Source organism: Dreissena polymorpha, chromosome 6 (assembly GCF_020536995.1).
Source record: "Dreissena polymorpha isolate Duluth1 chromosome 6, UMN_Dpol_1.0, whole genome shotgun sequence".
NCBI classification, from domain to species: Eukaryota; Metazoa; Mollusca; class Bivalvia; order Myida; family Dreissenidae; genus Dreissena; species Dreissena polymorpha.
The window spans coordinates 38446984-38507931 of NC_068360.1; the positions used below are offsets into that span (position 1 = coordinate 38446984).

The window sequence follows — 60948 nt, forward strand, 5'->3', positions numbered from 1 at the left end:
TCGCAAACCATTTAAGTGTCTGTTGGGAAATTGTTACATTTCAAAACATGTATTTTCACCGCAGAAAATGGTCATCGTATGCTCGTCCGCAAATTTCGAAGTATGATCGCATCAAGTCACAAGCTGATGCAAAACAGTTGTGGGAAATAGTATCGAAGCATTTGAGCATCACATCAACTGAAAAGCCCAAAGTTAAGAGGTTCTATAAGTTTAAATCTGACACGTTTCAACCGGGTTGGTCAAATTCTTGTTTCGAGCCAAGACCTGAGTTCAAGTATGAAATTAAACTAACGTGCTTTGGAATCACAGTTCACCTTAGCGTGTACTTATATCTTGTTGAAGATGTTGTTGGAAACGTCGACGACGATAATTATGGCGATGTCGATCTAATAGTAAGGGATACACTAGATGAAACGAAACTGCTTTTCAGTATTGCTGATCGAGATGGCGAGACTGAAAAGAAATATGATTTACTGAAATCCAACGGCTGTGCTATGTGTAAGGAAATCATCGATATGATTGGTATCAAAGACATTTTCGATAAAAACGATTTGTTTGTAGAGTTGGAATCAAATTTATTGTTTAGTTTACAGAGCGACCGTGAATGTGATGATTGTATATATGAAATATATGAATAAAACAACCAAAAACGTATTTTTCTGTTTTCTACTTTTTATTCAACAAACATGCTTACAATAATCAACAAATGCATTCCATTTACCAGGTTGTTTTTCAACCCAGTCATTTAGTCTATACTTTCGAAAAACGTCTTGAATCTTGACCAGGTGGTAGAAGCCTTCAAGGTTGTATTTCGATCGTTCATGCACGACGGCAACAAACAAAACAAATGCAGTCACAAACACATCCCAGCTCAAACCACTGTTCAGCTTTTGTTCAAGCAATTCGGCGAAATAGTCTTTATCGACACAAGAGTTTATCAAGTCATATTTCGTAAGAACATGCATCGTTACCGTTCTATTTACAAGCAAAACCACACATTCAACAATGTCACAAAGAGTGTCATTTGAGTCCTCAAACTGCTTGCATTCCAAGTAATTTGCTACCATCGCAGCCACAAACTCACAGCTGAACATTTTTTACGTTATGACAACTACTGACTTTGCGTGAATGGTTTTATACTCGAGTTAGGCGCTTGTTATTTGAACTGTTGTAGTAGTTTGTAAACGTCTAGATTGAAATCCTTGCAACACATACGCAATAACTATAACTATAACCAAAGAAACAACCACAAATGTTAGTGCAATAAATAAGACCCAAAAGCTGTTTATTTTGGAATCATCGTCACTCGGTGAATCCAGTCCCATACCAGGAATTCTAATCTGACACAGAGTTCGTTTTGTTGTACAATCTTCATACGAAATAGATTTTTCATTCACGTCGATATACAAGCACGTATTGTTCTCATCATATGACACTCGCGAATAGACTATCGCGTAATCGTTTAATTCGAGCGTTTCGTTCAGACTGTCAATTTTGAACATCAAATTTTGAGATATTGCATTCACCTTCGGGTCGTGCGTTCTGTTAATCAGATAGTCAAAAGCGTTTTGCAACTCTTCTTCTGTTTGCAGCACTGCTGGTAAGCACTGGCCATCTTCATTCACCACGAAACAAGTTTTAGGTGATGTGATCGACGCTGCTGCGTTTTCGTCAAATGAACATGTCTTGTACGCACGCGGATTGAAAGGTGACACAGTCACAAACTCTCCTCGATCCGCTTTTAACAAGGCTACGTTAGCCGTTTCGCATGAAATGCCCAAATATTTTCGTTTGAACAAATGAACGCATTGAGCAGGCCTATCTTTGTTGTTGAACAGCGCTATCTTGATAGAACCTTGAATGTTGTTCAAAATAAATTCGTTGCTTACTTGAGTGAAAACCGTTTTTAGATGAATGTTTTTTTGTCCAAAAATGACCACATCGTATGCATTATAGTCGGCACTGTTTACAGTTTTACGTACATTGACGTGCGTTGAAAACTGGTTTCCAACTTTGAACTGTTGCTCAATACTGATAAAGTAGCAAGATCCATCATATATTTTACCAATACTTTTAGTCGGATCACACACATTGCAATAACAGTTTTGTAAACCGTAAGAAGAAACGCTTTGAACTGTTGTGTCTGCGCGGACAACAATGAAAAAACACAAAATGATAAACGCCCGCATGCTTGGCTCAGAACATCAAGAATGACAAGATCCGTTTGTTTAAGTGTGTTTTATATTTATTTTAGTTCTTATGATCTTTTTATTACGTACGACATAAATCCTATTATTCCAAAAACGATTGCAAACACGACTAGAATGCAAAACACAACTTCGCTTATAACAACGACAGATCCTTTTTCGCCATGTTCGTTAGCCTTTGTGGTTGTTGAGCCATTGGTGGTGATATTACCACTCGTTATGTTATCGATTTCACTGTAGTTCTGTTGTGTGCTAGTTTTGTTTGCAACTCTCGATGTGGTTGTTGAAGAAACACTTTGAACTGTTGTGTCTGCGCGGACAACAATGAAAAAACACAAAATGATAAACGACCGCATGGTTGGCTTAGAACATCAAGAATGACAAGATCCGTTTGTATAAGTGTGTTTTATATTTATTTTAGTTCCTGTGTTTTTTTTATAACGTTATACACAAATCCTATAAGTCCAAGAACGATTGCAAACACGGCTAGAATGCAAAACACAACTTCGATTATAACAAGGACAGATCCTGTTTCGCTATTTTCGTTAGCCTTTGTGGTTGTTGAGCCATTATTTGTGATATTACCACTCGTTATGTTATGGATTTTACTGTAGTTTTGTTGTGTGCTAGTTTCGTTTGCAACTATCGATGTGCCAAGATCGCTATTTTCTTCAACCTTTGTGGTTGTTGAACCATCGCTAAGGGCATTGACAACTGATGTGTTATGTTTTTTACTTAATGTTTTAGTGGTATTTTCGTGTGCAACTCTCAGTGTTGCTTGCGTGCTTTTTTTGTTAACCTTTGTGGTTGTCGAACCATTGTTGGGGATATAAGCAAGCGTTGTGTTTTCCATTTCGCTGTTTGTGTGTGTGTCAATTTCGTTTGAAACTGTCGATGTAACAAAATCATTATCGCTACTGCGTTTTTCGATGTCTGCAACATGATTAGATGTATTGTCTGGTACCAAGAATCGCCATAGAGAATCAGTAGCTAGCATCCTACCTATATTCGGGGTCAAAATCAAAAAGAGTTTGCCTTTGATTTGGAAACAAAACCTGTCCCTGTGATTATCAATGGTCAAATAATTGTCTTTCACGCCCAAATTTTGATTTATGACTTTTCGTATGGCCTCGAGAATATCATATTGCGTTGTGTACATTCTCTCAGGAATATATACAATTTTGCGTAACTTGTCTAGCGCATCATCATAGGAAACGATCGAGAATGCACCATTGTATATACCCAGATCGCGCTCTGGCGATTTCTTGAAGCAGTTATCGTTACAGCTACATAGAGACACAAACAAGACAAATAGTATGAAGCGCAACATAGCTGGTTTTTATTTCATTCATCTAACAAAACACATGTAATAGCTATATAACAAAAAATTTGCACACAACAGACTACAACACAAAATCTGCAGGAATGTACAAAACGAGGCCGTTTGTCAGCAATTCCTTCGACACACAAAATGCGACAAAGTTCGGTGGGATGTGAATGTTGGGAATGCATGTTCTAACCGCTTGAGAGAGCATATCTTCGTGTTCTTCGTTTTGACACTGATTGATGAAGTAAACTTTACATGGGTCTTCTTCGGGCAACATATCGCTTACGGGCATCGGGTTTTCTTGTACCTCTTGTTCTGGGGTGAACGTTTCCACGATTTCTTCTTTCACGACTGCCAAATCGACCGGCATACTGATTATCTCGTTTTGCTCCGAACACGCCTTCTTATCAGAACAAGGCAAGTCATTTGTTTTGCAAATTTTGCAAAGCATCTTTTTGGGGAGACTGGACTGATCCTTTGAATGTTCAGCAAATTTGCGTTTACGATTAGGAATAGCATTGACTAGTCTACCTTTTCCCCCATCGATCAGCTCCGTTTCAATGTGAAGACTGTTGATGTGCTTGCGGTACAAAGGATGCATCACAAACAAAACCTCTAACGCCTGACACAAATTTGTATTTGGATATCCATATTTTGGTTGCAGTGAGTATACGTTAGCATTCATCTCTCTCATTTCGATGCCAGTTTGCAACGCTTCGTATATTTCACCACAGCTTCTCACAATTTTCAGACCTATTGTGAGCTCTTTCTGTGTACTGACAAGCTGAAAGTTTTTACTCGGTAGCACTCCTTTTTTCACCAATATTTCCACGATATCATTTTCCGAACAATCGAGTAATGTCATGACTGCTCGAAAGTAGGTGTTCAGCTTCAATCGTATCTGAGTCCTTTCCAAAGATAGGCAAGTGGATTTCACCGAATAGACTTTGCTAAACTCCTCGATTCCGTGCAACTCCAACACTGGTATTATGCATATCGGCAGTCTGTAGTTTAACGTGGGATTCGACTGCATGTATCTACCCTTCTTTATGCGCTCGGTTAGAGTTGCGAAATGTTCTGGTACTAATGTTTTCAATATTTTGAAGTAGCACATATCAATCTTTTCATCGGCAACAGAAAACATCAAGTCAACATATCGTTCAAACGCAGCTAGTGTCGGTTCATCGAGAAACACATGGTCCAGCGTTGGCTTGTAGTTCAAGTAGTCATACGGACTGTTAGTTATCGACGTAAAACGCAGTCCCTCGACATCTGTGAAAGGACATGTAACGCTAAACATGTACTTCTTTTGGTGACCATTCGCATTGAAATTTCTTTTCTCACGAATGAATTTTTCGCACAATGTTTGGACCGACATGTTGTCGCTTCTGTTGTCAGCTTGTAAATGAGACACATTCAGTTTTTGTTGCAGTATTTATACAAGTCGTCGTATTACAAATTCCATGATAAAAACCTAAATTGTTGAATTTGAATAACAGAAATGGCTCGTTGCATCGAAAGGAAAGGCGAAAGCAAATTGAATACACTCATCAAAGCAAACCAACCCGAGTTGCTAGCTACACACATTAATCAAAACTTTGGTTTCGATTCATCGTGTTACATTGTTATCAAAGAAAAACATGTTTTGCCTGTTGATTTCACACAAACAGACCTAGAACAAGTTGTCATTCATATATCTAAACCTGAATACATACAGTTTGTGAAGCTCAGGTTCAGCGATTCTAAAAGCAATGGGTTTGATTTTCTGCTGTGTGAACAGACCGATTACGAAGATATCTACGGCAATGAGGTTCATCAGTGTCACCTTTATTTTTCAAACACATGTACCAAAGATATGGCAGCTACAAGCTATTACTTGACAAACGCGTTGAGTATGATTGGAGTACTTACATTTTCAAAGCATACGCATGACAAACTGGCTTCGTGTCTAATAAAACGTTATGGTCAAACACTCGTACCCAAATGCACCACTGAATTTTGGAACAAACAACTTGACTCATTTCGCACAAAAAATATTCGTGATAAAATAGATAAGGTCTCACAACAAGATGACTCAACAACACTTCGTGATGAAATTGAGCGTTTGGTGCAAACAAAGTACAACTTTGTTTCTTGTCAATACAATACTGCAAACAAAATTCTCAATATTCTGTACACGAACACAAGTGACAACAACTTTGGGTTAGTGGTTCTCAAACAGTCGCTGAATATAAAATGCGCTACATGACTATTGATTCAAATCATTTTTGATTTAAACACCAAAGCGACAACATGTCTGTACCAGCAAATAAATTTCAAGTTTCACAGACTGAGAATTGGGACTTAGAAATAAGCCAGTCCGAGATGAAAAGTAAGTTGTGTTGATAAGATATTGTGTTTTCATAGCAGTTTTTATTGTAAGCATTGTTCATTTAGTTGTTAACTTTTGCTTTTTCTGTTTCAGAAAATACCAGCATCGGGGTGGTAACTCCAAAAACGAAAACCGAAGACTGGGAAGCTGAAATTGCGGTGGCGAAACGTCCTCCATTCTTTCTCAGCGTGGGCAAAATAACACAGCGACGTATAAACCGAATGCACCGATGCTGGACCTGTCACTGCGTGCCTGTCAATTGTCGATGTGCAAAATATTGAATAAACTTGTTGAAACGTTAACATGTGTTTGTTTGTTTGGTAGAAAATGTTATATAGGTAGTAACTTGAAAATTGATTCTATACACCTAAACAATGCTAGCCGTTGAACTCAAAGATTTGGGATTTTTTCGACATATGTTGCGTTTGAATATTGAAAAGTGGAACAAAGCTGTCGAAATGTACATCATGGATCTCTATCCAGATGTGAAGTTTACATTTTCGACGCGAGATCAATGTTGGAAAGCGACAGATACGGAAATTGTGTACTATGTCGATATTGAGGTTATTCTGATCAATCCGAAATATGATTTGTGCTGGACACACCAAGATCCCACAAAACGACTTCAAGCCATTAATGGGATTTTGTTGAGCTCAAAAGCCAAGAGAACAAAACTCGTAACGTTTGACCAAGAGTATTTTTGAGACAAAAAATGTATAAAGATGTTGAAATAACCAATTGCATGTGTAATATAATATCATATCATATCATGGATGATACCGACGCTGTGTGCATGTATCGAACAAGTATTTACATGGACAACTATATCGATAGACTGAAAACTTTTGAGCATTGGTCGCCCCAAATACAGCCAAACAAATACCAGCTTGCTTCGTGCGGGTTGTACTACTTGGGACAACACGATCGTTGCAAATGTTTTCGTTGTGGCATTGTGTTGTATCATTGGAAATCCACAGACGATGCTTTCTTGGAACACCATAAACATTCACCGAATTGCCAGTTTTTGCGAATGGTGGGTCCAGGAACAAGACTATTGATAGACACATGAGTAGGTTTTGTATGATCGTGTTGTAAATAAATATCATGAACCGTTCAATTCGTTTTGTTCTAATTCTTGTAGTAACATATACTTATTCATGCAACTACCAAACGCAAAGTTGAAAAACAAGTACTATTGTGTGCACGAATGTTTGATTTTGCTATTGCGTTAGTTATTGATATAACCCAGTGTCGTATGTTTTCTCAAACTATATTATCCAACTCTAATCAAAGCAAATACAAACAACTATGTATATGTAGTTTCAAACGATTTTATTCTGCAACAATCAATATTTCAAACATTCAATCTTTCGCAACAACAACGTACAACAGTTTACATAGTCCACTAGATCAGCCCACATAGTCCACTCGATCAGTCCATCACAGATGCAAAAGCCTCGCTCCTCTGTTTTGGCCGTAACCCTGAATTTCGCCACACCATTCGCAGCGATCGTCGATCCGCGTACATGACACACAGCTGAGGGCCTCGCATCTACGGCAAAAGTTCACCATCGAAAAAAAGTTTTTGCACCTATGACACACAATCACTAACGTAGTGTCATAAACAGTTGGCAGCATTTCGCCCATGCTCTTAATCCATCTGTCACAAGCTGCTTTGTTGTTTCCAGCTAACGACTCATTCTCACGATGCTTATTCTGCCTCTCTAACCATGCCTGGAAACTGCCACTTTTCTCCACACTTGACATCCATTGCTCGCAAGCTTTTCTGTTACTCATTATGCGTGTTGTTCGTTCAGTTTCAAAAATCGAAATGATTCAAACACGATCAATTCGCCCTTTTATAGTATGCCGTTATTCAACTCAACAGCATAAAAACTCGAAATGCATGTCCCTTTCCCAACACATGAAATTTCACAAAGTCGACAAAAGCCCCAATTGTATGTAAACAAAGTGTTTTATGTTTTCATCGACGAGTATTTTTATCAACAAGCCGAATTTTGCGGAATATGCGGTGTCATTAGTTCTAGAAAAGATAGTTTTACTTCCTGCTTGACAAAAAGTTTGTAGTTTACTTTGCTTTTTGGAAAAATACAACGTTCAAAGATATGAGTTTCATCCGAACCTTCCGAAAAATGGGTGTTGTTCTATGTACAGTATCGATACATGTATGTGAGGCATTTTCAGGCTTTCTTTCTTGGATTGAGAGTTCAAGAAACGACGAATTCTGTCAAAACATGGATAATATGACATATAAGTACCACGAACATGTTTTTTTTTGTTTTGTGATGGACAAAACCGTGGATTTTTTTAAATGTCAACACATCCCATATGTAAACAAAGAAAGTTAAAATACATGATAGATCATCTTGTGTAGTTTTTTGTTTCAAAAGTGAAACACTGTAAACAAAATGTGTACTTCAATTCAGATTTTTGTGAAAACTTCTGATTTATACAAAGTCAGTCAGTTTAACACTTGATATGTGTTGTTTTGTTTTTTAGCTGCATCAGACCTTTTTGACTGTAGGTTATTTGTACACATCAAACTCTGCCATACTAAGTTGATTTCTACAATGAATTAACACTCAGTATTTACTTGTTACCATGTGCTGCTAACACCGTGATGGAATATTTCATCTCAAATCATAAGTTGAACAATTTCTGACCAGAATTTACATCTCAATATGATACTATATGTGAAAGAAAACTGATCTGTCAGCATACTTCTAAAGAGGCTCACTTTTCATATTTTAGGCATAGAATGCACAATTGTCCATTTCAAAGTCTTCTTCGCAAAAATATGTTTTGTCTAAAACTCAAAAAAAATCTATATACACAACAAAATGCAAATTCTGCTTTTTGCCAACCTGTGAATTTTGTTCACAACAATCTTTCATTCAAGTTGACACAAATATGTGTATCAACAAGCAAACCCCATTGGAAGTCTGACTTGGTTAGAGTACCTATAGTATAGATGTTTAAATATCAAGAAGCAAACCATTCATAACGGGTTATGGTGTACAAAGTTCAAAAAAAGGTATTAACACAAAAAATGTAAAATGTGCATGTTGTTGGTCAGTAAAGAAATTGTATTGCACACAAATATGACATCTTGCAAAAAGTAAAAAACTTTTGCTATTTTGCAGGCATGACAATGTCTGTTTACCAGATTTAATTTGAATGCACATTACAGTGTGTGCGAACTAGCAAGCACAACCACAAGCCAATTTTTGGTTCAAATTCATATCTGTAGAAAAACATATAAAAATTAAAGTATTCATAGCCTACATACACAACAAGTCTGTAGCAAAATGACCTTTACATTCCCTTGTCTACAAAGCATCTTAGTGCAGCTGCACTCTTGTTTCAGTTTCAATATTCATGGAGCTTATTATGACCTTGTAGTACCCTGGCATTTAATGAGATTTGACTTTGAGGGGTATTCTGGACATAGTCTGTGTTTCATTTTGTAGAAGAAATAAGCCTGTGTTTATGCCTCCTTTTTGAAAGAGTTCCGCATTTAAGTACACAAAGCCTACATGTACATAACAAGTCTGTTGCAAAATGACCTTTACATTCCATTGTCTACAAAGCATCTAAGTGCATCTGCACTCTTGTTTCAGTTTCAATATTCATGGAGCTTATTATGACCTTGTAGTACCCAAGAACCCAACTGAAAGGAATCTGGTTCTGTTGATTAGAGTTTTCATTTCCAATATTTTTTTACGGTTATCATGACCTCGACATTCATCTGTCTTCTGCACTCTTGCTTCAGATTTTTTATCCATATCAATAAAAGAAAGTATAAACATTTTAGTACTCAGCCTGCATAACAGGTTTGATGCAATTGTTGAGAAAAAAGTATTAAAAGCCCATTTCGAAAGCATGCTTTTCTGTCATCTCATTCATGTCTGGCCACAAAACTCATTGTGTGTGTTTGTTGTGCAGTGATTCAGTCATTCACAAAGCGCATCTAACAGTGTCTGCTTGAGCTAGCAAGCACAACCACAAGCCATGTTTTGGTTCAGATTTGTTTTATTGAGGTCCATAAGAGAATATTTGAACATTTTGATACATGGCTCTCATAACTGGTCTCATTCAAATGCTTAGAAAAAAAGTATATAAATGCTTTTTAGAAAAATATGGTTTTTTGTCAGCACATTCATGTCTGTCCACAAAACTCATTGTGTGTGTTTGTTGTGCAGTGATTCAGTCATTCACTTAGCGCATCTAACAGTGTCTGCTTGAGCTAGCAAGCACAACCACAAGTCAGTTTTTTGTTCAGATTTTGTCTCTTCATGTCTATAAGAGAAGATATGATAATTTTGATACACAGCCTACATAACAGCCTAATGCAAAATGACCTTGACATTCATCTGTCTACAAATACATGTAATCTAAGTGCATCTGCTGTCTTGTTTCAGTGTCAATATTTGAAAGGCATCTTACAGTGTGTGTGAGCTAGCAAGCACAACCACAAGTCAGTTCTTGGTTCAGATTTTTTTGTATTAATGACTATAGACAAATATATGAAAATTTTAGTATTCAGCCCACATAACAGGTATAATGCAAATGATGAGAAAAAAGTATATAAAAGCAATTTTCTCGCAGAAGGAAATCTAGGTTCAAGCCCTAGTTCTGATATGAGTTTGTGTGTGAGCTAGCAAGCACAACCACAAGCCATGTCTTGGTTCAGATGGTTTTGGTTTTAATGACTATAGTAGAGTATATGAGCATTTTAGTACACAGCCTGCATAACAAGTTCAATGCAAAATGACCTTGACATTGCAAAGGAATCTTACATTGTGTGTGAGCTAGCAAGTACAACCACAAGTCAATTTTTGGTTCAGATTTGTTTTATTCATCTATATGGATTAGAATATGAGAATTTTTATACATGGCTGTCATAACTGGTCTGATACAAAAAGAGATTGCCATTCCAAGCACATCTTACATTGTGTGTGAGCTAGCAAGCATAACCACAATCCAATTCTTGGTTCAGATTCATATCTTAAGAAGAAAATATGAAAATTTAAGGACATATAGCCTACATTTACATAACAAGTCTGTTGCAAAATGACCTTTACATTCTCTTGTCTACAAAGCATCTAAGTGCATCTGCACTCTTGTTTTAGTTTCAATATTCATGGAGCTTATTATGACCTTGTAGTACCCAAGAACCCAACGGTAAGGAATCTGGTTCTGTTGATTAGAGCTTTCATTTGCAATATTTTGTTTACTGTTATCATCCCTTGACATTCATCTGTCTTCAAAGAATCTAAGTGCATCTGCACTCTTGCTTCAGATTTCATAACTATAGACAAATATATGAAAATTTTAGTATTCAGCCCACATAACAGGTATGATGCAAATGATGAGAAAAAAGTATTTAACTGCAATTTTGAAAGCAGGCTTTTTTGTCAGAACATTCATGTCTGGCCATCAAACTCATTGTGTGGTGTGTGTTTGTTGCGCAGTAATGATCAGTTCATGGAAATTTAAGTACACGGCCTACATAACAGCTTGATACAAAATGACCTTGACATTCATCTGTCTACAAATTCATGTAATCCAAGTGCATCTGCTGTCTTGTTTCAGTGTCAATGTTTGTGAATGTGTAAGCTAGCAAGTACAACCACATTCCAACTCTTGGTTCAGATTTCTTTTTATTCATAGGTATGGGATAATATATGCAAATTTGAGTTCTTGGCCTACATAACAGCCTGATGCAAAATGACCTTGACATTCCCTTGTCTATAAAGCATCTGAGTGTATCTGCACTCTTGTTTCAGATTTTTGTATTTATGTCTATAACATTTCACAGAGTAGTACACATCCAACATAACCGGTATGATGCAAATGATGAAAAAAAACTATTAAAAGCCACTTTTGAAAGCATGTTTTCTGTCAGCACATTCATGTCTGGCCACAAAACTCATTGTGTGTGTTATGTGTGCAGTGTAATCAGTTCATTTAATCAGAGTGGTTCAAGGAAGAACGCCTTCTCTCGCAGAAGGAAATCTAGGTTCAAGTCCTAGCTCTGATATGAGTCTGAGAAATCACAGTGTGTGCGAGTTAGCAAGCACAACCACAATCCAATTCGTGGTTCAGATTCATATCTATAGAAGAAAGTATGAGAATTTAAGTACACGGCCTACATAACAGCCTGATACAAAATGACCTTGACATTCCTCTGTCTACAAATTCATGTGATCTAAGTGCATCTGCTGTCTTGTTTCAGTGTCAATGTTTGTGAATGTGTAAGCTAGCAAGTACAACCACAAGTCAGTTATTGGTTCAGATTCATATCTGTAGAAGAAAGTATGAGAATTTAAGTACACAGCCCTCATAACAGGTCTGATGCAAAATGACATCGACGTTCCTCTCTCTACAAAGCATCTTAGTGCATCTACACTCTTGTTTCAGTGTCAATGTTTGTGAAGGTTTTGATGACCTTCTTGTTATCAAAAAGCAGAAAGAATCAATATGTTTGTTGATGAGACTTTTCATTTCCAATTTTTATTAAGGTTAACATGACCTTGAAGTTGCAAAGAAAGCCAATTGTTGCATAATAACGTTTGTTGATGTGAAGTCAAGTTCGAACAATTGCTCAAGGTAAACATGACCTTGTAGCTGTATAAGCATATACGGTAACAATTTTTACAAGCATCAATCATGTAAAACAAAACACGTTGTAAGGTTCTATACATTTTATTCATTATATGTATCAACCAACAATGCCATAGCGAGAACCAATTTGACATGTTGCATTCTTATCATATTGATGTTTGCATTTCAGACAAATCAATTGCCCAGAATTTTTGTTGTAAACGTATTCAAAATACTTAACTATGCAGTTCATACAGCAGAATCCGTGCCCGCACGTCTTGCTTATAATTGTTGGTGGATTGTCTTCATTTTTACAAACTCTGCACGAGTCGATTTCGCCACTGCTCTGTAATTCGCTAGATATACTTTCAATAACTTTCGAAATATGCGTTGTCGCATGTCCAAGGAAAGAGTTTTGGCTTGAATTGTCAATGGTACTTTCTTCAGATTTTAGCATCAGCAATACTTTTTTGAGATTGTTGATTCTTATCTGAGCTTTGCCGTGCGACGATTTTATTAACTGTTGTTTTTTTAAATACTCATCTACAAAGTCAGTCTTCTTATTTTGAGTTGTAATAGCGTCTAGTTTTGCATTTCGTGAGTCTTTATGTCTTTTGATACTTTGATCGTCAAAATTAGCCATAGCTTTGCGTTTATTCGAAGTCTTTGTACTAGTCGAACTTGTTGATTCGTTGGAACTGTGCTGTGATGACTGAGCCTTGAAATTAGCAGCTGCATCGTTTTCTCGCGATCGATATTCTGTGTTAAATTCTTCGTCACTCATTGTGAGAAGTGAGTACAAAATTGGATTCTTTTGTATGATCTCACTGGATGTTGAATTCAATGGATGAGTTTCATCACCTAACTGAACACCAGTATTTGTAAGTTGTTTGGAGGCCATGTCGCTTTGCTAATCACACGAGAATGATTGAGTTTGTCAAAAGACTGGCTTTTTATCGTAAAATTTTGAGTTATATTATTTGTTTCTTATTTTGCTGCACATTGCGAAAAATGTTGATGCAACAAGATGCTAGATTCCACAATATGATCAAGGTCAACGTGAATATGAAATTGTGACGCTGTATGCAAGTTTCTCGTTCATGCATAGAAATGAGCGTAATGTCAGATATTGTCTGATCAAGTATTTTGATCCATCGCAATTCGATACGACATTGTTCGTAAGCTCAACGTTATTCCACTATACAATCAAACTATATCTAACCTGCTCGACTAACAACATACACATCATATGCATTTCAACATTTTATTTAACAACAAACAAACAAGCATATGAATACAGTCAAAACATCTAATCAGTGAAAAGCATTCGCACCCAGCCAGTAACGTCAGCTCGACACATAGCGCAGTCTCCATCGAACATCATCAGGCAGCAGTTTTCACAAAAAGTGTGCCCACACCTTGTCAAGGTACTGTTTTTTTCCTCATCGTAGCATATGGTACACGTTTTCAATGCTCGAATAGCCTCTTCTTTTTCTTCTTGAAGTTTTGTTCTAAGCGAATCCAAAGCCTGCTCTTTTTCAAATAGGAGCTGCGCTATTATCCTATCGGTTTCGAGTTCATGTTGCTCTTTTAGCGCGCGTTCGCGTTTAGACCACTCATCCTCGAAGAAACGCTCTTGATCATCAACCAAATGTTCGCTCGCTTCTCGCTGATAAGATGAAGCCTTTTGAATACACGATACCATTTTCTTGCAGACATCGCGACCTTCTTTAGACATAGCGAAGTCGCTGCTGTTAACGAACGCTGTAACCTGACTTCCAAGTCTGTTCAGTTGATAGCCGAACGACTTTAGATCAATTGACGCCGATTGTTCTGGTCGAGTGTATGGCTTTGTAGCATGTCGCTTTCCCTTGCCAGTCGTTTCGCTACTACCACTAGCAGCGTCTGTGTCCTCGAACTTTGGCAGTCGGTTTGCGTATTTCGGCATGATTTCGAGTCAATGTTCTCTCTTGGAGTCTCAAATCAAGAATGATGACCATACCTGTCCGGGTCGCCTTAAATACCCGACGGGCTGGTGCGTTTTTACTATATAGACAAAGCATAGTGCTTACATACAAAAGTCTTTGAGTACAATGAATAGCAAATTTCTAACGCGCGGTCGATGTAGGCATTCATACTTAAGAAAAGCGCTGGACAAAGTTGCATGTTTGAAAGATTTTGATCAAACGTACGTTAGCGAATTAGGTCAGTACCTCAGAAAGACATTTCCCACATTACGCGACGACTGTAAATTGTACATAAAGCACGAATTAACAATTCAGAACAGGCGACCCGATTTCGTTATTCATATACCAAATGTTACCCTAATACTACTCGAATACAAAACATCGAATGTTACAACAAAAGTACGCAGAGAATATCTAACTCAAGTACTCGATACGTATCACAAGTTTCGACAAAGCTTATGCGTTAGTGAAAATTCAAGCCTTATACGCTTAATGAGTATTTTGCTCATTCGCAATTCTTCATCTCGACAAAACAAAATTGTGTGTGTGAAAAATGAGTCAATACCTAACAGCTGTTATTTGATATGAACTTTTATGAATATTTTTGCGAAATGTACTTTGATCAAATTTCAACGCAACAGTGCAGTGGAGTATTTTTCAAATCACAATATCTCGCTAGTACAACTTTTTGCTGTAATAATTTCACAACGCTAAAATTTCCAATCCAATACTTCATCAAATATCTACCAGCATCGCACGAGAAATTACACCCAGTACAGCGAGGTCATCAAGTGCAAATAATATCGAACGTCATTTCACAGTAAAGTACACAGATAGATGAGTATTTGCGAGAAAGTTTAAATGTAAATTTATCAAAAACCACTGCAGATATTGGGATCAAATTTTGACTATGATATTCAACTTAGAAAGCTCCACAATGATTGTTCCAGACGTTGTATTCTTTTGTTAATGCTTCTTGGACAAAAGTGCAAGTTTATGGTCGAAAATACCGTTTGTATGAAGAAAACTTTTTTGCCTTTTCGTTTTGCTAAACGAAATATGTACAGTTGAATAAGGAATTGTTTTCTGAAGAATTTGGTGTATACCACTTTGCATGTATGTGAATCATTTCGATTAAATACGTAGGAAGTTAAACGCAACATTGATATTTTTCTTGACATCGGCATCGAGTCAAAATTCATGACGTGCAGTAGATCTACGTAATTTCGCTTCATGTAAACAACCTTGGTGCAATATCGTACAACGAGGTTTAAGTGCATTTTCTTTGAAACCACTCAAAATATCAATATGAAATTTTCAGTACAGTACACAGATGGCTATATGCTACAATTACGTACTGATTAGTTTGCCCTGAAATATATGCTTCTATGTAAAATATCTGTCCGAAATCTTTTGTATGAAGAAAACTTTTTTGCTTTTTCGTTTTGCTTAACGAAATATGTACAGTTAAATTGGGAATTGTTTTCTGAAGAATTTGGTGTATAACACTTTGTATGTATGTGAAACATTTCGATTTAGCACGTAGAAAGTTAAACGCAACATTGATCGTTTTGTTTAAATCGGCATCGCGCAAAAATTCATTACATGTAGTACGTCATTTCGCTTCATGTAAACAACCTTGGGTAAATATCGTACACCGAGGTTTAAGTCAAATTTCTTCGGAACTGTTCAAGTCATCACTATCAAATTTAAAGTACAATGCCCAGCTTATTGTAAGCTACAACTTTTCTATTGTAATTTTTGTTCCAACATACATGCTTATGAGATAAAAATCACGTTGAAAACGTTCGCAACAAGAAAACTTTTTCATCCTATCGCTTTTTGAAACAAAACTGATATCATCTTATAGAAAATTTCATTCCGAATATTTCGCTATGACATGCGTGTATGTTTATTGTATCGCTTGATCAAGACTAGCCGAAAACCATTTTGCCTATAATCACGAATTCACTTTTTAAAGCACGAAACATGTACTGTAGATCGAACGTCATTTCTATCCATGTAAACAACCTTGGCTTGGGTGCAATATCTTACAATGAGGTTTAAGTCAATTTTCTTTGAAACCACTCATAATATCCAGATGAAATGTTCGCCACAATATTCTATCATATGATAGCTACAATTGTTGTCTCGCCTATATTGTTCTCACACGACTCATTGTGTCAGATATTCAATTTTGCAAAATTCGCTAACAAGAAAACTTTTTCGTGTTAAGAGCATTTATCTTCATTTTGGTATGATTTTGTAGGAAATTCAATTCCACGCATTTTGATGTATTACACTTAAACGTCTGTCTAAACACACAAACAATACAGTGCAATAACGATTTCGTACTAAACGCATTTCTGTCTTTAACTTTAGATTTTTACAACGTCGTCTTTTATCCATGTAAACAAACAAAACAAGATGTTAAGTTACATCGGTTTAACTCAATTTGCTCGAAAACGTCTCATGATATTAAGATGAAATTTTCACCATAATATTCTATCATATGATAGCTACATTTTTTGTTTCGCCTATATTGTTCTCACACGACTCATTGTGTCAGATATTCTACTTTGCAAAACTCGCTAACAAGAAAACTTTTTTGCGTTAAGAGCATTCATCTTTAGTTTGGTATGATTCTGTTGGAAATTCAATTCCACGCATTTTGATGTATAACACTTAACTATATATCATAACACAACAATAAAACAGTCCGATAACGATTTCGTACAAAACGCATTTCTGTCTAACTTAAGATTTTTACAACGTCATTGCATTTCTATGCATGTAAACAAGCGAGGGAAAAGTTTCAGTTACATCGGTTTAACTCAATTCTTTCGAAAACGCCTCATGATATTCAGATGAAATTTTCACCACAATATTTAACCGCATGATAGCTACAATTTTTGTTTCACCTATATTGTTCTCACACGACTTATTGTATCAGATATTCAACTTTGCAAAATTCGCTAACAAGAAAACTTTTTTGTGTAATGAGCATTTATCGTTATTTTGGTACTAGCTTGTAGGAAATTCGATTCCACGCATTTTTATATATTACACTTTACCGTATGTTTAGACACAACAAAAATACAGTGCGATAACGATTTCGTACTAAACGCATTTCTGTCTTTAACTTTACATTTTGACTCAACGTCGAAAACTCTCTGCGAATAGAACAGTGATTTCGTACAAAGTTTAACTTCGCGTTTCTTCCCAACCATTTGACCGATCAACATAACATTTTCGCATTAATATGAAACGTGTTAATAGCAACAAGTTTTGTGGGGATCATTTTTTGTTAACATATTCGCATATAGAAGAAATTCTTAGCTTTTCGCATATAAATCACTTCGCTTACAAGAAAAAAAATTCCCATTTATGACAAGTACATAGCAATTGATACCATTCGATAAGGAATTCTGTTCTGCACATTTTGATGTATGACACTCCACAATAGGCCTAACTACAAGGAAACTACTTCGACAAAACGCATTCGTGCTTATAGAAATTTTGAACTTTAAAGTATTGAGTTAAACGGAACGTCGTTAGATAGCGAATAGTTGATAAAACTGTGTTTGTATCGAAGCGGTTTATTTTAACTGTCACAATAACGCGTGAACGCATTTCGATGAAATTTTCATTACCATAACCAGCAATCAGAGAGGAACAATAAGAGTTTAAATATTTTGCAAGTAGATAAGTGGATATATGTCAAAATTTCTGTTTATTGGTGAAACTTGGGTTGATATGAAGAAAAGATTTTCATTTCGCAATATGATACAGTAATATTTGCATCATGCGATGGGGAATTTATTTCTGTGCATTTTGGTGTAACATACTTGATGTTTTTGTAAAACGCTGCAGTTATACGGGCAGAAAACCATATCACAACAAACACACATTTCATGAATCGTAATTTTGACCCTTCGTTGTCAGTGCAAATCGACGACGTCATTTCAATGAAACTCATCTTTCAACTTAAAGGGGTGTTTACATATCGACGATAGAAAATTGTGTTTCTTTGACAGTGGTTTAAGTGCAATATCTATAGAACCAGTTGTCCAAATTCCATAAAATTTTCACCAGATGAACCGAAATTTCGATGCGCTCATACTGGTACTATTTGTGTATACAAAATCGAACGCGCGAGTTATGAAATTTTGATTTTAACGCAAATTTTCTCGATATTTCAAATTTTCAAGAACAATTGTACACATAACCATACTATTTGTATATCATTGTGTAGGCGCCAGTGTGCTGAACATTTTGATATATGTGGTTTGATATTTATTTTCTATATCTTCGTTGTACTAGTACAAATCACAAAACACAGTTGAAAAAATCACAGCGCGATAGTTGCTCTTTAATAAAGTTAGTGCGAAATCATATCGAGCTGCTTTCGTCAGTCGAACGTCATGAAAACATTTGAGTTCTCGGAATTGAAAATAAATATTGAATTGTTCAGGCTATGTAGAAAACTAAATGGGTATACGGGAATATTTTGTGCTGATGTTAAATGTTCAGTAATAAATATTTTGATGGATTACTCACATATTTGATATGATCTAGGATTATTTCAGAATGATAGGTTAGTAAATCTATGTTTGACTAGATTTTTTTATATACTCGCCTTTTGTCGTTTTAACATTGACTATAAAAATCTGCGTTGAGTACGCCTCATAACAAAATTTGAGACCTAAAGACCATGGATTTGCTTTAACTCGAAGGAAATACTGGATGGATTGTACGGACTCGTGCTTATCAATTTTTATGCCCATTTAAGCTGTGAGTGTGAATATTTCGGCTTGTATGGTCATGAAAAAATATCATCACAAAGTCAATATTTGTAGGATTTTTGCATGGTAAGTATGATTTTTAGATTTGTCATCAAATACACATTCGATCGTAACTCAAATCATGAAGAATAAACATTTTCCATGTGCTTTTCTGTCATTCTTCGTTTGGTCGTTGAAGGGTTCGGACGTGTTTTTCGAAGCTCTCGACGTCGTGACCTAATTATAATTTGAACTGCGCGGGTAAAAAACGCTCAGTTGCGGCTTGGACATTGACCAATACGGACGTGTTTTTAAAGCGCTCTGAAAAAAGTTTTGACTTTTAAATTTTTTTTACTACGACAGAATCTTAGTTGACTGATGGTCTTTGACAAAGACAGACTTGTTTTTGTGAGCTCTGAAAAAAATTTGACTTTGAAATATTTTTACGATTAAAAAGTTTCAGTTGACTTTTGAACGTTGACGAAGACGGACGTACTTTCGTGAGCTCTGACTATTGATGAAAAGTTTTGAGTTTTACTGACTTGTACTTTGAGAGTAAAATTGACTTCGCGTTATAGAATAGCGACTTGGTACTCAGGTTGTTGAATGACTGGATGACTGTAGTGTTAGGTTATTGTTATGAGATAACAACTTGACTTTGACTTGAGTTGTGAAATGAAATCATACTCTTATGCGATGTTAACTTTTGAACGTTTAGTATTGACTGACAACGAACTTTTGTGAGCGTTATATATGAAATGTTTGACTTACATTAATTTTTTTGAACGACTTGACTTCACTTTAAGTTTTGACATCGGACTGATCGGACGTGTTTTTTTAAGCCCTGACTGTTGTGAATAATTAAATTTATGTTGTGGTGTCAAGCGATTGACTGTCAGTTGAGGTTCAGATGTCGAGCTGTGCGGACGTGTTCATCGAGCTGCTGTCTACAAAAAACGTGAGTACAAATTTTTTTCGTTTTACTGTTTACAAGTTGCGTGATGATGTATGATGGTTGTAATGTGTTGGGTAGAAATTACTCAGTGCTGATACAGTGTCGATATGTTGTGATGAGCGATAATAGTGGATGATGGTGGAACAGAATATTCATTGAGCTATTTTGAGGAAGCGAACATATGATGGAAAAATGTTGCAAAAATATTAAATGACAATGTATTGAATCGCTTTTGTTGATATGTATGATATTGATTAAATTGTATTTGCATGCTGTAACATTTCTATTCCATTTCAGGGGGCTGTGGTGAGTATTGTAGTATAAATTTGTTTCAATAAATCATGATGAATGAAAACTGATTTTGATTCGTTTTGTACAGGTTTACTTGTATAGAAGTGTAATGCGTTGGGTAGAAATTAGAATCTACTCAGTACTGATATAGTGTCGATATGTTGTGATTAGCGATGATGGTGTATGATGGTGGAACAGAACATGAGCTACTTTGGGGAAACGAACATATGATTGAACAATGATTGCAAACATATTAGATGAATGATATGATATTGCTTAAATTGTATTTGCATGCTGTAACATTTCTATTTCATTTCAGGGTGCTGTGGTGAGTACTGTAGATTGTAGTGCATATGTATAGAATTCAATAAAAGATTATGACTGAAAACTGCTTTTGATTCTTATTGTACAGTTTTAGGGATTATAAGTCTATAGCAACTCTGTCGGTTGGTGTTCATGAGTGTGAGCTTAATACAGCAATGTTTGAGTAGTACAAAAATGTTTTCGCTTTTGTGGTCGCCAGCTGTCCGTGATCTGTAAAGTGAAAATACACAGAGCTATGAAGCATACAAATGTTTCGAAATTTTATCAATGATTGTATACTATGCATGTTTTGATTTAGTTCGTTTCAGATTTGACATGAGATGAAAACCTGACATGATTTGAACAGAGCTGGGAAATGAAAAGGTAAGTCTGTTTCATTCCACTATGAACACTTGTATTTTGACAAAAGAAGAGATAAAGTGAGTTACTTTATCATCATGGTTTCATTTGGTGTATAGCACATGAACAGAGGTAAACCTAGCTAGCTTTTCGTGTACTCTATTTTGGATGATGAGTATGTCAGTAACTTTAATTGTACGGCTAGTAAAGTATGAACATGAATGCTTTGTTCAGATTTTCAGATGTGTGCTGGCAGTTGAAGTCTGGCAGCCGGAGTGAACAGTCGTGATTTCTGGAGCTCCAACAATATGCTAGAAGGTAAGTAACTATGTTTGTTTTGCATTGCATGTTTTCATATGTTTCAGACTTTCGAGCAGAGATGTCATGCTGACTGGAGTTGAGCACAGGGCAGTGACAAAGTGAAAGGTAAGTACTTTTGACTGAATGTTTGTTCTATGCATGTTTTGTTTTAATTCATTTCAGGAGTGCTTATCCAGTGATGATATGACAGTTGGAGTGAACAGTGGAGCCAAGCAGTCTTGTTTTTGGAGCTACTCAACAAGCCTTGAAGGTAAGTTTAGAATTTCTCAATGTTAGTGAATTGAAGTACTGTCACTTGCTTTTGGACAGTCGAACAGAACAGACGTGGTTGCGAGAGCTCTCATATCTGTTGTGTTAAACTGTTTTTATGATATGTTATGTTTGTTTGTTTGTTTGTGATGTACTATTTTTCAGATGCTGATGGCAGTGATGGGTTTTCAAGCTGACCTGAACAGAAAAGCACTCATATGGTAAGTACAAAATAGTTGTTATATGGGATGTTTTGTGCATGCTTTTATGTTTCAGGTGTACTTGCTGACAGCGACGAAGACGAATCAAGAAGAGGAACATTGTTGAGAAAGTGATTGGGACTTGCAAACGAGGTAAGTGTAACACTTGTGTTTGTTTAATTTGTAACATGCGTGCTTTGCTCTGTTTCAGATTTCACATGCAGAAATTAAACAGGATTTCAACTGCTGAAACAGAATTCATCAAAAGTAAGGTAAGTTTTAATTCATTGATTTGAGTTGTACAATGTGTTCTTTACTTTATTTCAGATTCGAGTCACTGGTTTACACATGGAAGAAGATTTCCACGTCTGTTACTCAATTCTACAGAAGCAAGGTAAGTCGATCAAATTTTTGTTTTCATTGACTGCTGTAATGTGATGTTATGCTATTTTTCATGTGTGCTATGCAGAGATGGAGAATTCAATTTTAAGAAAGATTAACTGCTGCAGCTTAGCTCTGCTCTGTGTTGATTTTTGTTCAAAAACGTTTAAAATGTATGTGTGTTTTCAGATGCTTTGTTTCAGTTGATGTCCAGATGGCAAGCAGTACAGACGTGTTTCTTGGAGCTGCCAAACAGTGAGTACAAACGTTTTATATTTTTCAGTTGTTTACTCATAGAAGTCTGTGAAAGATGATAACAAGGGTTGAATCTATCAGCACTTGTGTCTAAAAATGCTGATGTGTGACGGTTTACTGAAAAGGGTAAATGCTAGCCAGTACTTACACTTGAGCAACCGTGGGATGTCGAACTAACTGATGATGTACTATGATGGTGAACACTTACTATGTGTATCAAAATGCTTTTGTTGATATTTACTATAGATGATTTGATATTGGTTAACATTTGTTTGCATGCTGTTAACATTTCTATTTCATTTCAGGGAGCTGTGGTAAGTATTGTAGTATTAATTTGTCTCAATAAACGATGATGAATGAAAACTGATGTCGATTCTTTTTGTACAGTTTTAGGTATTAGCACTCTATACAAAACTCTGTCGGTCGGTGTTTGTGAATGTGAGCTTAATGTTTGAGTAGAACAAAAATGTCTTTACTTTTGTGATCGCCAGTTGTCTGTGATGTAAAGTGGAAAAAACACAGCTATGAAGCATACAATTGTTTCAATATTTTATCAATGATAGTGTGCTATGCATGTTTTGATTTAGTTCGTTTCAGATACGACATGACATGAAGAGTTGACAGTCGAACAGAGCTGAGCAATGCAGAAAGGTAAGTGTGTTTCATTTAAGTATAAACACTTGTATTTTGTTTTTATATGGTATGTTTTGTGCATGCTATGTTTCAGGTGTACTTGTAGTCAGCGACGAAGACGATTCAAGAAGAGGAACATTGTTGAGAAAGTGAATGGGACTTGCAAACAGGGTAAGTGTTACAATTGTGTTTGTTTGATTTTTACCATACATACTTTGCTCTGCTCTGTTTCAGATTTCACATGCAGAAATGGTCTCATAGCAGTGCCAACAGTGAATAAGGATTTTAACTGCTGTGAAACAACTCAACAGAAAGTAGGTAAGCATTGAATGAACGCACTTGAGTTGTACAATTTGATGTGATGCTTTTCTCTGTTTCAGATTCAAGTTCCTGGTGTAGACAGAGAAATGTGTTTGAAGAAGGAATTCTACTACTGTGATTCAACTCTACAGAAGCAAGGTAAGTAGAAACAAAATTTTGGTTTAATTTAACTCATGTGTTTTGCACTGCATGCTATTTTTCAGGTCTCTCACGCAGTGATGGAAAAGAAGAAGATTTCAAGTAAGAATCACTGCTGCAACTCAGGCCTATAACAAGGTAAGTGTTTACTATATTGTATACAAAATGTTTCTCTGTTTTACTCTGTTTCAGGTTTCAATTGCAAAGATGTTGCAGAGATGTTTTGACAGCTTGAGACAGAAAAGAAATTCAGCAGCTGTGTCTCGACTCTAGCCACGAGGTAAGTCAAAACAAATATACTGGTTTGTATGTAATGTTGTTATGCCATTCTATGTTTCAGACTTACATTGCTGTGACTGTTCCACAGTGGGTCAAAAAAGAGACGAATACAGGTTTCAAGAAGAAAATTGGCTGTTGAAAACCTGCACAAAATATGAGGTAAGTAAACTACTCTTTTGGTTTGTTTTGTGCTTTGTTATGCTTAACTATTTTTCAGATTGAAATGGTGGGTCGTTACAGAGCAGACTTTTGGACAACTGAGAAGTTGAGAAACAGAGAATGATTCAAGATCAGCTAGGTAAGTCTTGATTATTATGCATTGCTAAATGTTTTTTTCATTCCAGTATGGCTGTGGTAAGTACACAAACTTTCTATAATTTAATATTGAACTGTTTTTATGACCTGTATTCTGCATTGTAAAATGTCTGTTTTTCATTTCAGTATCCTGTGGTAAGTACACTAACTTTGTATAATTTCATATTGAAATGTTTTGAGGACTTGTATCCTGCTATGCAATGCTTAATATATTTTTCATTTCAGTGTGGCTGTGGTAAGTACAATTGCCTTCTTTAATTTTCATATTGAACTGTTTTGATGACTTGTATACTACTATGCAATGCTTAATGTTTTTTTCATTTCAGTATGGCTGTGGTAAGTACAATTGCCTTTTTTATTTTTCATATTGAACTGTTTTGATGATTTGTATACTGCTATGCATTGCTAAATGTTTTTGTCATTTCAGTATAGCTGTGGTAAGTACACTAACTTTCTTTAATTTTTATATTGAACTGTTTTGATGACCTGTATTCTGCATTGTAAAATGTGTTTCTTTTTCATTTCAGTTGCCTATTGGTAAGTACAATTTGCTTTCTTTAATTGCATATTGAAATATATTTTATGACTTTTGTTCTGCTATGCTCTTTTTCATTTTAGTTGGGCAGATGTAAGTACACTTCATGCATGTAAAAACTGAATATGATTGTTGTGCTATACAAAATGTGCTTTTTTCAATTTCAGTTCAGCAATGGTAAGTATATTGTGTTTCTTTATGTATAATTTTGTATACATATTGTTTTTTTCATCATAGCATGTTTTTTATATTTATGCTTTGTGTAAGTAAAATGTTCATAAATCATTCTTATCTTTAAACTAAAAATGTATTTTGATATGCAAAATGTCTGTATGATTTCAGTTGCCAGAGGTGAGTACCATAACAGTTGAAAAGTTAGTTTTGTTTAGTTCAAGTTTTGGTTCACAGTTTTGTTTGTTATTTGGCAAAATTTACATGTATGCATTGAGTCTTGATTTCAGCTCGATTGTGGACTGAAGAAGATTGCCAGCAGAGGGATTGGATACAAAATACAAAGTAAGTACTGAGGTTCTTACTAAAAGTTTTGAGTTGTATTCATTGTGTGTAAATATGCTATGATTGCTATGAACATGGCTTTTGTATTTCAGCGAAGACAACATAGGTAAGTAAAATTGTTATTTGTTTCAAGTTTACTGTTATAGTTCAATATTGTGTTTATAAATTGTAAGTTGTACAAACACATTCAAAAGTTTCTAATCATGCTTTCGATTTCATTTCAGCTTTACTGCTAGACGAGTGTTCTCTACTACTTGACGAGTCAGCTTTACTACCAGGCGAGCAGTGACAACAAGGCGCCTTTGTGGAAACAACACAACAAAAAAGTGAGTATTAGTTGAACAATTGATTGAAATTGTTTTACTGTATGTTATACTTAAATGCAAAATTGTGCACATAAATTGTAAGTTGTACAAACACAGTGAAAGTTTCTTATCATGCTTTCTATTTCATTTCAGCTCTACTGCAAGACGAGCAGTGACAGCAAGGCGCCTGAACATGCAACACAAAACAAAAAAGTAAGTATCAGTTAAACAGTTGGTAGAGTTGTGTGTTTTTCTTTAGCAGTTTGTGTTTACTATTTTATTTGATACATGGTATATTACACATGCATGTTTTTATCATTTCAGGGTGTTTACTTTCATCGTTTACTGTTTAACACAATTTGCTTTTCTATTTTCAGTGCCAATTTGCAAACCTTGATGTGGACACCGAGTAGTCAATACATACGTGTGGCGTATAGCTGCGACAAAACCGTGGGTCCATCGCACCGATAACTTGAACATTGGCCCGTGTATGGACATCAGTGCAACTTTGTGAATCCATGTAACTTTGTGAATCCATGTAACATTGCGAATGTGTGTCGATCGAAAAATGTGTACATTCTGCACTGAAACGAACTCGGTGTTGCAAGTGGCAAGTGTTGACAGTGTGTATGTTTATGTTTATGTTTTTACATGAAAAATAAAGGAGATTGTTCTCCTACCTTTTTTTTCCTTGTTTTATTGTGCTGGCCAGCAATATTGATGTATTGATGTATGTGTTTGTGTTTAAACTATGCAATACCAAAATCAAACAAAAAATAAACATTAACAGTCATTAACTGTGTTTGGGCGGCCGAGGGGTTTAAGACTCCACAAGTGTGAAGCGCACTGATAGCACTTGGGGGTAAACACCTCGGTATTTCGGTGCTAAAATGTTTTCACGGTGCTTATTTTGACGCACTGTTAGAACTACCAACCAGTAAATGATTGCTTGATTTATAAAACAAATATTCAGTCTCTACTTTGGCACAAGAGACTCTAAGTATCAAATACCAACAATTTAGACGCAGACAATCACATGGTGGTACACCAGTCCGAATATACTCATTGCTCTAGCCAGGATTGCAAATTACTTGTGTTGACTAGCAAGGCTCCCTAGTAACGGAGCAGTGTTACTGGCGTTTTTTGGGTCGATAGTGCTTAGGTGAGGTTTTGCTCGAATCGGGAGCGGGTCACTCGCTTGGGCGAGTTAGTTTTCGCTCGTAGTTTCCAATCTGGCTAGATCAATGTAAGGTTGTTTTGACTGCTATTTGGCAAGCAGAAAGACAACAGCGGTTAATTGACTGAGTATGGGCGACCGAGGTATGTAGGTGTCAATAGACCGACTCCACAAGTTGCGAAGCGAACCGATAGCACTTGAGGGGAAACGCCTCGGTTTTCGGTTCTAACATGTGTTATCCATGCTGTCGTTATACTCTGGCAAGGCTCCTCAATCTATCGCGAGGGACACTCATTATTGCCCGCAAGCTTTAGAACCTGACGTGGGTCGATGCGTATGCGAGTCCGAGGACGCGATGGCATTTGATAAGGCTACCAACCGGTTGATAACACGCATTGTTCAAATTGTTAGGTTTAAGTCTGCTAGGGCTGGGGTGGGAAGGCGACTTCTCTTGTACTCAGACAAGAGGAACGGTCACAAGTCCGTGAAAACGCCGAGTGACACCACTAGCTTGCAAACGTACAAAGCAAAAAACTTTCAAACTTGAATTTGAGGTAAAATGATAAAAAAAACTATATGAATGACTAACCGATATAAGATATTTTCCATATGGCAACAAACTATGCTACTCAATGTTGCGTTGAACATTAATTGCGCCTTACGAACTACTCGTGTTGAGACTTACATTGAGTGACTCGTAAACGTAAAGCAGTTACTCGCTTTTGACTGCATACACATTTTGTACAACGGTTCGTTATTGGTATAACTTGTCTTTCAGTGAGGCACATTAACATAAACGTTCAACAGTATTTAGGCTTTATATTGCGCTTGTAGAATATACGAACAAAACACACTACATAAATGACGTTTAGGGATTATTTTCACTTTCCATTTGAGATGATATGATGAAAAAGTATATACATCAGTTTAAGCGACTTTCATGACATTCACCACATGGCCATAAACTTGCGTTATTCAATGAAATGTTAAAATTTCGCTAGCAAAATAAATAAAAACTATATACGCAGCTTCATAACTTTCGATGTATGATCATGAAGTTTGAAATTGTGCAAAGCAATTTTGCGTTAAAAGTTGCATGTAGTTTTATCCCGATCTGAAACGTTTCGCTACAATACAGCCGTATTCGAAACTCAACAACTCAAATGTTTGTACAGAACAATACGAATGTTCCCATTTTGAAACGACAGTAAGTTAAACAAACATTTAGTGGTAAAGCGACATTTCTTGTACTCAAATAGGAGAAACGGTCACGAGTCAGTACACAAATCATAGCAAAACTACACTCTGCAGCTTGTATGAAACGTGTTTACAAAACCAAAGTAGTTCAAAGCAGAACGCTTTTCCTTCTTCGAGGGAGAAGAAATCTGGGTGCAAGTCCCGGCTTTGGTTATAACACGAATACTACTCGCTGCTCAATAGCAATATTCATCATCCTATCCTTATTTAAGGAATACAATCGATTTTTGCCATACGGCCACAAACTATGCTACTAAGTGTTGCGTTGAACATTAATTGCACGAAATAAACTACTTGCGTTGCAACTAGCAAGCAGTGACTCGTAAACTCAAAGCAGTTACTCGCTTTTGACTGCATACACATTTTGTACAACGGCTCGTTATTGGTATTACTTGTCTTTCAGTGAGACACATTAACACAAACGTTCAACAGTATTTAGGCTTTATATTGCGCTTGTAGAATATACGAACAAAACACACTATATAATCTACAATCGATCGCATAGTTAGCTACTTGAGTTGATATTGACAAGCGCTGGTCAATCATCTCGTTTGTAAGCTTTCGAGTGTACACAGTAGTTTGCAGTTTTGTTTCACACATAATACAAAATATGGATGAAAAAAATCTATATACATAACAGTTTGCGATATTAACTACTTTTGCCTCTTGGCCAAATCTACACTCGATCGCATAGTTTGCTACCTAGGTTGATATTAACAAGCGCTGTTTGAAAAGCAGTATTACTTCAATGCTATGGTTTGGTTGTAAGATAAAATACTAGTATATGATGCATTGATGTAACAGATATGTAGGCACATTCGTATAGTAGAAGAAAATTCTCAGCAGCAGCTGGTCTGCAAACACTACAATGCGATTTTGCAGTTTGATACGAACGTGTTTTGTTCACGTGAAGTTGAAATGAAAATCTGTCGTGTCTGATCAATGAAATATATTTGATAAAATAACACAGTTGAAAGGCAGTAACATATCTAAGGTTGTGCTATGTTACAGCTCCACAAATAGTTATTCGTCTTGCAAGATACTGGAACAGATGTCCACATGTTATTGTATATTATCTGATTTAGGATATTTTGAGAAATTATGCAACAGAACATTTCTGCAAGATGTGAAAAAAATATCTATTTAAATGGGATTTCTGAGGTTTAGCCATCGCCGAAAGGCCAATGTTTCTTCGTTAATGCATGGCAAAAGTAAAGGCTATATTGTTTGCTAGTATGCTAGTCCGTATTGCATATCGCAAGGTGGTAAAGCGGCTCTTTTCATTTCGCTGTGAAAAGAACGGTCACAAGCCCGTACAAACGCTGAGTGACACCTCTTGATCATGTAGCTTGTATGAAACGTGTTTACAAAACCAAAGTAGTTCAAAGCAGAACGCTTTTCCTTCTTTGAGGGAGAAGAAATCTGGGTGCAAGTCCCGGCTTTGGTTATAACACAAATACTCGCTGCTCAGTTGCAATATTCATACTCTTACACAGTCAATATAATCTCGGGACCAAATGCCACTAGGCTCGATTTTGAGTTGCTACATCCACGATTGAAATGAACCAACGAATTTCCATTGAGTGCATGATTGAAACGTACAGGATAAAATTTCCTAATCCGTTTTTAGTGAAACTATTGACCGCTCTATGTTAAAACAAAAACAGTTTATATTTAAAGCTTGAACATTCGCTGATAATAGGCATGCAATAACAATGCAACGCTGAAATGACTCACACTCCTACGCAATTAATTTTTTCGCGGGACCAAATACCCATAGGCTCGATTTCGAGTTGCTAGGATAAGTTGCATAAAGTAAGTAGAAACCATACTGTAAGTGTTTATGAAAGTTTAATGTGTTTCCTTTTTTGTTCAAATATATGAAGTTTATCATTGTTTAGGGCTATTTCTTTTTTATTTTGAATTTTCAGTTTTATATAATTGATAAAACAGTTTATTGTAGGAGTTTGGTTTCTGTATTTCATGCTTAATATAAAATATTTAATTAATATAAGTATGTAATTTTAAACGTTATTAACGTCTTGTATTTTGAAGGTATTTACCCCTAAACTGATGTCAAAGAGAGATAGTTTAACATTTAATTGTTGTTTCTTTAGAAAGATTATCAATTGATTCCATAGAGATTGAATATGTTTACACTCCCAGAAAAGGTGTTCTATTGTTTCAATGTGTTGACTACACATATCACACAGATTTGTTTTGGATAGGTTGCACTTAAAAAGATATTTATTTGTAGCTATGATTCTCTGGATGTATTTATATTTAAAATTTCTCAGTGTGTTATCAGTCGTTGATTTATATGGCATGCAAAATATTTGTTTCCAATTAAATTATTTTTCTCCAAGAAGGTTTTGCCATTTAGTTTAAGCTTTAGAGACTTCAGCAGGGTTTTTAATTTGTAGTGTGTAAAATATTTTGTTCGTTTTGTTTGGATTTGCAATTATGTTTTCTACGAATGCTTTTTGAGTACATGGTGTGTTATTTGTATTGGTAACATGTTAAATATGTATAGGAATACTTTTTATAAATGTGTAGTACATCAGGAAATTACTTGTGGGTATTCCAAATATTTAGCATAAGTTATCAAAATAATAAAAGTCGTTTGTTCTGTAGTCGTACAATTGATCTACATATTTTATGTTTTGTTCAAACAAATGTTTATAGAAAAAGGTTTTATTGTAAGCAGTTATTTCTTTATTGTTCCATAGAATGATTTTACTATTGATTTTGGTTTCTAAATTATGAGTAACTTGTCGATAGAACATTTGATAGACAGATTATTGTCGATATAACATTTCAAAAGTAAGGAGTCACCATATTTTTAAGGATTTCTGGTAGAATAATTTCCATTTATTCCATTAAAAATTTTTGGTGTGCCCGAGATCATATGAAGCACTGATCCAGCCGGTAACATGCACATCATGCTTACCAAAGGGATGATTATGTTAGTCTTGTTCCTAAAATTCTGTAATGCTTTCAGGTTAGGTTTGAAAGAAATGTGAAAGACAAACGGCTCATTAGGACATTGTTTAATACAAGCAAGCTCTTCGGTTACAAGCTAGTCAAACAAGAAAACAAACTACGAGATATGTTGCACACAACGATCTTATAGGAAGAAGTTGGAAATTGGTTGCAAACAAACAAGCCTTAATCCGTCTGTAAGAATGCTCCAACATCTCATATTATGTGTATGTATAATGTTTGCTATTGTGTTGTTTTTTTGAGTATTTTGTAAACATAATGCCACTACATTGATCTAGGTTGTGTTGTCTTCGAGTTGGTTTTATTATGCGTTTGTTATTGTGATAAAAAATCACACAACCATTTATTATTATTTCATACAGGTAAAGTACGGAATACCGTTAATGTCATCGTGGTAACACATTAAAATCCAGAGGACGACACTGCAATAGTTCGATCGAAAATGCGATAGTACGATCGCGACATTTCGTCCGGCAAAATTTGAATATATTTAAATTTACTAAATGGACGAAAGCAATTAGCAAATAGACATAGGGTATTTGTACCAAAGTTTGCCTTTTTTAGACATCCTACACTCAAAAGAGGAATTACAGTAAATTCTTTGCCTGTCAATGGGTTGTTTCTAGATCGTTTGTCCTGTCCGCTCGGCTACTTTAATATATATAATAAATCGACAAAACGTCTCCATTAGATAGTGTTTATCTGTGTATTTCAACCATTGAACCATTACTAAAATAGTTCATTTACTATTACAACAAAAACCTGAAATAATCATTTTCAACGAAGTGACTGTCGTTCAATAATACTTAATATTTTTTCAACAGCAAATTAATACAGTATATTATAATACAAGACGACCAGATTTGTCGCGAACAAGAAAAATATCAATCTGTTCAGGAAAATCTCAACGTCACGATTCAATATCAGATGAGGTATTTTGATATGATTTAAGTGTAATTTACAAGGGCAATGTCATTTTTTAGGCAGTATGTTACAAACAAACAATATGTATGTTGCTTCAATATCATGAAACTTTGTTCAAGGCATTGAACTCTCTTTGCTGGTGTCATTGCGTACTATACAATACAATTGCTTCGAGGCGTACGTCAAATTTTTAATTCTCAGTTTTTGTCTCATATATGTATTTAATTGAAATTGTGTTGTTGTTGTGCGTCAAAAGTAAAGTATTTTTCTCTTATTCATAAAATTGCCTAGACCAGCATGTATAATATATAAATCGAAAAATATAGTCTGAATAAGTGAAATTAGTCCATCTCAATCAAGAATGTATGCGTTACAACTCAGTATAAAGTATGACGTTTTGTCTAAATTTTGCAGTACAATAGCGACGCCTTTATTTATATAGCACATCCCGTACAATAGGCTGTATACAGTTGTTACATTAACATATGACGTACCCTTTGGGTCAAAAGTACATATAAGCCAACAGCTAAAAATAGAAATCACCGCGGTGACAAAATTGTCACCGCGGTGACAATTTCGTCACTGCGGTCATAAATTTATCACTGCGGTGATATATTTGTAACTGCGGTGATACTTTGGACAAAAGGACACAAACATATGAAAAACATATGAATAAACTTATAAACTATCCTTATTCTTCCGTTTTGATTTTATTTTAAACTATTGTTAAATATTTAATTATTTTCTTGAAAAAATCTCGGTTTGTTACGGGGAAAATGGTTGAAAATTAACCCAATGAACTAAATATAACAGCAGGTATAAAAATATACCAACAGTCATAATTTGTCACCGCTGTGACAAAATTGTTACCGCAGTGACAAAATAGATATCACTGCGGTGACAAAATTGTTACCGCAGTGACAAAATTGTCACTGCGGTAACAATTTTGTCACCGTGGTGATATCTATTTTTAGCTGTTACCGTATTTGTACTTTTGACCCAAATGGTGCGGCATATTAACAAGCGACACGTAACAACTCTGTTATATAGATGATATTTTTACCTCAATGTTGCAGTACAATAATGACGTATTCATTTACCCGTATAGCACAACTAGTACAATATGCTTTATACAGTTGTTAAATTCATAACATTTGCTTTGCATCCGCGAATCATGAACGCGGTGTTTTATAACAAGGGATGCAACTTGTAAAAAACTATGATGCATTACGGCAAAAATGTAATATTTACTGAACGCGTATGTTAAATGTAATACATGTGCATTTTTGTCTAAAGCATTAAACATGTTGACGTATTTTGATGTGCTTTAGATCATGTCATATCAGCATTCAAAGGCATAGGCACGTCCGGAGACGGTTCTCGATTGATATTTCCAACGGAACTACAGAATCTCGGCAACGACTACAATGCTGCTACCGGTGTATTCACATGCAGAGTTCCTGGACTGTATTTCATCTCTGTAAGCTTGATGAAAAGAATAGACTATTGAAGATCGATTGATCAGGTGTATGCATCTTTACAGCGGAACGGTAACACTTTAGTACCTGCAAAGTTAGATCCACTTGACAACGATACCGATCGGGAAAGGTACATATTCGGAGCATCGTTTACTGATCACCTTCATCGGGGAGACAAGATACACGTTTACGGGAATCCCGCTAGTGATTTTGAGGGATATAATTGCAGCTTTATCGGTTTTCTAATAACAGCCGATATTTTGTAATCGGCTTATTCCAATTGGTGACGAAGTTCATATACTAGTTTCCACACACAATTTGGAAATGAACGTGTACACATGTGTTTACTCGGACTAAGTGTGTAGATTAAAGTTTCGACGCTGTCAACATGCCTCTCCCGAAAGCAGGTGTTTCCCATAATACGCCCTGTTTTTTTAAATAGGCAATAAAATAAACAGATTCAGTTAAAATATATGTTATAAATGTTTATAACACTAGCATAGAGTCATTGTGGACTTTATTAAAATGTTATCAATATTCAACAGTACTATACTAAAAACTAAGACCGAACATTAGAAAGTAGTTTCAAGAAATGCATGTATGAACCCAATATAACATCGAACACAGAATACTGTGGTAAAACACAATTTTGTTCCTATTGAACTGTTCCCATATAATAATATATAAACATTGAGTCATCCAGTAAGGTTAAATTGGGAGAGCACAGCACTCTCTGCCCCGCCGGATCTCCGCTATGCCCTTGGTTGGTCTAAACCTTTATTGTTCATCACATTTTTTAGCGGTTTCAATAAATAATTTAAAACTAATACAACTAGTTTATTGTATTATAGAAACGATGTGTTAAATAAAAACAAACATCGAGTATAAAATAAATAACATGATATGTTGAAATATGGCACATAGATAATATAACTATGAGCGCTAGAGTGCCATTTTGACAAAAGAACACCCTAACCTTTTCAAATCCAAGCTGTATCACTGACATTATTAATGTATAGTATAATACATTATGACATCCTACAAGATCACTTAATCATAGCACGATATAATAATTTACAATATTATATGTAACAAGGTCAGTTGTAAAATGTACCGCACCTTCTCTCAAACCCAATACACATCTAGAAAATTCGGACTATGACAGTGTACAAGTAGTAGACAAAGATGGCTGCCAAGAAAACCACAAAGATCCCTGAGTAGTGCATCAAGTCCGTGAGGGGGACTCTCCTAACAGCGTCTGTAGCCCCGGGCCATGCATTTGGCCCCTGGAGACGCCATTGGTAAGCCCCGCACGATCCCAACAGTAATCTAGAAACAGGAATATTATACTGAAGTAACCTAGCAACATGTGATAGTATTTAAGAATAATGTTTGATGATGAGGTTGCGAATCAGCTAAGGGTAGTATGCATGGGCTATGCACCTAGCTACAAAATGTAATATACATGTAATATACATGATACAGAGGTAACCTAGCACCGAGGGGTAATATACATGGAATAAAGATTATACAGAGGTAGCAACAAAAGGTAATTCACATGGACTATACATGATACAAAGGTAGCCTATCAGCAAGAGGTACTATGCATGAAGTAGCTACACAAGGTAGTTCACATGGACTATACATTATACAGATAAAGCCTGGCAAAAAGATGTGTTATACATGAAATATACATGATACAGAGGTAATATCGCTAAAAGAGGTAATATACAACGAATATGCATGATTCAGAGGTAACCTAGCAACAAGATATAATATACAAGGAATATACAGGATACAGAGGTAACCTTGCGCCAAAAATTAATATTCATTAAATATACATGATACCCAGGTAATTCACACGTAATATGCATGATACAGTGGTAACCTTGAAACAAGATGTTATACACATGGATTATACATGATATAGGGGTAACCTTGCAATACGAGGTAATACACATGAACTTTACTGGATACAGGGGTATTCTATTAACAAGGGGTTATACACATGGAACATACATTATACTGAGGTTACCTAACAACAAGAGGTTATATAACTGGAATATAATGATGGATAATGCGGTGGAATAATGACGCAAACAACTCGAAGATGTGTGCATTTCAATTTACTCCACAATGTTAGTCCAAAATGAATAAATATTATAGCTAGGTAATACAAAAATTACAGGAGGTAAACCTCGCACCCGATTGGAGATTCCTTTTATGGTTGTCATCATATATGCATAATTACGTGAACAATTTGGGGTCACTCTTTTTACGTTTATTGGGTCGAATCCCAAGTTAAAATGCAAAAGACGGATGTGTTTTTTAAAATCTTATTATTGCTTTTTGCTGGTCACGTACTGTACTTAAAAACATAAGCGTTATGTAAGGGGATTGCAGCAATATATTGTCTTGATATAAAATAACCATGATTAAAGACATGTTTATGCATGTGTTGTCACGAAACACTCACCAAAAGGTCATAAGCTAGGTAGGTAAAAGATAGCGGTCAACTTTATTTATACATACCAATTGAATTTAATTATGGTTTACAACCTTATAATGCATAGTGGAGAGGTAACCTAGTAAAAATTGGTTATGAACTTTCAGTCAAATGAAATGAATGCATACTAGTGCCAATCTTCCATGTGATGTCCGGATGTTACATACCTCCATGCGAGGGCCGGATGTGACAGTAGACTGGGTTTGGCACCAATGTAGCTGGCTATTTCGTCGTTGTACACTATCGGGTCCCTCTGTATCGTGTGGCGGGCAGACTGGTAGTACTTGTCCCTGCCGATGCGCTGTCAAACAAAACAGTAAGATCCTGTTAGAATCAGTAAGGGAATGAACAGGCTAAACTTCGACGACACTTTACGCAAACGCATAAGACCCAGTTTTTCAAAAAGCAAGGCTTACATTATATACTTAAAGGATATAGTAATCTCATACCTTTTCCTCAGCTATGGAGGCCTCCATGTCCGGCTTGTTCGGGAGTTTCACACGCCCCTTACAGATCTCTGCAAACCACCGCGCCTGGGTCTCCGACATGGTAAGCACTCCACCAGAAGCTGGTTGCACGAAGCCAATGAACGCCAAAGAGCCGCCCACATCCGGACTGAACACGTTCTTGAAAAGCTTATAAACAGAGAGCCTTTAATACAATGTTGCATTCCGATTCAAACTAAAAGTCAAATACAATAATAGGCTTATTAAACTTGTATCGAAGTTGATGCGAACATTGCTCTGTAAAATCTAGGCTTAATGCAGTTCCCTTGAGCGTCTTCCCATGTTAGTCTGTAAAATTCGAACCAGCTTAACAGGGTCGACGATATCCGCCTACACTGGAATTTGGTTGAGAAGATACTTCCGTTCAACGAAAATTTCGATTAAGGCAGAACGTGTCGTCAGTGACTAGCTAATGCAGATTGCAGATGCAGAACGTGTGGTCAGTGACTAGCTAATGCAGATTGCAGAGGCAGAACGTGTGGTCAGTGACTAGCTAATGCAGATTGCAGAGGCAGAACGTGTGGTCAGTGACTAGCTAATGCAGATTGCAGAGGCAGAACGTGTGGTCAGTGACTAGCTAATGCAGATTGCAGACGGCAGAACGTGTGGTCAGTGACTAGCTAATGCAGATTGCAGAGGCAGAACGTGTGGTCAGTGACTAGCTAATGCAGATTGCAGAGGCAGAACGTGTGGTCAGTGACTAGCTAATGCAGATTGCAGAGGCAGAACGTGTGGTCAGTGACTAGCTAATGCAGATTGCAGACGGCAGAACGTGTGGTCAGTGACTAGCTAATGCAGATTGCAGAGGCAGAACGTGTGGTCAGTGACTAGCTAATGCAGATTGCAGAGGCAGAACGTGTGGTCAGTGACTAGCTAATGCAGATTGCAGAGGCAGAACGTGTGGTCAGTGACTAGCTAATGCAGATTGCAGACGGCAGAACGTGTGGTCAGTGACTAGCTAATGCAGATTGCAGAGGCAGAACGTGTGGTCAGTGACTAGCTAATGCAGATTGCAGAGGCAGAACGTGTGGTCAGTGACTAGCTAATGCAGATTGCAGACGGCAGAACGTGTGGTCAGTGACTAGCTAATGCAGATTGCAGAGGCAGAACGTGTGGTCAGTGACTAGCTAATGCAGATTGCAGAGGCAGAACGTGTGGTCAGTGACTAGCTAATGCAGATTGCAGAGGCAGAACGTGTGGTCAGTGACTAGCTAATGCAGATTGCAGAGGCAGAACGTGTGGTCAGTGACTAGCTAATGCAGATTGCAGAGGCAGAACGTGTGGTCAGTGACTAGCTAATGCAGACGGCTAATCTGGGTACATGCTTCACGCACATCAATTAAACCTCTTTTTCAAAAAGAGAAACTCACTTAATAACAAAGTCCAGGGCAACAAAACAAGATCGTTTTATCGTTTTAACAATTTGTATTTGACAGAAATGAATTCAAATAAAAAACGTCAAGAGAACGATTATAAAAATGGAAAAAAACACAATCTTATCGATAGTCGGACGTTTTACTTGAATCGTTTTCCTCCTTGATTTCAATTAGTATTGTGTGACCTCAAGTTCGGCGTTTTATTTGTTGAAACTTTATATTAAAACCGATTTGGAACGGTCTGTATATAAAACTTCTTTCGGCGTAAAAAGTTTTCGAAAATGTTTTGCGGGCTTAGTATTTATTTTCGTTACGCAACACGATCCGTCGGAAAACACGAGTGTACTTTCAGATTTATTAGCGAAGGTGGTGACACAATCTGCAAACGTCGGCGAAAAGGACCGCGGAGATTTCTGTGTCGAGAAAAACAAATAACTTCAAAGAAAAATGATTTCTACTGGCTTGTCTTTGATTGATCTTTTTGGAAAAATGCCTTTAGTGCAAGGTTTGTATAAAATGTGTCGTTACACCATTTTGAACTAGGGCTGGATCATGCCATATTTAAAAGGACATGATAGTCTTAAACAATAACAGTATCAAACACAAGGATACAGAGAGGAAGGTGTTAACTTTCAGAACAGAGTCTTCGACCTCTTGTTTTTGTGAAGTGCCTGTCTATACCAGTGAAACAGTGGGTTAAGATGATATATATTGTTTCGAACTGTCTATAATGTTGCATGGGAGAGACTACAAATAAAGTAAATAGTCTGCATAAGCTTCATAGATTGAATGGGACTGACCTTAAATATACAAATCTAAGCCGTGATACAGTGTCAGAAATTCAAGGATGCATCAATAATGTATTCCCAAAAGATCTTTAAGCAGAAAGTAAAGCTATGCTTTGTTGACCTTTATGCCAGATATTAGTACTGAACTTACAGTACAGAAACACTTATCAGATTTAGATTTTAAAATAATAGTGATTATGTGGCAAAACCTTTAAGAAACATTCTCATTAAAGATGGCATGAACCACACCTTATTTCACGAAGTAATACGTTTTCTTGTGGGATTATGTATTAAACCTGGTCCTATTGTGTCTATATTAACAGACGGTTCCTCCCTTATAGATGGCAGAATTTCAGCTTTTGGTGCTCAGCTAAGATTCAAAATTTTATCTTTTATGTTACTAACTCATAGTATTGTACAAATATTGAATCAACAGCTCATTTTTATTAATCAAATATAACTCTTTCTTTATGGCACTAGTTCAACATAGCAACTTAGAATCCAACGATGGTGATAATTCGAAAACATTGAAACAGTGCTTCGAGTTCCAACATAATCATTTCAAGACAGTAGCATGAATAAAGAAACACTTTTCAATGAGAGCAGAGTATGCGACACAATTATAGAAATACATCAGGCACATATTTCGAAAATAAAGACAGTTAAGTATTTCAAGTGTCGAGCTTGTTGCTGGAAGCTTTGTTAGTACATTGTCCAGTGAGACAGAGCCTTCGGATGTTTTGGAGAAAATGGGCATCCACTATGGAGATGATACCGATACCAAAATTACCAATGGAAATACATCGGAAGGATTTTAGTTAGAAACCAAAACCAAAGGATTGCAAACATTTTTAGACAAAGATAAACTTGAAACAAAGAAAATTGCCCCCCTCAGAGAGGGATATTACAGGGCTCATTTAATAACTATTAATTGCAGGCTCTCTGTAAGATAAATTAACTTAACATAATTGTTTATGCCATGCACGAGAGTTCTGTTCTTCTCGTTTACAAGTTTGGAACGTGTGAGAAGTTGTAATACACAAAACCGTATAAACAATAAGCATAGGGGTTTGTAAGCCTGAAAATATTGACACACTGAATTGCAATGACCACGTTTGACATGTCATGGTTAAATCCACATAAATCAGTTTAGCTGTGATTGTTTAAACTGGTTGAAACAAAATTAACCATTAAGAGACAGATTTTAAATCAAAACAAATTGTGTTACATAAAGCTTGAAGTGAATACTAATTGATATGAACTATTATATATTGCCAAGGAAAATTGGTTCCAAATGAGTACCTTGACGTCATTGTGTTCCTCATCTAGCACCTGTCCTCTCACGTGCTCCTCCAGGTAGGAAAGGTCAATCTTGTAGCCCGTGCACAAAATGATATGGTCAAACTCCGCATTCTCTCCACCAACAAAGTGCACGCGACTGCCTTCAATCCTCTGCAGAAATATCAAGTGCAATACATAGACAAGATTCCTCTGCTCATGCTGAGTGCGGAAATATATTAGTATTTTCTTTGGGAAAACGGAGATTAATGCATTCGCAGTCCGCAGGCTAATCAGGGACGACACTTTCTGCCTACGCTGAAATTTCATTAACAAGAGACTTCATTTAAACGAAATTTCCGTAAATATGGAAACTGTTGTAATTGACTATCTACTGCAGAGTGCACATTGTGAGTCTGGGAAAATTATTTACACAAATGCATTGAGCGCGGTTTTCAAAGATACCGTCTCATATGATGAATGTTTATGAAAATCCTGTGATAACAAAAACAACGTAAATTTGGTGGATTATAAAAAAGCTTTTACCCAGGCTGAGAGGATAACAGATGGATACAGTTCCATGTGAATTTATCAGGAATAGTGGTTATTTTAAAAATTGATAAACAAACATTGTATGCTAGTCCATTTGGCATTTTACCTGAATGTTTGGTACAATCTTGATGTCGTGTCGTTGAATGTGGTGGATCAGTGTGGGACTCACTGTCGGCTGTGACTGCAGCCCTCGCATCTTGGGGTTCAAGTTCCATCTGCAAGATGTTATCGGGACACGTTTAAAGGGCTGTTTACTGGGCATGTTAAAGGTGCAGTGAAATTGACATGGTCAAGGGCAGTTAACTCGACATGTTAAAGGAACATGGAACCGGACATGTTAAAGGAGCACTGAACTGGACATGTTAAAGTGACAGTTAACTGTACATTTTTAAGGGTCAGTTAACTTGACATGTTAAAGGGGCAGTGAAATGCACATGTTCAAGGGGCGTTACCTTGATATATTAAATGGACACTAAACGGGTCAGTTAACTGGACATTTTAAATGGGCAGTGAAATGGACATGTTTAAGGGGCAGTTAACTTGTTAAAGGGCAGTTAAATGGACATGTTAAAGGTGTATACAGCTTGATACGTTCAAGGTGCATCGAACTGGATATGATAAATGGGTTTTGAACTGGACGTGTTAAATGGGCAATGAACTGGATATCTTAAATGTGCTTTTTACTGGAAATATTAAAGGGACGTTGCACAGGACCTGTTAAAGGGGCTTTGAACTGGATATGTTAAAGGGACATTGAAGAGGACATGTTAAAAAGGATGTGAACTCGACAGGTTTAAGTGTCAGTGAACTGGACAAGTTAAAGGGGCAATTAACTGAATATGGCAAATGGGCAGTGTACTGATGCTAAAGGAGAAATGAACGGGAAATGTTAAATTGTAGAGAAAAGATTTTTGTGTATATCCCTGATACACCGATGATGGTAAAAATGATGCCTGTCTTTGATTCCATATGGAAAGTGATCTTAAGGATAATTAAGAAACCAATGGCAGTTTAGGACATGTCCTAGTTTGCTTGTTTTGAAAAGGCCAACACCACGAATATATTATGAGCCTGGTTTCCATGGCTAGTGTTGTATTAAAGCTTAAAGAAAAAGGCATTGGTGTATCGTATGATTATGAATCTAGACTCATTTTCAACCGACTTTGACATTTACCCCCCGATCACGTGGATATAAGCCGCCCGTTTACATTCGTCGCAGTAACGCACATTGGCTTATTTCCCACACAGAAACACATTAAGCGTTGGATTAATTGTTTGCTTATGAAAAGTCCGTGATCCGAACGGGCTTCAAACCTGCATCTAATCGCTAGACCACGTTCCCCTTAGACCATGTCATAGAATCAAGCTCGTTTTGTATTCGAATCAAGCTCGTTTTTATTATAAAAGAGCTTGTTGTGTTAAACAAAATCAAGCTCGTTGTGTACTACAACTACGCCCGTTTTTTATGTCAATCATGATCGGTTTGTATTGCATTCAAGTTCATTTTGTATAACAATCAAGCTCGTTTTTTCATTACAATCATGCTCGTTTGGTAATACAATCAAGCTTGTTTTGTAATACAATCAAGTCCGTTTTTATGTCAATCAAGATCGTTTTGTATTAAATTCAAGCTCGATCTGTATTACAATCAAGCTCGTTTTTTATTACAATCAAGCTCGTTTTGTTAGATAATCAATCTCGTTTTTATTGCAGTCGAGCTCGTTTTGCATAGAACAATCAAGCGTTGATAGTTCACCTTCTCGGGTTGCCACTGATGAACTTGACGATGGTCTCAAACACGACGTTAGCAAGACTGAATGGCAGCTTAAAGAACATCCTGCATGCGTACAGGTCAGTGGGAAAACCGAAGATGTAGTTGGGAACAATCCAAGCGCCTGACCGCGTGCTGATGTGCACAGACTTGCACCTGAAATGGAAAACACTATGTTTTGACAGCAAAATTATCAACAAGCCCTGATTTCTCAACTTATAATAAGGATAACTAACTTCAGCTTTTGTTCAGTCTATAGTTTCAAATGAATGTATTAACCTTACATACATAATGATTATCCTACACACATTTTTCATTATTTATGTATTCTTTAGTTACAACATTAGTAATAATTATTGTTCTGCAATACAAAAACAGTGAGCGTGTTTTTATTGTTCTTCACTTTCAATGGTTGACTGTTTCAGGACTGCAAATTGACATAGTGAGTTTTATCATTACATGTTGAATATGGTGGCAACATAGTGCCCATTAGGTTCTGCAATTCATTACTTCGCTGGAAGCATAATCTTCTACTAACACCAAAGTTCTGGTACTTTCCAGCTAACGAACGTTCGAATGTATCAGTGAGTCTAAGGCTGTCGAAGTAAAAGCGCTGAAATAAATGCCTTAAGAAAGATCGTTTTTTCAAAGCAACGCTCTGGGAAAACGGGGTTTATTACATGTGCCTAAAGTGTCCTCCCAGACTAGCATGTGCAGTCAACAAAAACTAATTAGGGACGACACTTTCAGCTTTTATGGCATTTTTTCTTTTAACGAAAGTACCTTCTTAGAAAAAATCTAGTTTAAGCAGAAAGTATCGACCCTGATTAGCCTGTGCAGACTGCAGAAGATAAGATGGGACGAGGTTTATGTGCTGGATGTAAACACAGAAGTACCTGCCAGCAGTGACACAATTGACGGCCACATCCACTGCGCTGTTCCCTATGCCGACTATCAGTACCCGCTTGCCCGTCATACCGTTTGATATCGCGTCGTTAAAAGAGACACTGTGGATTATCTCCCCTGAGTTATGGAGTTAATGCTACTTTAAAATAAGTAAGCAATTTCTTATCAAATAAGGGCATAGTACTCATAACTTTGAGAAATATGTCCAGCATTTCTTTTCGAAACAAATAAAGATAACGCTACTCAAATTATTGCTGAGAAAATCAAAGGAAGATCATTTAGCCATCAGACATATTTCATTTATGTTGGTGACTTTTGATATTTTAATACTTTGGAACATAAAGACCATATTGTAAGCACTAAACTTGACCTCCCTAAAAGGTCAATGTTATGAGGCCATATGAATATGCCAAGCGGTTGAGTTTGCTTTACTCATGCGTCACCTTAAAAGTAGACCAATGCCAATACTTTTTAAAATGATCGTTATACATGAACCTTTAAACGAATCCTGTCCGAGAAACTTTGCATAGCTTGGTTTAGCGTGGTGACCAGTCGCTATAGCCACCGACTTGGCCGTGAAGGTTTCAGAGTCGAGTGAGTCCAGCAGAGTCAGTCCGTCCTGGTCCACTTGCTTGACCTTCACCTGCCAGATGTCCGCTGCAAAAATTCAAATACACATTCTGCGTCTACGCTTTGGAAATTTTTCGGAAAAACTATTAAATCAATAACTGATCTAGTTGCAATTAATCAATAATTTAGTGTCACTGATTATAACAGGAATGCATATTGGGCTGCGTTGTTTGTCTGTCCAAGGCCTGTTAATAAAGGAAATGATGTCATGCCCAACATATATGGCACCATCTAAAAATTAATCAAAACATAAAATCCATTATAAGACGTAAGTAATGACTGTAACCATGGAAAATGAATTTGAATAACTTTTGGACTGTTCAGACTTAACTCTTTCCCGCTAAAAAAGCTAAGTATAGCTATATGCAACAAGCTTAAAACCAGAAATAAATAGTACGATTTCATAATTAAGCAATACAACACAATATTTTAAATAACGTTTGGACTGCTCAGGCTAAACCTTTTCCCGCTCAAAAGTTAACTGATAGTAGCTTTATGCAACTAGCATAAAACAACAGTAGCCTGCGAGTAAATCGTAGTATGATGCTGTTTCCTGCTGATCAGTATCTGATGGTGGGAAATGAAGGCTTTAAACTTAAAACTAGTATGACAGATCATAATTTAGTTAATTGTCAAAGGAACTCCGAAGGCGTCAAAGTGCGTATCTGAGTCGTAGAGGTTCAAGATGATAGTAATGGAGATTATATATATTCAGATCTTGCAAAAGACAAAACTTGTACTTTGTCACAAACATTACTCAAACCTCGCACATTATTTGTAGGCTTTGTTTATGGGAACATGACTTAGGAATGGCTCATTAGGCATGTGCATCGAATCTGGTTCATCTTAATTTCATGGCGATTTCATACTGTAAAATCATTCATATTTGTCTTCATGAAATGTGTGTATTCCGAAAAATGACTTTTTCGTGGACACAGTATTCGTGAATATCTGATTTTGGAAATAAAAATGATGAATTTGCGTCGTTTATTATCCGATGTGTTGGTTTTAAAGTCATGGATCGGTCAACCGACGAACATTTATGCCCGAAAAATAATAATGATGTCACTGTGTTTGAAAACCCAAACCTGAATGGGTATAATCAACACACCTGTTCTTTCTACGCTGATAACTTTTCTAAGAAACTTGATATGTTCTCCCAACTTGAAATGTTCCACGTATTCCTCAATGTAGGCCGCCATGTCTTGGTTGTGTGGATAGTCCGGGGCTTCCTCTGGGAACGGAAAATCCGAGAAACAATAGTTGTACTTGGACACATTTCTGGAAAAAGAAAACTACACAGATAATGGGTTGATTATTAATTTGTAAGCAGGTAAAATGCATACCTTAAAATCATTGCTGCTTTACTTCTGTTGAAGCTGATCAATTGTATTGTTTCAATACAACTGCAAACAAATATAACTAACTTTAATAAACTGACGTTTCATAACATCTTTAGTCCTTGAAACTGTCAAAAATAAAAAGTCTAAACTGAAGTTAACTGACATATTTGTAACTGTCAAACATATCGACTGATATTTTGGCGAAACAGTGCGGAACTCTTTTGACCTCTTTTAGAAATTTTTATTTAACACCGTTATAGAAACTGAAAGTACTAACGCTTTACAAATACATGCACAATGAGCGACGGATTAAAGTCAGATTGAACACGCACGTATGTCGTCGTAAATAATTTGGTCAGACGCTTTATTTTACTTTGAAATCTAGTACACAGAGCGCTCGAATCATTGTGTACACACCGGTCTTACTGACCTGTGTACTAACGCGAAAGGAATTGTGGGCAGCACTTCTTTTACGAGTGAAAAGTGGAAGCGAAAGTGGGTCAGGTAATCGTGCTTCTGATAATCGCTATCAGTCTTAATAGAGATTCAAAATAACATTAAAACATAATTAAATAACATTTCTTTAAACAACATTGCGTTTTAAACACACACTAAAAAAACGGTTTTTCTTTCATTATTAACAGTTTCATTCCTACGCATAACTACTTTGGCGGAAGCATAATTCCTCAAACCAGGGGAATGTGATGCGTGTTGGTATAGAGGTGACAATAAAGTAGTGACGTCACCATCCATGTATAGAATGCGTTCGAATAGCTTTGCCTGTTTTCCTTCTCCGTCATCCAGGCGCTTTCTAAATGAAAGCTTCGCAGCGTTATGTTAATAATTCCAAAGCGAAAAGACCGAAAATGAGTAAACCATTATCTATCGAAGCTATTGTAGTTTACGCATCAAATTTTACGAATTTGCTTGAAAGACCGATTGGTTGCGTTTTCAATACGCATGATACAGTCAGGTCGTCAGTTCCGAAAAGTCGCCAGTTAAGAAAAAAATTACATTTCATTCAACATTGAAAAAAAGTCTTAACACTTATGATTGAACATATTGTACAGCCATACACCTTAATATTTGATGATTGTTTTCGTAACAAACTGGAAGAAAATAGACAAATGTAAAAAATCTGCACTGTCGAAACGCTCGCATGGCGGCAAAATCCTGTTTGCGCGATCGGTCATTGGAAATTAGAACGCGTTTGCTTCTATAATGGATTGTCCATGGTAAGTGATCTTGGTATTGATTTGAAGGTAATTTATCAGGAAATAAGCAAACAATAAGATTTATACATTTTCAGTCAGACTGTGAATTTAGAGTCTTGAAAATGACTCACTGCCATAGGTGTCAGTTCCAAAACAGACATTAAATAAACCAGGGGTAATCTCAAACGAATTTTTACCTGTCAAACATCCTTCAGTGATATTGTTAATTTTAATATTGGCCATTTCACATGGCCTGGGAAGAAACGCAATTATTTGTAATACTTAATAGATCTACTGCTTGACAACAATGTAATTATATTTGGTCCCAACCAGCATTTTTTATATTGCATTATTGAATAGGAAATATGATGTTGCTACTATGAAAACACGTGAGTAGAACTTACTAGAAGCAACAGGGGATTCAAAAATGTATGTAACCATTTATATATGAACATCTTACTATTTATAACTTTATACTGTTTGAAAATATAATTCAAGTTTATCTTTTATTTCTTTATAATGCTTGAAGTTACATTGCAATTTTATTTTTAAACATATATAAATACATGTATCACATCCCATACAGGGTGATAACAACATAATGTTTACCCGAGAATGGTTATGTTAACCTTACCCAGTTTTATCAACCTGTATGGATGTGATATTTATTTTATTATGCTGAACTAAGAAAACACAACAACTTAATAAGAGAAACACAATTGCTTGTTTATTCATTTACTAAGCACTCTGGCTCATACATTTCTGAATGTGCGGACGTTTAAAAGGCAGGTTGCTGGTATTAACTCATAGAAAAAGGAAAACAATTTATTCCAATTTAATTAAATCTGATTATAAAAATTTGAAATTGTGTGATTTTATTTTTGTTTTTATTTAAAAAATATGCAAATACCGGAAATAAAAATGAAGTAAATGCAGCATATTTATATATTCCCTTGATGAAAACTAATGGTGCTATTTTCAGCTACAAAATGGTGATAAAATAATGTCGCTTGTGACTTTAATATGGGTACATGGGAATTTGACATGTGCTAGTCACGTGAGGTATAATAAAAATAGTAAGGCTTATATCATTATTTGTTCAGTATTGTGAAGGACGCAGACGTGCCCCAACAGGCAATGGGGGAAATGCAGCAGCCCATACCTTTCACCAATGCATCTGTGATGTGTTTAGCTCTACCGATGTGAATATATGAGTGTTGTACACTTGCCAAAGCTCTCTAGCAGTTGCTAATTTACCAACCTTTCCCTTATTTTAATTGGTTCCTAGTTTGTTTATTTTTTCTAGTTTTTACCCAAAGCTTGAATTCCTATTTGTCTAGAAATTGATTTAGTTATTTTTCATGGTCAGTTGACTTGTTTATAATTTGAATTGATATGATTTGTGGGCTTGAGTTCATCCCCTCTGAAAAAGAACATCTTATTATGGGTATATTTTAATAAAATACTTAAATCCAATATCTGGGGCAGCAGTCTATATAATTTTGTGTTTTAGGAAAGTGAGCCCATGTTCCACTTATATTTTGTGGAATAAGTTTGCACAAAACATCACTTTAAATGTCATTATGTATATTTTGCTTATCCTTTAAAATAGATTTTCTTAGTCAAGTGAGATTAAAACACCTTCATAAGCATATTATCTGGATAAAGTTCATATGAATATTTACTACAATAGAACATTGACATGTATTGTGTGCTGTTGCTTCCTTATACATTCTCATAGTTTTGTGTGACAATACTGTATGGCGTGCTATCAAGATTTGATTCATACGATAGGTTGTTTTCATTTATTTTTACTGTCATTTCGGCATCAGAAAATGCTGTCCTATACAAGCATTAACACTACATAGATATATGAATTTATTTTGTATCACTGCCTTTTGCATTAAAATGTACCATCCCGATCGGAGCTGAGCAGGACTGTTCAATTTATTGGAAACTCCTTTAGAAAACTGGTCCTTGTTATTTGCATTTACTGTAATCTTGAACAGTCATGTGCAACCTACACAGGTTGAAATCGCTCATTATTTTCTGGTTTCATGTAATTGTTTGTTTAGAATCTCTAATTTGTGCTCTGAGAAATGAAACTTTCCTCTCCGAAAGCTTGTGTTGTCTCCAGTGGGCAGATGCTTATCTAAGATAACATGGGGCAAAATTAGATTGTATATTATAGTATATTTTATGCAAGTGCAAGTTTGTGATCTCAGGTAGGGCCCATTTTATTTCGTTTTATCTATTCCTACTTCTTGTTGTCTATGATGTTGCTTGAAAACAGTATACTGTATAGTGTAGTACAAATGTATAGTATGCAGGTGCCCTTCATTGTGTGATCTCATGTAGAGGTCCATTTAATTTTGTTTTGTTGTTTTTTACTTTTTGCTTTCTTTATTGTTTTTTTACAAAAATCTGTGATCAAAAGCTAGTCTGGTTATATTGTTATGAACGTTAAATAAACCATTTTGACAGTTCAAGTTTGTTTTGAGACGATACCTAGTCATAAAGTGCAGATTCTGTCACGTCATTCGCTATTGGGGAATATTAACCGGAAGTTGAGAAAGGTTTCGGTTTAGAAATAACATGAACACTCATATATATACAGAACCAAATTCAAAATCGAGGTAAGCGAAGCATAGGGTTAAATTTATATGTAATACGCCCTATATCCGAAATTAAAATCGATCGCCGTTTTAAAATATACATGGGAAATTTCGATAGTGATTCGGAACTGACAACCCCACTGTATGTATTTCTTTGCGTTTTTAAACATTTTAATAGGGTGAAAGACGCAGATACGCAGCTTATCTGGGGCACTGCTAAACACTTTCACTAATATTTACTAAAGACTCTCCCTAACATTGATAAAAGATTTTCATTAATATTGCCTAAAGTCTTTCACTAATATTGCCTAAAGACTCTCACTAATATTGACTTAAGACTTTCATTAATATTGCCTAAAGTCTTTCACTAATATTGCCTAAAGTCTTTCACTAATATTGCCTAAAGACTCTCACTAATATTGACTTAAGACTTTCATTAATATTGCCTAAAGTCTTTCACTAATATTGCCTAAAGTCTTTCACTAATATTGACTTAAGACTCTCACTAATATTGACTTAAGACTTTCATTAATATTGCCTAAAGTCTTTCACTAATATTGCCTAAAATCTTTCACTAATATTGACTTAAGACTTTCACTAATATTGACTTAAGACTCTCACTAATATTGACTTAAGACTCTCACTAATATTGACTTAAGACTCTCACTAATATTGACTTAAGACTCTCACTAATATTGACTTAAGACTATCACTAATGTTTACTGAAGACTTTCACTAATATTGACTTAAGACTATCACTAATGTTTACTGAAGACTTTCACTAATATTGACTTAAGACTCTCACTAATATTGACTTAAGTCTTTCATTAATATTGACTTAAGACTATCACTAATGTTTACTGAAGACTTTCACTAATATTGACTTAAGACTCTCACTAATATTGACTTAAGTCTTTCATTAATATTGACTTAAGACTATCACTAATGTTTACTGAAGACTTTCACTAATATTGCATAAAGACTCTCACTAATATATACTTAAGACTTTCACTCATATTGACTTAAGACTTTCACTAATATTGACTTAAGACTCTCACTAATATTGACTTAAGACTTTCACTAATATTGACTTAAGACTCTCACTAATATTGACTTAAGACTATCACTAATATTGACTTAAGACTCTCACTAATATTGACTTAAGACTCTCACTAATATTGACTTAAGACTCTCACTAATATATACTTAAGACTTTCACTAATATTGACTTAAGACTTTCACTAATATTGACTTAAGACTCTCACTAATATATACTTAAGACTTTCACTAATATTGACTTAAGACTCTCACTAATATATACTTAAGACTTTCACTAATATTGACTTAAGACTTTCACTAATATTGACTTAAGACTCTCACTAATATATACTTAAGACTTTCACTAATATTGACTTAAGACTATCACTAATGTTTACTGAAGACTTTCACTAATATTGCATAAAGACTCTCACTAATATTGACTTAAGACTTTCACTCATATTAACTAAAGTCTTTCACTAATATTGCCTAAAGTCTTTCACTAATATTGACTTAAGACTCTCACTAATATTGACTTAAGACTTTCATTAATATTGCCTAAAGTCTTTCACTAATATTGCCTAAAATCTTTCACTAATATTGACTTAAGACTTTCACTAATATTGACTTAAGACTTTCACTAATATTGAATTAAGACTTTCACTAATATTGACTTAAGACTCTCACTAATATTGACTTAAGACTCTCACTAATATTGACTTAAGACTCTCACTAATATTGACTTAAGACTCTCACTAATATTGACTTAAGACTTTCACTCGACTAATGACTCTCACTAAATTAACTAAAGGCTATCACTAATATTTAGTAATGACTCTCATTAATATTAACTAAAGACCATCTCATATATTGACAGAAGACTCTCACTACCATTGACTAAAGTCTGTCACTTATATTGACAAAAGACTTTAACTAATATTGCCTAAAGACTTTCACTAATATTGACTTATGACTCTCACTAATATTTACTGAAGACTTTCACTCATATTGACTTAAGACTATCACTAATGTTTACTTAAGACTTTCACTCATATTGACTTAGGACTCTCACTAATATTGACTTAAGACTATCACTAATATTGACTAAAGACTCTCACATGTGCGTAAATCTCATCACACCGTAGTCGTTTTCTCGGAACTTCCAGAGTCCGCCCACCCCGTCCGTCCGTTCAATGACGGCCGCTGTGAGACCAGCCTCGAGAAGGCATTTCAAGGTCGCCAAACCGGATATACCCGCCCCAAGAACGATAACGTCAAAATGGTTGCCATCTTTCGCCGTCATGGTACCTTTATATAATACCACAAATCAAATGAATAGTTATCATACCATGTAAATCTTTTCATATCATAAATCTACCTTTTGATTAAAAACACAATTAACACCTTATATAATCCCCGTTTCACCGGGGTATGATACGGTCCGAGGGCATTTTGTTCATAATGCCATAGGGTGACTATTTACGTAAATTGCTAAAATATATGACCATCACTATGATGAAAAGAGGTTAAACGCATATGTATTAAAGGCTGTCCCTTTAAGCATGTGCAGTGCACATAGGCTAGTTAGAAAAGACAGATTCTGCCTGGACAAGATTTTATTTCTGAAGATACTTTCTTATAATGAAAAATAAAAGACTGTACATGCGAATATTGGACGATAATTTTTGCACACGCATTAAACCCAGTTTTCCCACAGCGTGGCTCAATTATCAAATCTTGATATTATATAGCCTTAATGTCATATATACATTCTAAACTTTTTCAAGCGATATACTTTTTTATCAGATTGTAAAGGAAGTAAGTGCAAGAATACACACGTTTTAATTAGAAAAACTTATAGTATGGGATTGTTATTATCCAAAATCATCTGGCGTTTGGGTCGCCCTTTAAGCACATAATGTAAAGGAACTGTTGTGAACATTTATCCGTACATGTCAGTTAGTATCATGCACTTTCTTTATTTTTCTAGTAACTTTCTTGAGATAATATTAAGGTAATTAATTGATGCCTTCGCGTAAAGTGTCGTCCTAGATTAGCCTTTGAAGTCCGTACAGGTAAAGTGTCGTCCTAGATAAGCCTTTGAAGTCCGTACAGGTAAAGTGTCGTCCTAGATTAGCCTTTGAAGTCCGTACAGGTAAAGTGTCGTCCTAGATTAGCCTTTGAAGTCCGTACAGACTTATCACGGACTACACTTTACGCTGTTATAAATAATTTTGTTTACAGCAAGTCTCTTCTAAATGAAAAACCTGTTTGGGCGGAAAGTGTTGCGGACTCACCGGTCATTCTAGGAATACACTATACCGACATGCATTAAGCCCAGTTTTGGGCGGAAAGTGTTGCGGACTCACCGGTCATTCTAGGAATACACTATACCGACATGCATTAAGCCCAGTTTTGGGCGGAAAGTGTTGCGGACTCACCGGTCATTCTAGGAATACACTATACCGACATGCATTAAGCCCAGTTTTGGGCGGAAAGTGTTGCGGACTCACCGGTCATTCTAGGAATACACTATACCGACATGCATTAAGCCCAGTTTTGGGCGGAAAGTGTTGCGGACTCACCGGTCATTCTAGGAATACACTATACCGACATGCATTAAGCCCAGTTTTGGGCGGAAAGTGTTGCGGACTCACCGGTCATTCTAGGAATACACTATACCGACATGCATTTACGCCCAGTTTTGGGCGGAAAGTGTTGCGGACCGGTCATTCTAGGAATACACTATACCGACATGCATTAAGCCCAGTTTTGGGCGGAAAGTGTTGCGGACTCACCGGTCATTCTAGGAATACACTATACCGACATGCATTAAGCCCAGTTTTGGGCGGAAAGTGTTGCGGACTCACCGGTCATTCTAGGAATACACTATACCGACATGCATTAAGCCCAGTTTTGGGCGGAAAGTGTTGCGGACTCACCGGTCATTCTAGGAATACACTATACCGACATGCATTAAGCCCAGTTTTGGGCGGAAAGTGTTGCGGACCGGTCATTCTAGGAATACACTATACCGACATGCATTAAGCCCAGTTTTGGGCGGAAAGTGTTGCGGACTCACCGGTCATTCTAGGAATACACTATACCGACATGCATTAAGCCCAGTTTTGGGCGGAAAGTGTTGCGGACTCGCCGGTCATTCTAGGAATACACTATACCGACATGCATTAAGCCCAGTTTTGGGCGGAAAGTGTTGCGGACTCACCGGTCATTCTAGGAATACACTATACCGACATGCATTAAGCCCAGTTTTGGGCGGAAAGTGTTTCGGACTCGCCGGTCATTCTAGGAATACACTTTATTATGCCACGACAGCGCATTTACGCCCAGTTTTTGGCGGAAAGTGTTGCGGACCGGTCATTCTAGAAATACACTATACCGACATGCATTAAGCCCAGTTTTGGGTGGAAAGTGTTGCGGACTCGCCGGTCATTCTAGGAATACACTATACCGACATGCATTAAGCCCAGTTTTGGGCGGAAAGTGTTGCGGACTCGCCGGTCATTCTAGGAATACACTATATTATGCCACGACAGCGCATTTACGCCCAGTTTTGGGCGGAAAGTGTTGCGGACCGGTCATTCTAGGAATACACTATACCGACATGCATTAAGCCCAGTTTGGGCGGAAAGTGTTGCGGACTCACCGGTCATTCTAGGAATACACTATACCGACATGCATTAAGCCCAGTTTTGGGCGGAAAGTGTTGCGGACTCACCGGTCATTCTAGGAATACACTATACCGACATGCATTAAGCCTAGTTTTGGGCGGAAAGTGTTGCGGACCGGTCATTCTAGGAATACACTATACCGACATGCATTAAGCCCAGTTTTGGGCGGAAAGTGTTGCGGACCGGTCATTCTAGGAATACACTATACCGACATGCATTAAGCCCAGTTTTGGGCGGAAAGTGTTGCGGACTCGCCGGTCATTCTAGGAATACACTATACCGACATGCATTAAGCCCAGTTTTGGGCGGAAAGTGTTGCGGACTCGCCGGTCATTCTAGGAATACACTATACCGACATGCATTAAGCCCAGTTTTGGGCGGAAAGTGTTTCGGACTCGCCGGTCATTCTAGGAATACACTTTATTATGCCACGACAGCGCATTTACGCCCAGTTTTTGGCGGAAAGTGTTGCGGACCGGTCATTCTAGAAATACACTATACCGACATGCATTAAGCCCAGTTTTGGGTGGAAAGTGTTGCGGACTCGCCGGTCATTCTAGGAATACACTATACCGACATGCATTAAGCCCAGTTTTGGGCGGAAAGTGTTGCGGACTCGCCGGTCATTCTAGGAATACACTATATTATGCCACGACAGCGCATTTACGCCCAGTTTTGGGCGGAAAGTGTTGCGGACCGGTCATTCTAGGAATACACTATACCGACATGCATTAAGCCCAGTTTGGGCGGAAAGTGTTGCGGACTCACCGGTCATTCTAGGAATACACTATACCGACATGCATTAAGCCCAGTTTTGGGCGGAAAGTGTTGCGGACTCACCGGTCATTCTAGGAATACACTATACCGACATGCATTAAGCCCAGTTTTGGGCTGAAAGTGTTGCGGACTCACCGGTCATTCTATGAATACACTATACCGGCATGCATTAAGCCCAGTTTTGGGCTGAAAGTGTTGCGGACTCACCGGTCATTCTAGGAATACACTATACCGGCATGCATTAAGCCCAGTTTTGGGCGGAAAGTGTTGCGGACTCACCGGTCATTCTAGGAATACACTATACCGGCATGCATTAAGCCCAGTTTTGGGCGGAAAGTGTTGCGGACTCACCGGTCATTCTAGGAATACACTATACCGGCATGCATTAAGCCCAGTTTTGGGCTGAAAGTGTTGCGGACTCGCCGGTCATTCTAGGAATACACTATACCGACATGCATTAAGCCCAGTTTTGGGCGGAAAGTGTTGCGGACTCACCGGTCATTCTAGGAATACACTATACCGACATGCATTAAGCCCAGTTTGGGCGGAAAATGTTGCGGACTCACCGGTCATTCTAGGAATACACTATACCGACATGCATTAAGCCCAGTTTGGGCGGAAAGTGTTGCGGACTCGCCGGTCATTCTAGGAATACACTATACCGACATGCATTAAGCCCAGTTTTGGGCGGAAAGTGTTGCGGACTTACCGGTCATTCTAGGAATACACTATACCGACATGCATTAAGCCCAGTTTGGGCGAAAAGTGTTGCGGACTCGCCGGTCATTCTAGGAATACACTATACCGACATGCATTAAGCCCAGTTTTGGGCGGAAAGTGTTGCGGACTCGCCGGTCATTCTAAGAATACACTATACCGACATGCATTAAGCCCAGTTTTGGGCGGAAAGTGTTGAGGACTCACCGGTCATTCTAGGAATACACTATACCGACATGCATTAAGCCCAGTTTGGGGCGGAAAGTGTTACGGACTCGCCGGTCATTCTAGGAATACACTTTATTATGCCACGACAGCGCATTTACGCCCAGTTTTGGGCGGAAAGTGTTGCGGACCGGTCATTCTAGGAATACACTATACCGACATGCATTAAGCCCAGTTTTGGGTGGAAAGTGTTGCGGACTCGCCGGTCATTCTAGGAATACACTATACCGACATGCATTAAGCCCAGTTTTGGGCGGAAAGTGTTGCGGACCGGTCATTCTAGGAATACACTATACCGACATGCATTAAGCCCAGTTTTGGGCGGAAAGTTTTGAGGACTCACCGGTCATTCTAGGAATACACTATACCGACATGCATTAAGCCCAGTTTTGGGCGGAAAGTGTTGCGGACCGGTCATTCTAGGAATACACTATACCGACATGCATTAAGCCCAGTTTTGGGCGGAAAGTGTTGCGGACCGGACATTCTAGGAATACACTATACCGACATGCATTAAGCCCAGTTTTGGGCGGAAAGTGTTGCGGACCGGTCATTCTAGGAATACACTATACCGACATGCATTAAGCCCAGTTTTGGGCGGAAAGTGTTGCGGACTCGCCGGTCATTCTAGGAATACACTATACCGACATGCATTAAGCCCAGTTTTGGGCGAAAAGTGTTGCGGACTCGCCGGTCATTCTAGGAATACACTATACCGACATGCATTAAGCCCAGTTTTGGGCGGAAAGTGTTGCGGACTCGCCGGTCATTCTAGGAATACACTATACCGACATGCATTAAGCCCAGTTTTGGGCGGAAAGTGTTGAGGACTCACCGGTCATTCTAGGAATACACTATACCGACATGCATTAAGCCCAGTTTTGGGCGGAAAGTGTTGCGGACTCGCCGGTCATTCTAGGAATACACTTTATTAAGCCACGACAGCGCATTTACGCCCAGTTTTGGGCGGAAAGTGTTGCGGACCGGTCATTCTAGGAATACACTATACCGACATGCATTAAGCCCAGTTTTGGGTGGAAAGTGTTGCGGACTCGCCGGTCATTCTAGGAATACACTATACCGACATGCATTAAGCCCAGTTTTGGGCGGAAAGTGTTGCGGACCGGTCATTCTAGGAATACACTATACCGACATGCATTAAGCCCAGTTTTGGGCGGAAAGTGTTGAGGACTCACCGGTCATTCTAGGAATACACTATACCGACATGCATTAAGCCCAGTTTTGGGCGGAAAGTGTTGCGGACCGGTCATTCTAGGAATACACTATACCGACATGCATTAAGCCCAGTTTTGGGCGGAAAGTGTTGCGGACCGGTCATTCTAGGAATACACTATACCGACATGCATTAAGCCCAGTTTTGGGCGGAAAGTGTTGCGGACCGGTCATTCTAGGAATACACTATACCGACATGCATTAAGCCCAGTTTTGGGCGGAAAGTGTTGCGGACTCACCGGTCATTCTAGGAATACACTATACCGACATGCATTAAGCCCAGTTTTGGGCGGAAAGTGTTGCGGACCGGTCATTCTAGGAATACACTATACCGACATGCATTAAGCCCAGTTTTGGGCGGAAAGTGTTGCGGACTCACCGGTCATTCTAGGAATACACTATACCGACATGCATTAAGCCCAGTTTTGGGCGGAAAGTGTTGCGGACCGGTCATTCTAGGAATACACTATACCGACATGCATTAAGCCCAGTTTTGGGCGGAAAGTGTTGCGGACCGGTCATTCTAGGAATACACTATACCGACATGCATTAAGCCCAGTTTTGGTCGGAAAGTGTTGCGGACTCGCCTGTCATTCTAGGAATACACTATACCGACATGCATTAAGCCCAGTTTTGGGCGGAAAGTGTTGCGGACTCGCCGGTCATTCTAGGAATACACTATACCGACATGCATTAAGCCCAGTTTTGGTCGGAAAGTGTTGCGGACTCGCCGGTCATTCTTGGAATACACTATACCGACATGCATTAAGCCCAGTTTTGGGTGGAAAGTGTTGCGGACTCACCGGTCTTTCTAGGAATACACTATACCGACATGCATTAAGCCCAGTTTTGGGTGGAAAGTGTTGCGGACTCACCGGTCTTTCTAGGAATACACTATACCGACATGCATTAAGCCCAGTTTTGGGTGGAAAGTGTTGCGGACTCACCGGTCATTCTAGGAATACACTATACCGACATGCATTAAAGCTGCTATTTAAAAAATGACAGCAATTTTTCAATTTCAAACAAAAAAACAAGTTTAACAGTGAAGACTAAAACTAAATAGACAATTTTGAATTAAGGTAGCGCACCTCTAATGGGCACATATCCAAATACAATTTAATTAATTATTTTCCTGATCAGCATCATTTCACTGAACTACATGCAAATTTGTAGGTAGGCTTGCCATGCTTTAAAAAAAAATATACCGATTTTTTCAAAACCACCCTCACGCTCGACTTTTGTCCATTTTATTTTCACCCCTGGGGTATATAAAAGTTCAATAATTCATTCTAATGCCCAAATATAGGCATGCAGTTGGTGTGTACAGATGCAGTAAAGGTGTTTTAAGTTTAAACAAGATGAAATAAGTATTCTTTTATAGACATTTATTTTTTACAAATTTTTATCCACGGAAAAGCGCCATGAAATGTAAGTGATTTCAGCCAAGTAAAAATTGGGTCGGTTAAAAACATAGTGTCATAAAATTTAAAATAGTATCATTTAAGTTATAGTTTAAACTTAATTTTTATAGAAACACTATATACAGCAAAAATACTAAGAAATAGACAGATTATCCGTTTACTTTTTGAAATAAAAATAAAAATGCAACATGCAGCAGTCGTATTTTCAGCAGTAAATTACCCAATTTAGCCATAACGTTGTTTTAATTTAAAAAATTGAAGGATGTGTATACAATTTTCAACATATTTAACAATAAACATAGCTTGTATGCTATATTAAATTAAATTACGTTAGAAAAGAAATAAAACGCGTCGCAAAAAGAAAGCGATGTCGGCAGGATTCGAACCTGCGCGGGAAGATCCCAAAAGATTTCTAGTCCATCGCCTTAACCACTCGGCCATGACAACTTCACATCAGTACAATCTTAAATGAGATATCCTAAAGTAAACAGGTAAAAAGGCTAGTCGATCTTTAAAGAAATCGCGAAATCGTATTTTTCAGATGATAATTGGATCAAAGTCAATATTTATAGTGAAAATAATGTATTCTAAATGAATTAGGTAAACACATATCAAAATTCGAAGTTTGAAAAAAAAAAAAATGCATCTCTCGGAAATAACCGATCATTGAAGATCGGCATTGATCGTAAAATAAATCGCGGGAAATCATTTACGGTAGAATATGGAAAGATACGTCTTATATATAACCTGTTTCCGAAGCTTTTGTTTGTCTTTACTGGTATATGTTCTTATAATTATATACCACGTCGGATTGGAATAAATAAAACTCACAATTATGTTTCATTAAATCTCCTTTAGTCGATAAGAGTGGACTGGTTTCTTGTAAAACAAACTTAGCTACGTTCTGGGAAAACTGGTCCTAATGCACATGCGTAATGTGTCGTCCTGTGCAGTTCGCACTTTCCGCTTTTAGGGAATTTTTCGTTAAAATAAGCGTCTTCTGAATACAAATCCAGCCTAGGCGGAAAATTTCATCTCAGATTAGTACGTGTGGACTGCACACTCTAATCTGTGACGACACTTTACGCACATGCATTAAACCCCGTTTTCACAGAGCGCGGTAAAAGTGTTCGCCTTACAGGCCGTAATAGCGCAATGTACATGAGCGTTATATTGATGGTAATCGCTGTTGACACGTGTGCGTCTAGTCATGAGAAAACCCACATTATTTTTTACATATCTGGTTTACAAGTATCATTCGCATAAGTTTAATAGTATCAAGTGACGATTTTTCATGTATTTATTTGAATATGTATATAAGCAAGGGTTATTTTTTACCTAAGTGATGTTTTTTTTTTATATTTTTGCTTTTGCTTGCAATACAAATGTGAAACATGTTACTTTAAATATATATTGGATGAAAAGTTAAAGTATGTTTTAAGAACATACCCTCTTAATCAGATGTCTGTACCAGAAAGTTACAGTTTGTGTGTCAGAAGCAACAATAGAATGCATATGTACATATAAAGTCTTTAAATTAGGTAGATCTTCAACATTATGACACTCGCTCTGTTAAAACGGAGCTCAATGCGTGTGTGTCAAGTGTCGTCCCAGATTAGCCCGTGCAGTCTTCTCAAAAGAGACTGCTGGAATGACACTTAACTCTCTCAGCGCTGGAACCGAATTTTAAAGGCCTTTGCAAACAGTTTGGATCCAGATGAGACGCCACAGAACGTGTCGTCTCATCAGGATCCAAACTGGTTGCTATTCGTATAGTATTCTTTGAAAATAATCGAAGAAAATGCTTATTTTAGAAATTCAGCAGACGACATTTTAGCAAACGACAAATTTCCCAGCATGCAAAGGGTTTACTCACAAGAATTAAGCTTACTTTTCCCATAACGAGGCTAGTATGTTGAAACACTATGCAAATAACCTTTGCGATTTTTACATGTCCTTTCAACTGACAGAGAAAACCTGCACTTACTTGATTATATGTATACTCCAGTAAATAACAAGCCTTCTTTATTTTGATGCCCAACCTTGTAAGTTATTGTGAATACCTACTTATTGATTAGATTTTTGTAAATATGTCAACAAGACAAATATGCATGATGTTCAGTTTGAATTTCCAAATCTTTATCAAATTGAACTTACTGATAACTATAGTTCAAAGTCCACATGAAACAGATAACCAAATGAATAGACCGGTTGTATGGAGCGGTACTCATGTCAAAATTATAATGCGCATTATTACATACTTGTTATGCTTGTTTATTAGATTTTATGAACAATGTTATTCAAACATTGTTGAAATGTGTTAACATGTTCTTTTCTTTTGGTAATGTCCAATCTGTTTTTCAAGTGTTTTGTTATGATATTGTTTGTTTTAGATCGGCAATTTGAAATATTGCAACCGTTTATCGCTTTATAATGCTCAATTGTAAACCGCAATACGCTAATCCTCAATACGCTAAACTTAATTCGATAACGAAACTAAACTTGATGTCAGCTTTACTTAATGACGTAATCAAACGATAAATTTGCGTTCAGCAAGCTTTATAATGGTTCACACAGTTTCTTAAAAAATGTTCAGGTAGTTAATTTTCGTATATAGATCAATGCTTAATAGAAATAAAATTAGTGCAATTCAAATACATGAATTCAAGTATCGTTGGTTATTCTGCAACAAACCAAGGACGGAGACAAATGTTTTGAAAATAGTTCTGGATATTCCAAGAAGTTTTTCAGTAAAAGTGCACGGGCGCTTTCGCGAGATTCGGAAAAAGAAATACATTTCCGGGTTCCGCAGTTCACTTCAACCAAAATAGTACTACAAAATCATGCTTTGTTCATTTAATGTATTTTTTTTTTTGTC

General features: G+C 36.8%; 1 protein-coding gene and 2 long non-coding RNA genes across 4 annotated transcripts; 2 read left to right on the forward strand and 1 right to left on the reverse strand.

The window, feature by feature from the left end:
• The first annotated feature begins 5863 nt into the window (after positions 1-5863).
• On the forward strand, positions 5864-6207 carry LOC127834413 (uncharacterized). The gene is made up of 2 exons (XR_008027928.1): positions 5864-5905; positions 5999-6207. It is a non-coding gene; the product is annotated as an uncharacterized LOC127834413 (long non-coding RNA).
• A 19140-nt stretch (positions 6208-25347) lies between these two features.
• LOC127834408 (uncharacterized) lies at positions 25348-27257 on the forward strand. Its single transcript, XR_008027922.1, has 3 exons — positions 25348-25661; positions 25794-25853; positions 26018-27257. It is a non-coding gene; the product is annotated as an uncharacterized LOC127834408 (long non-coding RNA).
• Positions 27258-33979: 6722 nt separating this feature from the next.
• LOC127834388 (flavin-containing monooxygenase 5-like) lies at positions 33980-60225 on the reverse strand. Of its 2 annotated transcripts, XM_052360204.1 has the most exons (11): positions 60058-60225; positions 51121-51310; positions 44904-45073; positions 43658-43819; positions 43153-43279; positions 42242-42412; positions 40592-40700; positions 39958-40107; positions 36435-36620; positions 36153-36286; positions 33980-34808 (listed from the first exon to the last, which is right to left on the reverse strand). In XM_052360204.1, exons 2-11 carry the CDS (start codon positions 51303-51305, stop codon positions 34622-34624), a joined length of 1581 nt encoding a protein of 526 aa, XP_052216164.1. In that variant the 5' UTR covers positions 51306-51310; positions 60058-60225; the 3' UTR covers positions 33980-34621. The 2 variants fall into 2 exon arrangements, with proteins under 2 accessions (XP_052216164.1, XP_052216165.1); XM_052360205.1 differs by lacking the exon at positions 60058-60225 and having other exon boundaries at positions 44904-45026; positions 51121-51266.
• Positions 60226-60948: the final 723 nt, after the last annotated feature.

What these genes read in the sequence shown, in the direction of transcription:
- LOC127834388 (XM_052360204.1), bottom strand. Translation starts at nt 51,305, where the DNA reads ATGACGGCGAAAGATGGCAACCATTTTGACGTTATCGTTCTTGGGGCG. An exon ending in GTGATGAGATTTACGCACAT is followed by an intron (nt 45,074 to 51,120) that starts GTGAGAGTCTTT and finishes TTCTTTTTCCAG; the next exon opens with AAATGTGTCCAAGTACAACT. An exon ending in TATCAGCGTAGAAAGAACAG is followed by an intron (nt 43,820 to 44,903) that starts GTGTGTTGATTA and finishes GAATTTTTGCAG; the next exon opens with CGGACATCTGGCAGGTGAAG.